This window comes from Scyliorhinus canicula, chromosome 13 (genome assembly GCF_902713615.1).
Source record: "Scyliorhinus canicula chromosome 13, sScyCan1.1, whole genome shotgun sequence".
NCBI classification, from domain to species: Eukaryota; Metazoa; Chordata; class Chondrichthyes; order Carcharhiniformes; family Scyliorhinidae; genus Scyliorhinus; species Scyliorhinus canicula.
The window spans coordinates 21,043,895-21,110,806 of NC_052158.1; the positions used below are offsets into that span (position 1 = coordinate 21,043,895).

At 48.0% G+C, this 66,912-nt stretch overlaps 1 protein-coding gene across 1 annotated transcript; it reads left to right on the forward strand.

Moving 5' to 3' along the window:
* The first annotated feature begins 17,435 nt into the window (after positions 1 to 17,435).
* Positions 17,436 to 60,726, forward strand: LOC119976517. Its single transcript, XM_038817061.1, has 4 exons — positions 17,436 to 18,029; positions 25,181 to 25,456; positions 57,270 to 57,353; positions 60,535 to 60,726. Exons 1-4 carry the CDS (start codon positions 17,463 to 17,465, stop codon positions 60,724 to 60,726), a joined length of 1,119 nt encoding a protein of 372 aa, XP_038672989.1. The 5' UTR covers positions 17,436 to 17,462.
* The last annotated feature ends 6,186 nt before the right edge of the window (positions 60,727 to 66,912 follow it).

Here is a 66,912-nt window from a genome sequence, read left to right on the forward strand (position 1 = left end):
GAGGAACTGCTTGAGGGAAGCAATATCCTTTCTGATGGAACCTGCACGTATGTTTTGTTTGTTTGTTTATATATTAAGGGTTTGATTGGAGATTGGCCACTGTCTTTTCAGCTGAAAAGCTTGTGACCGCCTCACACACACATTAGTTTGTCCGCAGATATCTCTGAGAACTTCTGTTAAATATCCTCTGGTGAACCGACACGGTTCATGACTTGTCCTATGTTTTCAGATGTTGGAGCATCTTGGCTCCTCCCTTGTTTTTCAGGTGCCCCTCTATTCTGGGAATAGAGGCTGCAATTCCACGACAACTACATTCATACCCGTTCATTTCAGGTTGCTCAGGCAGTGGAGAAACGGCATTGAGGACCCGCCCTGTCTGAGAACCCCCTTTTGGTCAGCTAAGCTCGAGTACGGCACAGCACGCCTTACCCGGGGATCCCATCCAAATCTTACCCGTAGCGGCCCATACGCAACTCATTTGACCTTTTAGTTCCAAATTTGGTTTCATTTTCTGTAGGTAGCCCTTCGGCAGCCATCCCACATGCTATTTACATCAGGAATATTCGGATGGTAAATCGCAAAGCCTGCGAGACGGCTCGCAGTGGAAAAGTTCTTAGGTGTATATCTGGTCCTAAATTCGCATTTGAAAAAAATGAGGGGAGTCACAGGGTGTGACTTGGCCATTCATTTAAGGGACAATTGGAATGAGAGGACAGATACACTAGCAGTACAGATATTAAACTGTGTATTGACAGATACTGTGCTTGATCCCATAGCTTTCGAACAGTCGAAGGAGGGTTCACGGCAAGATCAGCCATACAAAGGAAGAGAAGGAAGAGAACAAAGAAGACCACAATGGAAGCCTACCTATTTCTATTTAATGTTGTTGTATTTTTGCACGTAAACGCAAACCATGTTTCCCCCATGACCCCCGCCGTTAATGTTTCACACACCGACTTCTTCATGCTCAGCGATGATCAGCGAGGTTCAGACCTGGTGCACGAAATTCATGACCTGGTACTCGATGTCATACATAATTGAATCACTGTTGGTGATTGCAATTCTCTGCATCATAGTGCAGACCCTCAGGTTGAGGAAATAGAAAAGGAGAGCCTCCCACTCCTGCCCCTCAACCATTTACGGAGTTCAATCCCCTATTTTCGGTTTTCACCAATCCCCCAACCCCTTGATGTGTAAGAAATTTATTTATAACGATCTGTAAATAAAATGAGACGGATGTATTATATGGTTCTGTACTCGACTGCCGAGTCAGAAAGCGACATGTACAAGCGATTGTGGTGAAATGTTTAAAGTAAGACGAGATTGTGATAGGTAGAGGTTCCCGATTATTGGTAATGCATGTCCCCTTTGACATAGCGCCAATTAGAAAAATGTTAGCTAAACTTTTTTTGCCATAGTTGAGGACAGAGTAGACACCCAGGAACTTGCTACGGTCAGGGAACCCCAAAAGGAACCGCAAAAGGAACCCAAAGGAACTCAAAGGAACATAGAGGAACCGTACATAGGTGATCCTTCACAATTTCTCGCGAGGATCACAAGGAGGGAGTGTAGCCATCTAAGATGGACACCAGTGTACACAAAATGGAGGACTGCAAAGAGTGCAGGGAAAAACGGACATAGTAAAGAGCACACAGCTTGCAGAAGCATTCAGCATTGAGACACTTGCAAAAACCGGTTTTCCGACAGCTGCAGAGTTCAGGCAGCACTGGAAATGGGAAAACAGTTTACATACTAATGAGGTGATACTGGGACAGTCTTGAACACAATAGATACACTCAAGTATCAATCGATACTTTCCATAGCGAAGCAGACACGATGGAGCCAGCGAAACCAGGACAATGAGTCCTAAGAACCGCCCCAGCCATCAAGGAATGGCCCTAGGATAGGGGGGTTCAAATCATATCGATTGGGATAAGGCCCAATCGATCCCCAGCAGGCGAGAGAGCCCACCCCAAGGGGCACGGACCTCCTGGGACCTATAAAAGAATGTCCCGCACATGGTTCGGTCTGTTGTATCCTGTCTCCGGCCTCCGACTCCAGCCTCCAGACTCCTGTCTTTTACACCGGCCGTCGAGCAGCAGCCATCAATCAGTAAGTGCCAAAAGACGATCGCTACCTTGACCCAGGCCTCACTTATACCTGTGCGGACCAGTAGTAACACGAAGTTGCAGACCAGAATGGAATGAAGGCCTTGTTCCCTGACCTTGCCTGTTCCTTCTTAGATAAGTATTAGTCGTTTATTGGTAGAAGTAAGTTAGTCTTTTAGCGTGTGCATGAGTATTATTATAATTGTTGTATAATAAACTCTAATTGTTTTGGACTTACTAACCGGTGTATAGATTTATTGCTTTGAACTTGACCTTGATGCTTGTGACGGTGTCTCTTACGGCACCTGGTGACTCCAGAGCATAGAAACGAGAAACAGAGCCAAGCGAGTGTTAAGCACACTTCCTCTGCTGGAGGTGTGTTAAGCACACTTACTCAAAACAAGCAACAAGGTTGAGTTGAATTTATGGAATAAACATTGTTTTGTGTTTAAAAACCCACGGGTCCATAATTGTGATACATACCTGGAGACCAAGCTATGTGCTTCAAAAGCAACAATACATTAAAGGGAGAGGTTGGTTGAACTCCATGATACATTATGAGGTTCTAAAAATGCCGCTCCCATAACAATTGGGGGCTCGAGGGGGATAAAAGTCTATCTATTGGATTGGCTTTTGTGAACTTAAAGACAGTGAAGGATTGTTGCTTTTCCGGTGTGGCATTTTAGTTTAAGTGGGGAGAGTGTTGTGAACAATGGCTCTTTCAGAGACTCAGACGTTTTGGGTGGTGGAGAATGTCAGTCGCAGTACCTTATGGACAGAGGCGAACAGCCGACTGTTAGATTTGGCAAAAACATTGCAGTTAGCATTAGCTGACAAAATGCAAAAAGGTGAGGTAATTATGGCGGTGGTTAAGCATTTAAAGTTGCCTGAGATACAGTCTGACTCATTGGAAATGGCAAAAATTCAGTTGCAAATTAAACAAATGGAACATGAGAAAGAATTAAAGCGGCTTGAATATGAAAGAGAGAGAACAAAAAGAAAAAGAAAGGGAGATACAGATTATGGAAAAAGATAAAGAGAGGGAGTTTGAACTTCAGAAAATGGCCATGAAACATGAAAGTCAATTAGAATTGGCAGGCATAAACAGAAATGTACAGTTGGATTATAGTGATGAAGATCATGAGAAAGAGCGTCATAGTTGAAGACTTGGTGGGAACTATTTAAATATTTCCAAGCATTGCCAAAGTCTGACGAGAAGGAAGTGGAAGCCTTTTTCATTTCATTTGAGAAGGTAGCTAAACAAATGAAATGGCGACAGGACATGTGGGTGTTACTGATTCAAACAAAGCTGGTAGGTAGAGCATTTACAAGGGTCCTAATCGATTGTGTAGGACTGCTTCCTAAAACAAAATGTGGGAATCAATATCTTTTGACTATAATGGATGTGTCTACTAGATTTCCAGAGGCCATTCCAGTACATAATATTACAGCTAAAAGGATTGTGGAGTTACTTAAATTCTTTACCAGATATGGACTACCCACAGAAATTCAATCGGATCAAGGATCAAATTTTACTTCAAAGTTATTCAAAGAAGTTATGGATAGTTTAGGAATAAAACAATTTAAATCAACTGTGTATCATCCAGAATCGCAGGGAGCGTTAGAAAGGTGGCATCAGACATTAAGGACAATGTTAAGGGTGTATTGTCAAGATTATCCAGAAGATTGGGATAAAGGAATTCCATTTGTATTGTTTGTGATTAGGGATGCACCTAATGAGTCAACCAAATTTAGTGCTTTTGAACTAATTTTTGGTCATGAGGTAAGAGGACCATTTAAATTGATTAAGGAAAAATTGATGGGTGAGAAATCGGAAATTACATCATTGGGTTACATGTCAAATTTTGGGGAACGATTAAATAGTGCAGGTGAATTGGCGAGACAACATTTGAAAGTTGCACAAAATGTGATGAAATGGGTAGCGGACAAGAAATCCAAAATTCATAGTTTTGTCAGTGGGGATAAAGTTTTAGTGTTGTTACCAGTGGTAGGTGAGCCTTTAAAAGCTAGGTTTTGTGGACCTTATCAGATTGAAAGGAAATTAAGTGAGGTGAATTATGTGGGAAAACACCAGATAGAAGGAAGACTCACCAAGTGTGTCATTGTGAATATGCATAAAAGGTACTTTGAAAGGGAAGGAGAGACAAAGGAAGTTTTAATAATTCTAACTCAAGGTGGCGAACCAAATCTAGATGACTGTGAATACCTCAAATTAAATTGGAAAATGAGGATGTTCTTACGAATTGGGGTGAATTGTTAAGTTACCTTCCAGAGGAAAAACAAACTGACCTGAAAGAGTTATTGATATCACATGGGCAGGTTTGTAGGGATAAATTGGGAAGTACTAAAATGGCTCTATATGATGTAGATGCGGGAAATGCTGTTCCTATCAAACAACATCCATATAGACTTAATCCTTTAAAATTGGCATAGGTTGACAGAGAGATTGAGAGTATGCTGAAAAATGGCATAATTGAAGTGGGTTGCAGCCAATGGAGCTCACCCAAAGTGATGGTACCTGAACGAGACGGTGCCCAATGGTTGTGTGTGGACTATAGAAAGTCAGTTACAAGAACAGACTCTTACCCTATCCCACGTTTGGAGGATTGCATTGAGAAAGTGGGACAATCCGCTTTTATTTCAAAAATTGGATTTACTGAAAGGTTACTGGCAAGTACCTTTATCTGAAAGGGTGAAGGAGATTTCAGCTTTTGTGGCTCCAGATGGCATATGCCAGTTCAAAGTTATGCCATTTGGCATGAAAAATGCCCCAGCAACATTTCAATAGTTAACTAATACAGTTGTTTCAGGATTACCTAATTGTGCATCAGCCAGACATGGAAAGAACATTTAAAACATCTGAGGGAGTTATTTGATCGACTTCAGGAGGTGGGTTTGGTGATAAACCTAGTCAAAAGTGAATTTGGAAAAGCCCATGTCACTTTCCTTGGCCATACAATCGGACAGGGTCGAATGGTCCCACGGGATGCGAAAACGTAAGTTATTGGGGCGATTCCAATACCCTCGACACGATGGGAAATAACGCGGTTTCTTGGTATGAGTGGATTTTACCGTAAATTTGTACGAAATTATAGCAGTGTGGTCGCTCCACTGATGGACTTGCTCAAGAAGCTCAACAAATTCCAGTGAATAGCGGAGTGTCAACAGGCATTTGACCACCTGAAGGCTGTGTTAACCACTGCTCCTCTGTTAGTCATCCCAAATTATACCAAACCATTCAAAGTGGCTGTTGATGTGAGTGATGTGGGTGTAGGTACGGTGCTTCTACAAGATGATCATGAAGGGCTAGAGCGGCCAGTTGGTTATTTTTCAAAGAAATTGAATTCTCACCATAAAACATATTCGGCAATTGAGAAGGGGACTTTGAGTTTGGTGCTGGCTTTGCAACATTTTAACATTTATGTGACCAGCAATCCATCTGACACCATTATATATACTGATCATAATCCTTTGACGGTTTTGGAGTGATTCAGGAATAATAATGCAAGGCTGTTTCGCTGGAATTTATTGTTACAGCCATTTCATTTAAAAATAGTACATATGGCAGGACGGGAAAATGTGATAGTCGATGCTTTATCATGGATGTGATGAATGGAAGGATTTCTTGGAGGAAGAAGAATGGGAAAGATGGACTTTATTATTATGCCTGTTTGCGTGTGTTATTCTTTTGTGAAATGAAAAAGTATATTTACTGTGTACATTTCTTAGTGGATGGTACAAAAGTGAAAAACGAAACCATCTTGAAGTTGATGGGCTTTTTTTTCTTGGGGGAGGTGTCATGTGAGAGTACCTTTAAGAAATAGGTGTTTAAGCAATGCACCTTTAAGAAATGGAGCAGCTCATATTACTGAAGTGATGTCAGAGGGTGGGGGGGGGGAGCTGCTGAGCTCACTTCTGCTTTTTTGCAGTGTTTAGGTTTCAGTTTGAGAGAGCGGCTGGAAAGTGCCTGGCTGGTTTGCTGTGAGCTATTTGAAAGGAAAAGCCAGTTTTGAGAAAAAGATCTTGGGTGTGTCTGTGCTTTTGCAGTAAGCTGAATCTGCCGTGATCTCTGCCATGAAAGACTATCTCTGAATAATTTGGGTGATTTAAACTCATAATAGTAATGTCTTTAACATGATGTATTTCTGTTTAAAGGTGTTAAGTCTTTTGGAGGTTTGAAGGAACATTTTGAGGGATTATTTAGTGTTATATTATTTTCAAGGTTATCTTTGAAGTAAGGGGTGTTAAGGGATCCAATGTTTATGTAAAGAGGTTAAGTTGAATTTATGGAATAAACATTGTTTTGTGTTTATAAACCTATGTGTCCATAATTGTAATACATACCTGGAGACCAAGCCGTGTGCTTCAAAAGCAACAATACATTAAAAGGAGTTGGTTAAACTCCATGATACATTTTGGGGTTCTGAAAACGCCGCTCCCATAACAGGGTGTACTGTGTTGCGACCCGCACCATTCAGGGCAGAGTACAGTAACGTCAGGCTCTACATCCTCCCCCATCTCTGCCCTGCCCTGTTACTAGGTCTTGATTTTCAATGCCACCTCCCAAGCCAAACTTTGAAATTCGACGGACCCCTGCCCACCCTGACCATTTGAGGCCTCATGACCCTTCAGGTCGATCCACCTTCACATTTTGCAAACCTCACCCCGGACTGCAAGCCCGTCACCACTTGGAGCAGACGCTACAGTGCGCAGGACAGGACCGTTATCAAATCAGAGGTCTTCAACGGCTTCTGCGGGAGGGGATCATTGAGGCCAGCAACAGCCCCTGGAGAGCTCAAGTGGTGGTAGTGAAGACTGGGGAGAAGCACAGGATGGTCATTGACTACAGTCAGACCATCAACCAGTACATGCAGCTCGATGCGTACTCCATCCCATGCATATCTGACATGGTCAATCAGATTGCGCAGTATCGAGTCTTCTTCACAGTAGACTTGAAGTCCGCTCCCCATCCGCCCGGAGGACCACCAATACACTGCGTTCAAAGCAGATGGCCGCCTCTATCATTTCCTTTGAGTTCCCTTCGGCGTCACCAATGGGGTCTCGGTCTTTTAGCGAGAGATGGACCGAATGGTTGACCAGTACGGGCTGTGGGCCACCTTCCCGTACCTAGATAATGTCACCACCTGCGGCCACGATCAGCAGGACCACAACGCAAACCTCCAAAAATTCCTCCATACCGACAAACTCCTTCACCTCACCTACAATAAGGAGAAATGCGTGTTCCGCACCAACCGCTTAGCCATCCTTTGCTATGTAGTGGAAAATGGAGTCCTAGGGCCCAACCCCCACTGCAGGCGGCCCCTCATGGAACTCCCCACCCCCTACTGCCCCTAGGTCCCGAAACGATGCATGGTGTTTTTCTCATATTACGCCCAGTGGGTCCCTAATTATGCGGACAAGGCCCGCCCACTCATCAAGTCCACAGTTTTCCCCTGATGGCTGAGGCCCGGCAAGCTTTCAACGACATCAAGGCGCACATCGCCAAAGCCACGATGCATGCAGTCAACGAGACACTCCCCTTTCAGGTGGAGAGTGATGCATCAGTCGTAGCTTTGGCCGCCACCCTCAACCAGGCGGGTAGACCCGTGGCCTTTTCCCGCACCCTCTATGCCTCCTAAATTCAGTACTCCTCTGTAAAAAAGGAGGCCCAAGCCATTGTAGAAGCTGTGCGACTGCATTACCTGGCCGACAGGAGATTCACCCTCCTCACTGACCAACGGTCGGTTGCCTTCATATTTAGTGTCATGTGAGAGTACCTTTAAGAAATTGATGTTTAAGCATTGTACCTTTAAGAAATGTAGCTGATCATCAGAGGGTGGGGAGAGCTGAGCTCACTTCTGCTTCTTTTGAGTTTAGTTTGAGAAGGTAGCTGGGAGGGTCTGTGTGTTTTGCTTGGAGCTGCAGGAGGAAACACAGAACTGGTCTGTTGATTTCTTCAATCCAAAGACTACAAGTATATTGAATGTAACCTATTGTGCTCTTATTTTTGAAGGTTTGAAGTCTTTTGGATGTTTAAAGGAACAGTTTGAAGGATTATTTAGTCTTTTAGGGGTTATCTTTGAAGTAATGGGTGTTCAGATATTCAATGTTTGTTTTTAAAAGGTTAACATGGGTTCATAGAATAAACATTGATTTGTTTTAAAAACCACTTGTCCATTTTTGCTATATCATACCTGGAGAGTACGCCGTGTGCTTCCCACACCACAATCTATTAAAAGGTGTGGGTCGGTTAAACTCCGTGAAACACTGTAAACCCAGACCCATAACATTAAAGCAACACACAGCGGAGCAAGATCAAAAATGACAAGATCTTGAGGTAGAGGATCGAGCTCCATACCTATAACTGTGAGATCTTATATTGCCCGGGGAAGCTCAACGAACCCCCTGATGCCCTATCCCACGGTACATGTGCCAGCGCACGTGTGGACCGACTCCAGGCTTTCCACAATGACCTCTGACACCAGAGGGTCACCCACTTCTACCATTTTATCAAGGCCCGCAACCTGCCCTACTACATCGAGGAGATCAGGACCATAACCACAGACTGCCAAGTCTGCGCAGAGTAGGGCAGCACGGTGGCACAGTGGGTTAGCCCTGCTGCCTCACTGCGCCAAGGTCCTAGGTTCGATCCCGGCTCTGGGTCACTGTCCGTGTGGAGTTTGCACATTCTCCCCATGTTTGCGTGGGTTTCGCCCCACAACCCAAAGATGTGCAGAGTAGGTGGATTGGCCACGCTAAATTGCCCCGTAATTGGAAAAAAATAATTGGGTACTCTAAATTTATTTATTTTTTTTAAATTAAAAAAAAGTCTGCACAGAGTGCAAGCTGCACTTCTACCGGCCAGATAGAGCGCACCTGGTGAAGGCCTCCCTCCCCTTTGAGCGCCTCAGCATCGACTTCAAAGGGCCCCTCCCTCCACTGGCTGCAACGTGTACTGCCTTCACGTAATTGATGAGTACTCCTGTTTCCCTTTCACCATCCCATGCCCTGACATGACTTCTGCCACAGTCATCAAGGCCCTGCACAGCATCTTCACCCAGGTTGGTTTCCCACCTACATCCATAGAGATAGGGCATCCTCCTTCATGAGTGATGAGCTGCGTCAGTTCCTGCACAGCAAGGGCATTGCCTTGAGCAGGATGACCAGCAACAACCCCTGGGTAAGCAGGCAGGTGGAGAGGGAGAACGGGACGGTCTGGAAGGCCCGGGTATCGGGTGCAGACGTGCACGATGCGCAGCTGGTGATTACACACCAGCTGGATGTTCAGCGAGCAAAACCCCTTTTAATTAGTGTACAGTGGCCTGTTATCCGCCGGTGCCTGTAGGGTGACATGCATCCTGTCTATTGCCCCCTGGACCCGGGGCATCCCAGTGATGGCAGCGAACCCCACTGCCTGGGCATCCTGGTGGGCTCAGACCACATGGAACTGGATGTGCAGATCCACCTGGGCATGTAGGGCATCCATGATGGTGCGGATGCACCTGTGCACCAAGGTCTGTGAAATTCCAGACAGGTACCCACTCCGTGACTGAAAGGACCCCGTCGCATCGAGGTTAATGTCACCTTGGTGGTCACTGGGAGTGGGTGTCCTCCCCCATACCCCTGCGGTGCCAGGTCTGGCAGATGTGTCGCATTATCTCTCTGCTCTCCGCAGTCTCCGACGGCATGTCCTGTCCGGCAGGTCTTCGAGAATGACATGCGCCGCTGGTACACACAGGCCTCATGTGGTGCCTTCATGGCACCTCCTCCTCAGACTGTTGGGCAGCCGGCCCTCCAGCCTGTGCGGCCGCCAGATGCCGCTCTGCAGCTCTTTCCTCTGCTGCGGTTTCCCACTGATCTATGGGTGGTCCTGCTCACGCGGCTGCAGGGCATCTCCCAGGCCTGCGGCCATCACCACAGCAGCCAGCATTGCAGATTGATGTCCAAATGCCATTGTCTGCAGGGGGTGGAAGGCAAACTTTTTAACATGGCGTATACTCCCGTATCCAGCCAGGTCCATGGGCTACACGGTGGCTCTGGTAGGCACTGCAGGCCCCACCCACACATGTCTTCCCACTCCTGCCCCGTCGGTATCTCACCCCGTCGGTCCCCCCAGTCCAGGCGTCCTCCCTGATGCCAGGGGTACCGTTGGCTGGCACTGCCCTCACTAGGGCTGCCTTGTGTGTGGCCCTGGGTGGTTCGCCCCGGTGTGTGACTGCCAGTTGGGCGGGGTATTCGGGGGCGGTGTGCTGTGTTGGGGGGTGGGCGCACCCATATGGCCGATGCCACTGAGTAGAATCAGGGGGTAGTCAGTGGGTGCACAGCAAGATGGCCACCATAATGGCGGTCAGTGCCCAGGCACCACCCCAGTCCTGTGGGGGGATGGGGGCACACGGCTGCCCGGCCTATTTCCCCCCTTTCTCTGCCCTGGTAAGGGGTCCCCCGCCGCAGCCAGCACAGCCGGTGTCCGGGCCGGCAGCCTGCAGTCACGCCACACCATTTCCTTCTTCATTTCTATTGTTCAACAGCCATGACGCCAGGTTCAAGATTTTTAAAATCACAAGTGAACGACACATTTGGGAAATCGGCCCATCGGAGGCGGTGAATCATGGAGGCCCCGGAGCATAGGTTAGATAAACTCAGTCTGTTCTCACTGATACGACGGAGGTTGATAGGCAACCTGATAGAGGTCTACAAGGTAATGAGTGACATGGACAGAGTGGATAATCAGATGCTCTTTCCTTGGGTAGGAGAGTCAAGTGCAGGTTTAAAAGGGAAAAGTTTAGAACAGATATGCAAAGCAAGTATTTTACACAGAGGGTGGTAAATATATGGAACGCGCTGCCTGGGGAGTTGGTGGGAGCAGGTACGACAGCGGCATTTAAGGGGCAGCTAGCCAAAGATATGAATAGGGTGGGAATTTAAGGATACGGACTCTGTAAGTGCAGAGGTTTTAGTTTAGGCAGGTACCATGGTCGGCGCAGGCTTAAGGGGGCCTGTTCCTGTGCTTTATTGTTCTTTGAACTGCTTCATCCAAAGGTTTGTGAGTCTGTGAAAGCAGTTGAGGCTCCCATGTTGAATGTTTTTAAGGCAAAGGTGGAATGATTTTTGAACAGTAAAGGAATTCACCATTATAGTGAGCAGGTGGGGTATATGGAGTTGAGTCCACTAAAAGATCAGTGCACTTATTGAGTGCCGGAGCAGACTCAAGGGGCAAGATGGCCTACTCCAGCTCCCAGTTCTCATGTGCTGAGTGAAATCCTACATAAATTCAGATCTTAGAATCCCAGCAATGCAGAAGGAGGTCATTTGAGTCTACATTCTCCCTCTGAAAGAGCAATCTCTAAACTCACTCCCCAGCCCTATCTTGCAACCCCACCTAACCTGCACATGTTTGGACACCAAGGGCTAACTTTTAGCATGGCCAATCCACCTGGCCTGCACAACTTTGGACTGTGGGAGGAAACCCGAGCACCTGAAGAAAACTCACACAGCCACAGGGAGAAGGTGCAAACTCCACACAGTTAACCAGGTCAGGATTGTTTGCACTGGAGTGCTGAGCTTGTGGCATTTGAGTGCGACAGTGAGAGTTTGGTGACAGAGGGAGTATAAGGGTTCATTTTTATTTAAAGTCTAGTATTTCTTTTATTTAGTTAATTAACTTAAAAGTTGCTGTTTGGCCTATAAGAAGGTGAATTTTGAATCAGCTTTAAACAAGGTTCTACTTGTACTTACTTGCAGCTGGAGCTTGTTAATTAGTTAATTGGATTAGGCCAGTTTTCAGAGGCTAGAGTCACAGTATAAATAGGAGCTAGTTACAGTACAGACTTTGTTTGCATTGGAGTGCTGAGCCTTTGGCATTTGAGTGCTACAGTGAGAGTTTGGTGACTGAGGGAGTGCTGAGCTTGTGGCATTTGAGTGCTACAGTGAGAGTTTGGTGACTGAGGGAGTGCTGAGCTTGTGGCATTTGAGTGCTACAGTGAGAGTTTGGTGACTGAGGGAGTGCTGAACTTGGTGCATTTGAGTGCTGCAGTGAGAGTTTGGTGACTGAGGGAGTTAGGTGAGGAGGGAGTAAAATGCTCCTTACATTTCATTTCCTATATTTATCAAAGAGCGTGAAGGGAGCCAGGAGTTTAGAGTACAGCTGACTGGAAGCAGAGTCGCACTCCCTCAGTCACCAAACTCTCACTGTAGCACTCAAATGCCAAAAGCTCAGCACTCCAGTGCAAACAAAGTCTGTACTGTAACTAGCTCCTATTTATACTGTGACTCTAGCCTCTGAAGAGTCAGAGGGCGGAGGTCCAGTTGGTCCACGGGACAGCTAATTCTGTAAAGTAAGAGGGGTTGGAGGCTAGGGCAGTTGCATGCTCCTCCTGTAGGATATGGGTGGTGAGGGATACCACTGGTGTCCCCGCTGACTATACCTGCGGGAAGTGCACCCAACTCCAGCTCCTCAGAGACCGTGTTAAGGAACTGGAGCTGGAGCTGGATGAACATCGGATCATCCGGGAGGCAGAGAGGGTTATCGAGAAGAGTTACAGGGAGGTAGCCACACCCAAGGTACTGGACAAGAGTAGCTGGGTTACAGTCAGGGGAAAGAAAACTAACAGGCAGACAGTGCAGGGATCCCTCATGGCCGTTCCCCTTCAAAAGTATACCGTTTTGGATGCTGTTGGGGGAGATGACCTACCGGGGGAAGGCCCCAGCAGCCAGGTCTCTGACACTGAGTCTGGCTCTGGGGCTCAGAAGGGGTGGGGAGCATAGAAAAGCAATAGTAATAGGAGATTCAATGGTTAGGGGAATAGATAGGAGATTCTGTGGTCGCGAGCGAGACTCCCGAAAGGTATGTTGCCTCCCGGGTGCCAGGGCCAGGGATGTCTCGGATTGTGCCTTCAGGATCCTGAAGGGGAGGGTGAGCAGTCAGAAGTCATGGTGCACATTGGTACCAATGACGTGGGTAGGAAAAAGGGTGTGGAGGTAATAAACATGTTTAGGGAGTTAGGCTGGAAGATAAAGGCCAGGACAGACAGAGTTGTCATCTCTGGTTTGTTGCCAGTGCCACGTGATAGCGAGGCTAGGAATAGGGAGAGAGTGCAGTTGAACACGTGGCTGCAGGAATGGTGTAGGAGGGAGGGCTTCAGGTATTTGGATAATTGGAGCGCATTCTGGGGAAGGTGGGACCTGTACAAGCAGGACAGGTTGCATCTGAACCAGAGGGGCACCAATATCCTGGGGGGGAGGTTTTCTAGTAGTCTTCGGGAGGGCTTTAAACTAATTTGGCAGGGGAATGGGAACCGGATTTGTAGTCCAGCAACTAAGGAAGCCGATATTCAGGACGCCAAAGCACATAGTGATGCAGTGGGGAAGGTAACACTGACAAAGGAGAGTACTTGCAGGCAAGGAGATGGGTTGAAATGTGTATACTTTAATGCAAGAAGCACCAGGAATAAGATGGGTGAACTTAAGGCATGGATCGGTACTTGGGACTACGATGTGGTGGCCATCACGGAAACTTGAATAGAAGAGGGGCAGAAATGGTTGTTGGAGGTCCCTGGTTATAGATGTTTCAACAAGATTAGGGAGGATGGTAAAAGAGGTGGGGGGGGGGGGGTGACATTGTTAATTAGAGATAGTATAACAGCTGCAGAAAGGCAGTTCGAGGGGGATCTGCCCACTGAGGTAATATGGGTTGAAGTCAGAAATCGGAAAGAAGCAGTCACCTTGTTGGGAGTTTTCTATAGGCCCCCCAATAGCAGCAGAGATGTGGAGGAACAAACTGGGAAACAGATTTTGGAAAGATGCAGAAGTCACAGGGTAGTAGTCATGGGTGACATCAACTTCCCAAATATTGCGTGGAAACTCTTTAGATCAAATAGTTTGGATGGGGTGGTGTTTGTGCAGTGTGTCCAGAAAGCTTTTCTAACACAGTATGTAGATTGTCTGACCAGAGAGGAGGCCATGTTGGATTTTGTACTTGGTAATGAACCAGGGCAGGTGATAGATTTATTAGTGGGGGAGCATTTTGGAGGTAGTGACCACAATTCTGTGACTTTCACTTTAGTTATCGAGAGGGATAGGTGCGTGCAACAGGGCAAGATTTATAATTGGGGGAAGGGTAAATACAATGCTGTCAGACAAGAATTGAAGTGCAGAAATTGGGAACATAGGCTGTCAGGGAAGGACACAAGTGAAATGTGGAACTTGCTCAAGGAACAGGTACTGCATGTCTTTGATATGTATGTCCCTGTCAGGCAGGGAAGAGATGGTCGAGTGAGGGAACCATGGTTGACAAGAGAGGTTGAATGTCTTGTTAAGAGGAAGAAGGAGACTTATGTAAGACTGAAGAAACAAGGTTCAGACAGGGCGCTGGAGGGATACAAGATAGCCAGGAGGGAACTGAAGAAAGGGATTAGGAGAGCTAAGAGAGGGCATGAAAAATCTTTGGCAGGTAGGATCAAGGAAAACCCCAAGGCCTTTTACACACGTGAGAAATATGAGAATGACTAGAGCGAGGGTAGGTCCGATCAAGGACAGTAGCTGGAGATTGTGTATTGAGTCTGAAGAGATAGGAGAGTTCTTGAACAAGTATTTTTCTTCAGTATTTACAAACGAGAGGGACCATATTGTTGGAGAGGACAGCGTGAAACAGACTGATAAGCTTGAGGAGATACTTGTCAGGAAGGAAGATGTGTTGCGCGTTTTGAAAAACTTGAGGATAGACAAGTCCCCCGGGCCTGACGGGATGTATCCAAAGATTCTATGGGAAGCAAGAAATGAAATTGCAGAGCCGTTGGCAATGATCTTTTCGTCCTCGCTGTCAACAGGGGTGGTACCAGAGGATTGGAGAGTGGCGAATGTCGTGCCCCTGTTCAAAAAAGGGAATAGGGATAACCCTGGGAATTACAGGCCAGTTAATCTTACTTCGGTGGTAGGCAAAGTAATGGAAAGGGTACTGAGGGATAGGATTTCTGAGCATCTGGAAAGACACTGCTTGATTAGGGATAGTCAGCAGGGATTTGTGAGGGGTAGATCTTGCCTTACAAGTCTTATCGACTTCTTTGAGGAGATGACCAAGCATGTGGATGAAGGTAAAGCAGTGGATGTTGTGTACATGGATTTTAGTAAGGCATTTGATAAGGTTCCCCATTGTAGGCTTATGCAGAAAGTAAAGAGGCATGGGATAGTGGGAAATTTGGCCAGTTGGATAACAAACTGGCTAACTGATAGAAGACAGAGAGTGGTGGTGGATGGCAAATATTCAGCCTGGAGCCCAGTTATCAGTGGTGTCCCGCAGGGATCAGTTCTGGATCCTCTGCTGTTTGTGATTTTCATTAACGACTTGGATGAGGGAGTTGAAGGGTGGGTCAGTAAATTTGCAGATGATACGAAGATTGGTGGAGTTGTGGATAGTGAGGAGGGCTGTTGTCGGCTTCAAAGAGATATAGATAGGATGCAGAGCTGGGCTGAGAAGTGGCAGATGGAGTTTAACCCTGACAAGTATGAGGTTGTCCATTTTGGAAGGACAAATATGAATGCAGAATACAGGGTTAACGGTAGGGTTCTTGGCAATGTGGAGGAGCAGAGAGATCTTGGGGTCCATGTTCATAGATCTTTGAAAGTTGCCACTCAAGTGGATAGAGCTGTGAAGAAGGCCTATGGTGTGCTAGCGTTTATTAGCAGAGGGATTGAATTTAAGAGCCATGAGGTGATGATGCAGCTGTACAAAACCTTGGTCAGGCCACATTTGGAGTACTGTGTGCAGTTCTGGTCGCCTCATTTTAGGAAGGATGTGGAAGCTTTGGAAAAGGTGCAAAGGAGATTTACCAGGATGTTGCCTGGAATGGAGAGTAGGTCATACGAGGAAAGGTTGAGGGTGCTAGGCCTTTTCTCATTAGAACGGAGAAGGATGAGGGGCGACATGATAGAGGTTTATAAGATGATCAGGGGAATAGATAGAGTAGACAGTCAGAGACTTTTTCCCCGGGTGGAACACACCATTATGAGGGGACATAAATTTAAGATAAATGGTGGAAGATATAGAGGGGATGTCAGAGGTAGGTTCTTTACCCAGAGAGTAGTGGGGGCATGGAATGCACTGCATGTGGAAGTAGTTGAGGCGGAAACGTTAGGGACCTTCAAGTGGCTATTGGATAGGGACATGGATGAGGGTAGAATAATGGAGTGTAGATTAACTTCTTCTTAAGGGCAGCATGGTAGCATTGTGGATAGCACAATTGCTTCACAGCTCCAGGGTCCCAAGTTCGATTTCCACTTGGGTCACTCTCTGTGTGGAGTCTGCACATCCTCCCCGTGTGTGCATGGGTTTCCTCCGGGTACTCCGGTTTCCTCCTACAGTCCAAAGATGTGCAGGTTGGGTGGATTGGCCATGAAAAATTGCCCTTAGTGTCCAAAATTCTATGATTAACCTAGGACAAAAGTTCGGCGCAACATCGTGGGCGACAGGGCCTGTTCTGTGCTGTATTTCTCTATCCTCTATCCTATCCTGGATTGAATCCAGTTCCCTGGCACTGTGAGACAGCAGAGCTAACCACTGTGCCACCATGCCATCCAATGTAGGGGAACATTTGTGAAATCTCTCAGCTGTATCTGCCACTTCATGTGTAATTTGTGTTCATAATCAACCATAAATTGCCTGAGTTCCCAATTCATTTTTTCCAATTGAGGGACAATTTAGCGTGGCCAATCCACCTACCCTGCACATCTTTGGGCTGTGGGGGCGAAATCCACGCAGACACAGGGAGAATGTACAAGCTTCACATGGTCTGTGACCCAGAGCCGGGATCAAACCTGGGACCTCGGTGCCGTGAGGCAGAAGTGCAAACCACTGCGCCACCGTGCTGCCCTCTGCATGGTTAATTTAAGTTGATTTGGAGTTTGATTGTTACAAGTTTTAAAAAGTGGAATCGTGACCATTAGTTTTCTTGTTGGAGTCACTTGATAAATTTGTCCTTTTGGTGTTTTGGCCTCCAGGGTGATTAAACAGGATAAATGATGGAGTCTGAGTGTATTAGATCAGAGACTCTCCCATGGAGTGAAAGTCAATAATATACTTTAACATAAATACCAATATCGGGAGTTGCCGGATGGCAGAAACTGAGCTACTTTCACTTTCTTTCTTGTGTATTTGAGTGTGTTCACTTCCACATTAGAACAGACATCAACCTGCGGCCATCGAGCTGTATATGTTTCAACCGGTTTGACAATCGAAAGAACTCCGAGTGAATCTCAGCAAATCTTCAACTCTGTAGTGATTAGCTGGAAACTTCGTCGTTCTGACTTCTTGAGTTAATTGTGATTCTGATTCCCGAAACAATGCCAGGGGATTTAGAAATATTAAACAACATAAAAAACTTATTGTTCAGCAATGATGCAACCGCAATCAAAGTCGTGGGGAATGTTTTACTATTTCTAATCCTTTATGGATTGGAAGAACTCCTTGAAAAAAATATTCCATGTCCGTGTCAGGAAAGTAATACGACTGCGAATATGGTTAGACATCCGCATGTTGTCTACAGTGTTTTATTCTTTGTTTTCCCTTCAGTCGTGTTACTTTTGATCAGTCTCCTGGTGCAACTTCGTTCACGTGAATGGCATTATTGTTGCAATAACTGCGCTGCGTGTCGGGCCACAAAGTTAAACACCTTGACCCAAGCCGCCGCCTCAGAATATTGCTGGAAGTGTGTTATTCTGCGGATCTTCTTGTTCGGTAAAGTATGGATTCCTTCAGTAATATGGATAGCCGTATTATTTTTGGATGGCGATTACTTCGCTTGTGCGGGGCTGAAAGATCTGAATTATACGAATTGCGCCGCATTCAACTGTAGCACAATTAATATTCATTTTCGCGTAAAGGAACAAGGACTTTGCGAGAAATCGCGGGTGAGTAATGTCTTTAAATATTTATTATAATTGCAAATAAATATATTTCAATAATGCCTTTGACATAGCAAAGCATTTTCTTGAGGCATTTCTCCATTGGTAACTGGACCCAATTGGGGTGGAAGGGTGGACTGGGGAGGCTGCTGAAAATAGTGCACATAATCTAGTCCTAGACAATCCATTCAGGCTGCCACATTCTGTCTCATTGACATATGTCCCCCCACATACCAATACACACATTTTGCCATGCACACAAATATTGTCCAGGCAGCACAGTAGTTAGCACAGTTGCTTCACAACTCAGGGTACCAGGAGTTGTTGCACATTCTTCGGGTGGTCCAGTTTCCTCCCGTAGTCCAAAAATGTACAGGTTAGGTGGATTGGCCATGATAAATTGCCAAAAAGGTTGGGTGAGGTAACTGGGTTAGGGGAATAGGGTGGAGGTGTGGGCTTGGGTAGGATGCTCTTTCCAAGAGCTGGTGCAGACTCGATGGGCTGAATGGCCTCCTTCTGCACTGTAAATTCTGTGATTCATACCTAGATCTCATTATCACATTTGTCCAGACATGGGTGAGCATGACATCAAGGAACACAAGTAAAATTTTAATCAATAGGAATTAGGAGGAACGTTCTCCCTGGTTGAAATCATACTTATTACAAAAGAAGTTGGTTGTGGTTGTCGGAGGCAAATCATCTCTGTTCAGGGGCATCACCGTCAGAGTTCCTCAGGTAGTGTCCCAGGGCGAACCATCTTTAGCTGCTTCATCAATGGCTTTCCTACCATCATAAGGACAGAAGAGGGGATGTCCGTTGATGATTGCATAATTTTCAGTATCACTCACAACTTGCCACATACTGAAGCAGCAGTACTTGTCCATATACAGCAAGACTTGAAAACAGTCAATTTTAGGCTGATAAAGTTGGAAGCATCATTCATGCCATACATGCCCATATTCAACAAGAGAAAATGTTACCATCTGCCTGAAGTTCATTGAATTCCCTCATCAGCCAACATCCTGGGATTACTATTGACTAACAGGGGCAACACAGGGATACCACGGCGAAAGTTAGGGGCTTGATATTCACTCCTGACTCCGCAAAGCTTGTCCATCATCTACAGGCCATGATGTGGAGACGCTGGCGATGGACTGGGGCGAGCATAGTAAGAAGTCTTACAACACAAGGTTGAAGTCCAACAGGTTTGTTTTGAATCACTAGCTTTTGGAGCGCAGCTCCTTCCTCAGATGAATTCACTGTGCCCATCATCTACAAGGTACAAGTTAGGAATGTGATGGAATACCTGGCTGAGTACAACTGGAACACCACTCAAGAAAGTCAAAACAATCAACTGGTTGGCATCCAACACCTTAAACATTCACCTATCACCGTTGCCCGACAGTAATGGGTATCATTTATGAAAGGTAATGCAGTTACTTACCAAGCCTCTTTTGGTAGCATCATCCACACTCTCAGTGTGATTGGGTTGGCGGAGTTGGGTATTGACATGTATGAGGCGGTTGGACATGTCAAAGTACTGGAAAACAACACCGGGCAAAACAACCTGTCACACTGCGGAGGTTTGTAAAGCCGCGAGGGTTTTGTATTTGAAGGAAGACTTGACGTCACACGTTTCTGCGTTATATTTACTCAATGTGCATGACAACTATTGAATATTCATATCCCTTCAGTGGGATTGTGCAGGTAGCATGGGGTTTGGACAAAGAGAGGAGGATGGCACTGTGCGGATGCTCTTGGAGTGGGAGGTATGGATAAACTTGATACTCCTTCTTTTTCTGGCCCCAGAAAGATATTTGCACTTACCATCTTGCCCGCTAAAACAGCTCCAGGAACCGAAGTATAACCACAGTACCCAACAGTCTTCTGCATAGTAAATGAACATAAAAACAATATACTGTGGAAATCTGAAATAATAACAGGAAATGCTGGAAAAACTCAGTAGGTTGATTTGATTTATTATTGTCACATGTATTAGTATACAGTGAAAAGTATTGTTTCTTGCATGCTGTACAGACAATGCATATCGTACATAAGTAAGGAAGGAGAGACTGCAGAATATAATGTTATCGCAAGGTGTAGAGAAAAGATCAACTTAATATGAGGTAGGTCCATTCAAAAGTCTGATGGCAGCAGGGAAGAAGCTGTTCTTGAGTCGGTTGGTACGTGGCCTCAAACATTGGTATCTTTTTACTGACGGATGGAGGTGGAAGAGAGTATGTCCGGGGTGTGTGGGATCCTTAGTTATGCTGGCGGCCTTTCCGAGGCAGCGGGAATTATAGACAGACTCAATGGATGAAGAAGGCTTATGTTAGGATGAGACATGAAGGCTCAGTTAGGGCACTTGAGAGTTACAAGTTAGCCAGGAAGGACCTAAAGGGAGAGTTAAGAAGAGCGAGGAGAGGACACGAAAAGTCATTGGCGGATAGGATCAAGGAAAACCCTAAGGCTTTCTATAGGTATATCAAGAACAAAAGAATGACTAGAGTAAGATTAGGGCCAATCAAGGATAGTAGTGGAAAGTTGTGTGTGGAATCAGAGGAGATAGGGGAAGCGTTAAATGGATATTTTTCGTCAGTGTTTACACTGGAGAAAGACAATGTTGTCGAGGAGAACACTCAGGTTCAGTCGACAGGCTAGATGGAATTGAGGTTCAAAAGGAGGAGGTGTTAGCAATTTTGGAAAATGTCAAATAGATAAGGTCCCCTGGGCCAGATGGATTATCCTAGGATTCTCTGGGAAGCCAGGGAGGAGATTGCAGAGCCTTTGTCCTTGATCTTTATGTCATCTTTGTCGACAGGAATAGTGCCGGAAGACTGGAGGATAGCAAATGTTGTCCCCTTGTTCAAGAAGGGGAGTAGAGACAACTCTGGTAATTATAGACCTGTGAGCCTTACTTCAGTGTGGGTAAAATGTTGGAAAAGGTTATAAGAGATAGGGTTTATAATCATCTTGAAAAGAACAAGTTGATTAGCGTTAGTCAACACGGATTTGTGAAGGGTAGGTCATGCCTCACAAACCTTAGAGTTTTTTTGAGAAGGTGACCCAACAGGTGGATGAGGGTAAAGCTGTTGATGTGGTGTATATGGATTTCAGTAAGGCGTTTGATAAGGTCCCCACGGTAGGCTATTGCAGAAAATAAGGAAGTATGGAATTGAAGGTGATTTAGAGCGTTTGGATCAGTAATTGGCTAGCTGAAAGAAGACAGGGGGTGGTGGTTGATGGCAAATGTTCATCCTGGAGTTCAGTTAATAGTGGTATACCGCAAGGATCTGTTTTGGGGCCACTGCTGTTTGTCATTTTATAAATGACCTGGAAGAGGGTGTAGAAGGATGGGTTAGTAAATTTGCAGATGACACGAAGGTCGGTGGAGTTGTGGATAGTGCTGAAGGATGTTATAGGATACAGAGGGACATAGATAAGCTGCAGAGCTGGGCTGAGAAGTGGCAGATGGAGTTAATAGCGGAAAAGTGTGAGGTGGTCACTTTGGAAGGAGTAACAGGAATGCAGAGTACTGGGCTAATGGCAAGATTCTTGGTAGTGTAGATGAACAGAGAGATCTCGGCATCCAGGTACATAAATCCCTGAAAGTTGCCACCCAGGTTAATAGGGCTGTTAAGAAGGCATAACGTGTGCTAGCCTTTATAAGCAGGGGGATTGAGTTTCGGAACCACAAGGTTATGCTGCAGCTGTACATAACTCTGGTGCGGCCGCACCTGGAGTACTGCGTGCAGTTCTGGTCACCACATTATAGGAAGGATGTGGAAGCTTTGGAAAGGGTTCCGAGGAGATTTACTAGGATGTTGCCTGGTATGGAGGGAAGGTCTTACGAGAAAAGGCTCAGGGAATTGAGGTTGTTTTCGTTAGAGAGGAGAAGGCTGAGAGGTGACTTAATAGAGACCTATAAGATAGTCAGAGGGTTAGATAGGGGGGACAGTGAGAGTCTTTTTCCTCAGATGGTGATGACCAACACGAGGGGACGTAGCTTTAAATTGAGGGGTGATAGATATAGGACAGATATCAGAGGCAGTTTCTTTACTCAGAGAGTAGTCGGGGTGTGGAACGCCCTGCCTGCAACAGTAGTAGACTCGCCAACTTTAAGGGCATTTAAGTGGTCACTGGATAGACATATGGATGAAAATGGAATAGTGTAGGTCAGATAGGCTTCAGATGGTTTCACAGGTCGGCGCAACATCGAGGGCCGAAGGGCCCGTACTGCGCTGTAGTGTTCTATGTTCTATGTTCTATGGGAGGCTGGTTTGTGTGATGGACTGGGCTACATTCCCGACCTTTTGTAGTTTCCTGCGGTCTTGGGTAGAGCAGGCTCCATACCAAGCTGTGATACAACCAGAAATAATGCTTTCTATGGTGTATCTGTAGAGGTTGGTGAGGGTTGTAGCTGACATGCCATATTACCTCAGTCTTCTGAGAAAGTAGAGTCATTGGTGGGCTTTCTGAACTATAGAGTCAGCATGGGGGGGACCGACCAAGACAGGCTGTTGGTGATCGGTACACCTAAAAACCTGAAGCTCTCGACTCTTTCTACTTCATTCCCATTGATGTAGACAGGGGCATGTTCTCCACTGCGCCTCCTGAAGTCGATGATAATCTCCTTTGTTTTGTTGACATTGAGGGAGAGATTATTGTCGTCGCACCAGTTCACCAGATTCTCTATCTCATTCCTATACTCTGTCTCGTCATTGCTTAAAATCTTGTGTCATCAGCAAATTTCAAAATTGAGTCGGAGGGGAATTTGGCCACAGTCATAGGTGTATGAGGAGTATAATAGGGGGCTGAGCACACAGCCTTGTGGGGCACCGGTGTTGAGTATGATCATGGAGGAGGTGTTGTTACCTATCTTTACTGATTGTGGTCTGTGGGTTAGAAAGTTCAGGATCCAGTTGCAGAGGGAAGAGCCGAGGCCAAGGCCATGGAGTTTGGAGATGAGTTTCGTAGTAATGATGGTGTTGAAGGCTGAGCTGTAGTCAATAAATAGGAGTCTGACATAGGTGTCTTTGTTATCTAGGTGTACCAGGGTAGAGTGCAGGGCCATGTTGCAGCGGTAGGCAAACTGTGGTGGATCAAGGCAATCTGGGAGGCTGGAGTTGATTTGTGCCATGACTAACCTTTCGAAGCACTTCATGATGATGGATGTTAGAGCCACTGGACGATAGTCATTAAGGCACACTGCTTGACCTTTTTTTGGTACAGGGATGATGGTCGTCTTCTTGAAGCAGATAGGGACCTCAGATTGTTGTAAAGAGAGGTTGAAGATGTCTCCGATTACCCCCGCCAGCTGATCCACGCAAGACCTGAGTGCTCATCCGGGTCCCCATCCGGGCCAGTGGCTTTCCGTGAGTTGACCTTCGAGAAGGCTGCTCTGACGTCAGCAGTGGTGATCTCAGATACAAGTTCATCCGTGGCTTCTGGGGTGGAGGGCTCGCTCCCGCTGACCTCTTGCTCAAAGCGGGCATAGAATGCATTGAGCTCATCAGGGAGAAGTGCGTTGGAGCCGACGATTTTACATGCCTTCATCTTGTAGCCCATTATATCTTGCAGACCTTGCCATCGACGACGGGAATCCTTGTGGCTAGCCTGGGATTCGAGCTTGGTCCGGTACTGTCTTTTGGCACCTTTGATGGATTTCTTTAGATCATATCTGGCTTTCTTGTAGAGGTCAGGATCGCCTGACTTGAACGCCTCAGGCCTAGACTTGAGCAAGCAGTGGATATCCCTGTTCATCCAGGGTTTCCGGTTGGGAAACACCCGGATTTGGGTGTCTAGGAACATGGAACAAGCAGCATGGGGTCTAGCAGCATGGAACGAGAGAAGCAGTTGTTTTAAACTCCACAGACCATGCCAAACCTGTTGAGTGTTTCTACGGATATGTCAAATGAACATACTTCATTCATAACGCACAAGATGCAATGGTATTTCCACGACGGATTCCCCTTTAGTTGTACTTTGAAGTGGACCAATTGAAAATTAGGAGGATACATTTAGTACAGATGGAGAGGAGCGACAAGGTGTCAATTAGGCCCCAGTGTTAGAAGTGTAGAAGCTTTAATTTTCCACCTCGCTGGGTATGTCAGCTGCTCTCGGCCTCCCTTACACCCTCCCTTCATTCCTATAAATTTGGGGCCAATGTGTATTTTCTTTCCTACACCGCCGACAATGTTATCTCTTCTCTTAAAACCAGTGACTTGTGCCATCAGCAGCATTCAATTAAGGACCTCATCAAAAAGCGAGACGAGATACTGCACACAAGCAATCTATTGGAACCGGTGGTTGAATCCAATTCTATGTTTGCTCCCTTGGGACAGCAACCTTGTGCTTGGGGGCCTGGAAAAAATAATTCATCTATGATCAGATGAGGGGGAAGACATAGCCAGATTTTATTTCGTTTAACTCGGAGATGAGTACTTCCAATGCACTCCTGCCCCCTGCCGACTTTACATCGATGCTTCTTTAAGTGTCCAGTCTATTTGAAAAACAACGCACATTTGCACAGTATCAACAGAGCATATTCAGTTGCAATAATATTGGCATTGTTCATGGTGTGTTAAGAAATTGAAATTGCAGAACAATCAGAATTTAAGTTCTATAACTTAAAACTGCAACATAATGCGATCAAGTGCGCTGTCACATGCATAATCTGTCACCCACAGTCAGGAACATCCAGATACATATTCTAATCATACACTCATATAATCCACACAGTGCACAAGGAGGCCATTCGGACCATTGAGTCTGCACCGACCCTCCGAAAGAGCACTTTAGATAGTCCCGTTCCCCCGCCTTAACCCCGTAACGCCATCTAACCTGTACATCTTTGGACTGTGAGAGGAAGCGGAAACCTGAAGGAAACCCATGCATACACAGGGAGAATGTGCAAACTCCACATAGTCACCCAAAGTCAGAATTGAACCCCGGACCCTGGCGCTGTGAGGCAGCAGTGCTAAATACTGTGCAACATAAATTTACTAAATCAGAATAATCTCTGAAATATGCTCCAGAGAAGAATAGCTTTGTGTGGAAGTTGGTCCTCACAACTGAACACAACATTTCTAAAATGGAGAAGTTGAATTAAAGGGTCGTTGTTTTTTTAAAATATCTTTTCAACTGTGTCTTGTCAGCTCATTGGAGGTATTTTACTGACTTCATTCATAATCGTCATGCTAATTCTCTACGGTCTTCGTCATCGATTTAATTGTGACCGGAGGAAAAATTGCAAAAGTTATGCTTTGGAGGTTGAAAAACAAGATAAAAAACTGATTATGGAAGAATTAGAAAAAAAAGCAACTGACACGGCGAGAACAAAATTTGAAGAAAATGGCAGAAAAAAATGTGAAGAGGTTTTCTTAGCTTTTGAGACTCAACAAAATAATTCTGGAGCTGGAACGCCTGATATGGTAAGTGATATGTAAGGTCAGATCACCATTTAGTGATACAGTCATGACAAACTGTGAATGTGCAATTAAAATCAATTGTAAAATATGTGGAATATTTTGGAATTTTCCAGACAAGCACAAGTGGGATTGTGTGTCCAGAATTTTCCTATTGCTATTCGTTGAATCTTTTCCAAGCATTAAGAATACTGGTCGCAAAATCATTCATTTCACATGTGCTCATGGAATGAGCAAGGAAAGCTAAAGCAGGAAAATTCTGACTGTATGATTGCAGCCCTCTGAATTAGAATCATAGAATCTCTACAGTACAGAAACAGGTCATTTGGCCCATTGAGGCTGCACCAACCCTTTGAAAGTCCACCGTATCTACACCCTATCCCCCACTCTGTAACCTCACACTAAGGCAATTTAGTGTGTCCAATCCACCTAACCTGCACATTTTTGGACTGTGGGAGGAATCCAGAGCACCCGGTGGAAACCCACACAGATACGGGGAGAACGTGCAAACTCCACACCATCACCCAAGGTGGAAAACAAACCCTGGTCCCTGGTGCTGTGAGGCATCAGTGCTAACCACTGTGCCGCCTTGCCGTCCTCTTGGATTGGATAGATCCAGTCAATCACGTCAATGACTGATGCAATTTTACATTCATAAGCAATTAGCTGCTGCTTTCTCAAATCCTGTGGTGCATTTACAGTTAATGGGATCCAGTGCTCAGCTTCTTTGAATGGTTCGAATGAAAGTCTGAAGTAGCAATAGGAATGTACATACCAAGTTTACAGAATGAACAGAATTGTTACTGCTCAGAAGGAGGCCACTGGGCCCATTGTGTTTACATCTCCTCTGCAAATAATCATCATGACTTAGTACCATTCCTGGCCTTTTCTCTGCCCCCTGCACACTCAAATTTCTGTTCGGGTACACTGAGGGAAAATTCGGAATGTCCAAACTACCTAACAGCACGTCTTTAGGGACTTGTGAGAGGAAACCCATGCAGAGACAGGGAGAACGTGCAGACTCCACACAGACAGTGACCCAAGCCGCGAATTGAACCTGGGACCCTGGAGCTATGAAGCAACAGTGTTACCCACTGTGCTACTGTGCCTAAAGGTTAATAGTTACCATTCTATTAGTACCCACTACTGATGGTATCAATAGCTCAAACAATGCTGTCCCAGGATAAATGATCAGATTATTTTGTGGTGGAAAATATAACCGTTGGAAAAATATAACCGGGGATGTTGAAAATGGTCTGACCTCTGTAACAGGAATTTAAATTAGGATCTTGGTGTTTGACAATATAAATGCATCTTGAGCAGAACTATCCTATCAAAATGTCAATTTAACAACAACGTAAACATGGAATATGAATCCGTCCTGAAGTTCCAAATAATAAGTTACATTAACATTCCATTTATTATTCTGAAAAGTAACCAAGATAATTTTAAGTCCTGCAAAAGCATTAATGAGTAATGAAAACCTGAAGTGGACAACTAAAATAATATTTATGGTTCTTGCCATTTTTATTATTGTGCTACAATCCTGGTTGATGTTGTGGACAGGAAGGTCCCAGCATAGAACTCTGGCTTAGAAGACTATAACATTTTACTTATTGTTAAGTAAAACATGGAGAAACAGAGTCACAATTTACTTTAAATAACAAATAAAACACTTGGAGATGCTTTAAAATCTTCTTTCAAGCAATAACCTCCCTCAGTTGTTTTCATCAAAAATCCACCTACAGGTGGACAAACTATCCTTTCAAACAAGCCTTTCACTTCAGTATTTTTCCATCAAATTTGTAACATTTTATACATGAAAAAGAAAACACAGGCCATCCCAAACATAACTAGTTCAAAAAGAAACACCCACTACACCCCCTCACCCCAGCACACCGCCTCCCCCCCCCCCAAACACTACTCCCCCATCCCAAGCAGCTGATTGTGCCCAACTCTTTGAAAGACAGAATTAATGGGTGCCATCTTTTATCGAACCCCTCGATCGCGCCTCTCAAGGTGAACTTAACCTTCTCAACGTGTAGGAATTCCATGAAGTCCCACAGCCATACTGAGGCACAGGGCAGAGAAGCTGACATTCACCTCAACAGGACCCACCTGCGAGCAATTAGCAAGGCAAAGGCGAAACATCCGCCACGGTCTGCAGCTCCGGCAGGTCCGATACCCCAAATCCATAAAATTGGCGACCTGGTGCTGAACAGCGAGCCCCAAAGCCTCCCCTGCTCAGGGCAAGACTAGAATATGTGAACATGGTAGGCCGGGACCCTCCCACACCACTCACTCGTGTCTTGCACTCCCTCAAACAACCGACTCATCATCGACCTCGTTAAATGTGCCCTATGCACCACATTTAATTGAATCAACCATAATCCCGCACACACATGCATAATACTTCACACCACCCCCTCCTCCAATGCCATCCCCAACTCCTCCCACTTAGCCTTAACCCCCTCCAATGGTATCATGCCTTTCTCCAGAATCCACCCGCAAGTCCCCAAGGTAACCCCCCCATACCACCACCCATTTTATGCCTACCACTGTCAGCACTCTAACAGCAAGGAGGACAGCATCACTGGAAACACCAGACAGAAATTCCTTACAAAATCCCGCACCTGCAGATATCAGAAAGTTTTGGTCCATGGGATCCCATACTTCTCTGTCAACTCCTCCAAACTCGTGAGTTGCCCCTCCAGAAACAAATCCCTCATTCCTACAACTCCATTGTCCTCCAAGCCCCGGAACCTATCATCTAATGTAGCCAGTTTGAGCAGGTGATTTGCACATATCAGCGTCACCTTCGACACCGCCCCTAACTGCTGCCGAAATTGCCTCGAAATCCTCAGAATCGCTACTACCACCAAGTTGCCCGAGTACTTCCCAAGGGGAGAACGGGAGTGGCGCCATCACCAGTGCCCACACCAGTGACCCCTTAAATGAACCCACCTCCACCTTAACCCAAATTTCTTCTTGGTCCCCGTACAATCTCACCACCTTCTCAGTGTTCACTTCCCAGTTGCAATCAAATTCGGCAGAGCCAAACCACCCGACTGTTGACTCCCACCCGAAGCACCATTTTCCGAATTATGGCTACCTTGCCTCCCCAAATAAACAGTGTGATCAACCGCTCAATACCATGAAAAAATGCCTTTGGCAAAAACACCGGCAGGCATTAGAATAAAAATAGAAACTGTGATAAAATATTCATCTTTATTGATTGAACCCGGCCGGCCAATAACGGAGGGAGGCAATCCCACCTCTGTGAATCTGTCTTGACCCTACCCACCAGGCTCGTGAAGTTCAATTTACGAAGCCATCTGCTAGCCCAGATACCTAAAATGGGAGGGCGCCACTCGAAACAGCAACTCCCCCAAATCCATACTCTTCACTGGCGGAGGAACCGAAAAGCACTCGCTCTTCTCCAAGTTCAGTTTGTATCCAGAGAAAGCCACTCATCAAGTCAACAAGCCCATTATATTCTGCGGGTTTTCTGTGTTTTGGTGGGGGTTGTTGGTGGGGCTTTTTACTTTTCATTACTTTGAATTGTACTATTGTGGGGGTTTTCTTTGTGTGGTATTCTTTTTTTTTGTTGTCTCTTATTTTAACTGGGTGATTGCTTGGGGTCGGTTTGATGAGGGAAGTGGTTTCGATGGGTGGGGAGGGGAGTGAGGGAACAATAGGTGGGAGACTTCTTGGCGCCGGAGGCGAGGGTCACCAGGCTAGCTGGGTGAGCTAGTCTATGGAAACAAAGTGGGGGGTGAGCATATGATTAGTCTATGGCAGGGGTTAGGTTACAAAGTATTGTTGCTAGGGGAGGAGGGAGGAGTTACTCTGCTGATGAGGGATGGACTGAGGTCTCGGGACAGAGAGATGGGGTGGAGGCTGCCAGGAGGCGGGCTGATGGAGGTGCGGCACATGGGCTGGTGGCGGTCCCAGGAAAGGGGATGGTTGATCGGCGGAGGGGGGGGGGACACAGTGCCCCCCAACTAGGCTGATCACCTGGCATGTTAGAGGGGTGAATGCACCGATCAAGAGGGCACGTGTGTTCACACATCTGAGGGCTCTGAAGGCGGACGTGGTAATGTTGCAGGAGACACACCTGAGAGTGGCAGATCAAGTCAGGCTAACGAAGGGTTGGGTCAGTCAGGTCTTTCATTCGGGGCTGGACACCAAGACTAGAGCGGTTGAGATTTTGATCAACAAGTGGGTGCAATTTGAGGTGGGCAATATAGTTTTGGACGGGGGGGGAACTGAGTGTGGGGGGAGCTGGCATGTCATAGTTAGCGGTAAGCTGGAGGGGAGGAAGGTAGTTATGGTCAATGTGTACGTGCTAAATTGGAATGACGTGGAATTTATAAAGAGGTTGGGTTAGAGGCAGCAGGGTAGCATGGTGGTTAGCATAAATGCTTCACAGCTCCAGGGTCCCAGGTTCGATTCCCGGCTGGGTCACTGTCTGTGTGAAATCTGCACGTCCTCCCCCTGTGTGCGTGGGTTTCCTCCGGGTGCTCCGGTTTCCTCCCACAGTCCAAAGATGTGCGGGTTAGGTGGATTGGCCATGCTAAATTGCCCGTAGTGTCCTAATAAAAGTAAGGTTAAGGGGGGGTTGTTTGGTTACGGGTATAGGGTGGATACGTGGGTTTGAGTAGGGTGATCATGGCTCGGCACAACATTGAGGGCCGAAGGGCCTGTTCTGTGCTGTACTGTTCTATGTTCTATAGGTTGCTGGGGAAGATGCCTGACCTGGACTCGCACAAGTTGGTTATGGGTGGGGATTTTAACTCAGTCATTGATCCCGGCCTGGACCGGTTGTGCTCATGAACGGGTAGCATGCCAGCAATGGCGAAGGAACTGATAGGGTTCATGGAGCAGATGGAGGGGGTCGGCCCATGGAGATTTAGGCAGCCGACGGGGAAGGAGTTTTCTTTTTATTCGCATGTTCGCAAGGTTTATTCCCGGATAGACTTTTTCATTTTGAGCAGGGATTTACAGGCAGGGGTGGTGGACACGGAGCATTCAGCCATCACTATTTTGGATCATGTCCCACATTGAGTTGACCTGCAGGTTAGCAAGGAGAGCTTTCAGCCCCCGCAATGGAGGTTAGAGGTGGGGTTGGTGTCAGATGAGACCGTGTGTGAGAGGCTGAGGAAATGTATGCAGAATTACCGGCAGGTCAATGACACGGGGGAAGTCTCAGCAACGGTGGTCTGGGAAGCACTGAAGGTAGGGGTGAGAGGGGAGATTAGTTTGATCCGGGCTCATAGGAACAGGATGGACAGGCAGAAACGGAGCGACTGGTAAAGGAGATCTTGCAGATAGACAGGAGTTACGTGGTGACCCCGGGGATGGAGCTCTTAAGGGAACGTCAGAGACTGCAGGTGGAGTTTGGGGTGTTGTCCACAGGCAAGGCAGTGAAGCAGCTTAAAAAAGTGAGGGGTGCGTTTTACGAACACGGGGAGAAGGCCAGCAGAATGCTTGCACAGCAGCTTAGGACGAGGGAGGTGGCCAGGGAAATAGGGAAGGTGGTTGATGGGGATGGGAACGTGGGAGGGGAGTCGGCCGGGCTAAACAGGGTGTTAGGCTCTATAGCTCGGAACCCCCCATGGGGTCGGAGGGGAAGAGACGCTTTTTGGACGGACTGACCTTCCCAAGAGTGGGTAGGGAGCTGGTAGATGGGGTAGGGGCACCGATTTGGGCCGAAGACATATTTAATGGCTTGAAGGCAAGGCAGTCGGTTAAAGCCCCGGGGCCGGACGGGTATCCGGTGGAGTTTTATAAAAAGTTCTCGTGGGTATTAGGGCCGATGTTGGTCATAGTTTTCAGTGAGGCAAGGGACAGAGGGGTGCTGCCCCCGACGATGTCACAGGCCACTATTTTGCTGATATTGAAGCGGGACAAGAACCCGGAACTATGGGGGTCATATAGGCCGATCTCACTGCTTAATGTGGATGCCAAGCTGCTGGCCAAACATTTGGCCTCCAGGACTGAAGGTTTTGTCCCAGATGTTATTATGGAGGACCAAACCGACTTCCGGTGGCGGCCATGACCAGTGTTCATGGCAGCTCCCGCCGAGATAGGGATTTCAGGCTGCTAAATGGGGCGGCGGTGGCACTTGGAGGCGGATATCAGTGTGGGAACAGACGCTGGAGAGGTACCCCTCCCCCCCCCCCCCCCCCCCCCCCCCCGGTGCTGTATGGAGGGAACCAGGTCTGGGGCCGTCAGACGTGCAATTGCGGGAAAGAAGGCTGAGAAGATCCGTGAAAACAAAATGGCGGCCGGAGTGGATCGAGAGGTGTGGGCCCAGTGGGCCAGACAGCAGCAGGAATTCTGAGAAACTATTTCACAGAATTAAAAACGGGAGATGCTGGCCCCCATGAAGGCCTCTATGGAGAAGATTGTGGAGGTCCAGAAGGCACAGGAGAAGGCGATCAAGGAGGTGGAGAGGAAGGTGGCGGAGAATGAGTACTAGATCCTGGGTCTTGCGGTGAAGATGGAGGCGCACGAGGCCCTACATAAGAGATGGCAGGAGAGGCTGGACAACCTCGAGTACAGGCCTCGGAGCCATAATCTGCGGATCCTGGGCCTTCCCGAAGGTGCGGAGGGGGCGGATGCGAGCATGTATGTGACCGCAATGTTGGGGACGCTGATGGGCGCGGGGGCCTTTCCGCGGCCCTTGGAACTGGATGGGGCGCATAGGTACCTCGCCAGAAAGCTGAGGGTGAATGAGCCACCGAGGGCGATGGTGATAAGGTTCCACCGTTTTTCAGACTGGGAGCATGTCCTGCGGTGGGCAAAGAAAGAGCGGAGCAGTAAATAGGAGGACTGTGAGATCTGCATTTACCAAGACTTGGGAGCTGAGCTGGTGAGGAGGCATGCGGGTTTCAACCGGGCTAAGGCGGTCCACCACAGCAAAGGGATGAAGTTTGGGTTCCTGCATCCGGCGAGACTCTGGGTAACATAACAGGACAGGCACCATTACTTTGATACGCCGGACGAGGGGTGGACATTCATCAGGCACGAGAAGCTGGACTTGAACTAAGGGGCAGTGGTATGTGGGTGAAACATACTGATGGAAAGGGGTAACTGGGGGTTGACCTGGGGTAAGATGGCGGGTAGAGCATAAGTTTGATTGCCTGTCTGCTCCAGTTTGTTTGCTGCTTTTTTGTTTTTCTTGTGTTTTGCTTCGGGGGCGGGAAACACCCGGGTTTTGTTGTCCAGCGCACGGGAAGGTCCTGGATGGCACTTGCCCCTCTCCCCTGCAGGGGAGGGGAGGGTTGGGTGACCCGAAGGAGGTGACAAGGGGCTGGTTTAGCTCACTGGGCTAAATCGCTGGCTTTTAAAGCAGACCAAGCAGGCCAGCAGCACGGTTCGATTCCCGTACCAGCCTCCCGGAACAGGCGCCGGAATGTGGCGACTAGGGGCTTTTCACAGTAACTTCATTGAAGCCTACTCGTGACAATAAGCGATTTTCATTTCAAGATTAAGGTCGGGGGATAGAGGTGGGAGTGGCTGGGGTCAGCATGGGTGAGCTGACTTACGGAAGCGCAATGGGGGAGAAATCAGAGCTAAGCGTATGCCTGGCAGTGGGGGGGTGGAAGGGGTGCTGTTTTGCTGACTGAAGGGGAGCCAGTTGAGGGGAATGGATGGAGAGTCGGGCTGGGGGGCCGCCGGGGGGAGGGCTGGAGTGAGCAGAAGGCGCGGGCATGTGGCTGGCCAAAAAAGGGAGATGGCTAGTCGGCAGGTGGTGGGAGGGGGCTGGGGGGGGGGGGGGGGTCAACACCCCCCACCCCCCCCCAACGAGGCTGATTACGTGGAACGTGAGGGGCCTGAATGGGCCGGTCAAAACGTCTTCTTGCATCTAAAGGGGTTGAAGGCGGACAAGGCTATGTTGCAGAAGCCGCACTTAAAGCTTGCTGACCAGACGAGGTTGAGGAGCGGATGGGTGGGCCAGGTGCTTCACCCGGGGTTAGACTCAAAGACCAAAGGGGTGCCAATTGTGGTCAGTAAACGAGTGGCGTTTGAGGTGGCGAGCATTGTGGAGGACAAGGGGGGAGGCAGGTACATAATGGTGAGTGAGAAGCTGAAGGGGGCCCTGAGTGGTGTTAGTGAATGTGTATGCCCTGAACTGGAACCATGCGGACTTCATGAGGCGAGTGTTGGGTAGGATCCCGGACTTGGAGTCAAGTAACTTGATTATGGGGGGGGGATTTTAATACTGTTTTGGATTTGGTTTTGGACATTCCAAGTCCAGGTCGGGAATGAGGCTGGTGGCCAGGGCCCTGTGGGAGTGCATGGACCAGATGGTGGGATGTGGACCCGTGGAGCTTTGCGTGGCCAAGGGCGAAGGAGGTCTCCTTTTTCTCCCACGTCCATAAAGTCTATTTGCGGATCGACTGCTTTGTTTTGAGCAGGGCGCTAATCCCGAGGGTGGAGGGGGTCGAATACTCGGCCATTGCGGTCTCGGTCCATGCACCGCACTGGGTGGATCTGTGGCTGGGGTGGAGCGGGGCATCGCCCTCTCTGAAGACTGGATGTGGGGCTGCTGGTTGATTAAGAAGTGTGTGGGCAGATAAGGAGGAGCATCGAGAACTATCTGGGAGAGAATGACACACCTCGCTGCAAACTCCCAAACACACCCTAAACAGTGAGCCCTCCAGCCCCCGCTCTCTGTCCAGGCTGAAAACAATCTTGGATAAAACATTACCGTGCGGGATAATTTAACAAACCGCCGCCACACAAAAGCTCTGAGAGCCCAGAGTCCTTTAGTTCAAGTCCAGCTTCTTCTTTTAATAAAAGTCCACACCTAGTCAGAGCAAATGGGGTTAACAGACCGCCGCCATTGGACAGCACTGAAAGAACTAAGTGCCCGGTAGTTCAAGTCCAGCTTCTTATCTTTAATGAAAGTCCAAACCTGTTCTGGTGTCTCAAAGTAGTAGTGGAGTTCCTCAAACTTTACCAAAGCTTTGCAGGATACAGCATTCCAAACCTCACCTTTTTGTAAAGGGCTGCCTTTATCTTGATGAATCCTGTAAGCCTCTTGGCCAGCTCCGTTCCCAAGTCCTGGTAAATGCGCACCTCGCAGTTCTCCCATCTGCTGCTCCTCTCCACCTTGACCCATCGCAGAACACATTCCCTGTCAGCAAGCCGGTGGAAGCGGACCACCAAGCCCTCGGTCGGTCGCCCATCCTGGGCTTCCTTGCGGGGGCTCTACATGCCCCATCCAACTCCAGGGGTCGAGGGAAGGCCTCCAGTCCCATCAGCGCCTCGAACATACCCGTCACGCATGCACCCACATCCGATCCCTCGCAGCCCTCGAGAAGGCCAACGATCCTCAAATTCTGCCTCCTGGCTCTGTTCCCCAGCTCTTCAAGCTGCTCCTGCATCCTCCTCTGGTGGGCGTTCAGCTTCTCCACCACATGCTTCAGCTCCGCTACTGTGTCCGCCTGGCTGGAGAGCTTCACTTCGATCTCCCTGAGCGCCGTCTCTTCGACCACCTGTGTCTCGACCATTCGGTTCATTACCGCTTTCATCGGGTCCAGCATGTCCTCAATTCGGCGAAGCAATTCCTGAAGAACTTGGCCGCTCCCTGGTCCCTGCCGTCCACCATCCTTCGCTGCCCAGTCTGGGGTCCCTGCTGCTCCCGCTTCGATCCTTGCCGTTCTACTCGATCACTTCTGGTCCAGCTGTCCATAGCCCGGGGTGAAAGCCTCTTCCCTATCGTCTCCTCCCCCGATTCAGGTTGCCAGGTCCCGAAAAAGTCAGTTGAAAAAGGTCTGTTTGGCCATCGCGGACGGGAGCGATCTGACCTGCGACCTGCTTCCTTGAGGGCGCTACTGGGAGTCCCTGTCGAATTTTATAAGAAGTTCTCGAGCTGCTGAGCCCACTCCTGCTAAGAACCTTCAATGAGGCAAAGGAGAGAGGGACCCTCCCCCCGACGATGTCGCAGGCATTGATTTTGCTGATTTTGAGGAATGAGAAGGATCCACTTGAGTGTGGGCCTACAGGCCGATATCGCTCCTGAATGTAGACCCACCAGAATAGAAGACTGTGTCTTGGGAGTGATTGTGGAGGACCAGACGGGTTTCGTCAAGGGCAGGCAGCTGAACATAAATGTGAGGAGGCTCCTGAACATTATCATAATGCCCTCGGGGAGGGGGGGAGGAGGGGGCGAGGGGGTGGGGGGGGGGGGGGGGGCGGGGGATGTAGAAATAGTGGCTGCAATGGATGCGGAGAAGACCTTTGTCAGGGTGGAGTGTGAGTACCTGTGGGAAGCGTTAAGCAGGGTTGAATTTGGTGAGGGAGTTCTAGGGTGGGTCAAGCTGCTGTATCAGGCCCCTGTAGCGAGTCCATGAACCGGCTACGGTCGGAGTTTTTCAGGCTGCACCAGGAGATGAGGCAGGGGTGTCCCCTGTCCTCATTGCTGTTTTCCCTGGCAATTGAGCCGTTGGCCATAGCGCTCAGGACTTCAAGGGACTGGAGGGGTCTGGTGCGCGGGGATGCGGGGGGGCGGCACACCGGGTCTCCCTCTACGCAGATGACCTGTTGTTGTACATTTCGGACCCACTAGAGGGGATGGGGAGGTCATGCGGATCCCAAGAGACTTTGGGAGCTTCTCGGGGTACAAGTGGAACGTGGGGAAGAGTGAGCTGTTCATGGTCTACGCTAGGGGCCAGGAGGAGAGACTGGGGGAGCTCTTGGTCAAGATAGTGGAGGGGAGCTTTCGGTACTTGGGGATACAAGTGGCTAGGAACTGGGATGCCCTGCACAGGCTCAACTTAATCTTGCTTGTGGAGCAGATGGAGGGAGATTTTAAAAAGTGGGAAATGCTCCCGCTTTCCTTGACGGGACGGGTGCAGACTGTGAAGATGACAGTTCTCCCCAGATTCCTCTTTGTTTTTCAGTGCCTTCCCATTTTCAATCCCAAGTCATTTTTTAAGCGGGTGAATAGGATTGTTACGGGATTTGTGTGGGCGAATAAAACCCCGTGAGTTAAAAGGGCATTCTTGGAGCGTAGTCGGGGAAGGGGGGGACTGACTCTGCCAAACTTCTGCAGCTATTATTGGGCGGCCAATGTGGCCAGGATTACGAAGTGGATGATGGAGGAGGAGGCGGCATGGGAGCGGCGTAATGCAGAGGCACCAGCCTAGGGGCAATAGTCAAGCGCCACTGCCATTCTCGCCAGCACAATGCACCACAAATCCGGTGGTGACAGCGGCACTGAGGATTTGGGGGCAGTGGAGGAGGCATAGGCAGGAGGAGGGGGCCTCAGTGTGGACCCCGATACGGAATAACCACAGATTTGTTCCGGGTAATATAGATGGGGGAGTTCCAAGGCTGGCATAGGGCAGGCATTAGGAGAATGGGGGACCTGTTTATAGACGGGACTTTCCCCAGCGTGCAGGCGCTGGAGGAGAAGTTTGGCCAGCCCCCCGGGAATGCGTTCAGGTACCTCCAGGTTCAGGACTTTCTTAAAAAGCAGGTGGGGACATTTCCGCTGCTGCCCCCATGTAGGATACAGGACAGGGTAGCGTTTGGCATCTGGGTAGGAGAGGGGAAGGTGTCTGACATATATCAGGAGCTGCAGGGGGCGGAGGAAGTCTCAGTGGAGGGGTTGAAGGGCAAGTGGGAGGAAGAGCTGGGTGAGAAGCTGGACGAGGGCCTGTGGGCTGATGCCCTGGGCAGGGTAAATTCCTTCCCATCATGTGCCAGGCCCACCTTAATTCAGTTTAAGGTGGTGCATCGGACTCACATGACGACGGCGAGAATGAGTAAGTTCTTTGGTGTGGAGGACAGGTGCGCGAGGTGTGCAGGGAGTCCGGCGAACTATGCCCATATGTTTTGGGCATTGCCGGCGCTGAAAGAATTCTGGCAGGGCTTTGCGAGGGCTATGTCTAGGATTTTGGACACTCGGGTGAAGGCAAGTCCAACAATAGCTATATTTGGGGTGTCAGAGGATCCGGGAGTGCAGGAAGCAAAAGAGGCTGAAGCCCGGAGACAGATCTTGTGAATGTGGAGGGACTTGAAACCCCCGAATTGGAAACCTGGGTTAGCGATATGGCTGGGTTCCTCAGCCTGGAGCGAATAAAGTTTGCCTCGAGAGGGTTCTTGATGGGGTTCTCCCGGTGGTGGCAACCTACATAGAACATAGAACATAGAACATTACAGCGTAGTACAGGCCCTTCGGCCCACGATGTTGCACCGACCTGCGAAATCCGTCTAAAGCCCATCTGCACTATTCCCTTATTGTCCATATGCCTATCCAATGACCATTTGAATGCGTTTATTGTTGGCGAGTCGACTACTGTTGCAGGCAGGGCATTCCCACGCCCTTACTACTCTCTGAGTAAAGAATCTACCTCTGACATCTGTCCTATATCTATCCCCTCAATTTAAAGCTATGTCCCCTCGCGCTGGACATCACCATCCGAGGAAAAAGGCTCTCATTGTCCACTCTATCTAATCCTCTGATCATTTTGTATGCCTCAATTAAGTCACCTCTTAACCTTATTCTCTCTAATGAAAACAGCCTCAAGTCCTTCAGCCTTTCCTCGCAAGATCTTCCCTCCATACCAGGCAACATCCTTCCTATAATGCAGCGACCATAACTGCACGGATTACTCTGCACCAGAGTTTTGTACAGCTGCAACATGACCTCATGCTCCGAAACTCAATTCCTCTACCAATAAAAGCTAACACACCGTACACCTTCCTAACAACCCTCTCAACCTGGGTGGCAACTTTCAGAGATCTATGTACATGGACACCGCAATCTCTCTGCTCATCCACACTACCAAGAATCTTACCATTAGCCCTGTACTCTGTCTTCCTGTTATTCCTTCCAAAATGAATCACCTCACACTTTTCTGCATTAAACTCCATTTGCCACCTCTCAGCCCAGCTCTGCAGCTTATCTATGTCCCTCTGTAACTTGTAACATCCTTTTGCACTGTCCACAATTCCACGAACTTTAGTGTTATCTACAAATTTACTCACCCATCCTTCTATGCCCTCCTCCATGTCATTTACAAATATGATAAACAGCAGCGGACCCAAAACAGATCCTTGTGGTACACCACCAGTAACTGGTCACCAGTCCGAACATTTCCCATCAACCACCACCCTTTAGAACATAGAACATAGAGAAATAGAGCACAGAACAGGCCCTTCAGCCCACATTTGTCCGAGGTTAATCATAGATCACAGAATTTTGCACATTAAGGGCAATTTATCATGGCCAATCCACCCAACCTGCACATCTTTGGACTGTGGGAGGAAACCGGAGAACCCGGAGGAAACCCACGCACACTCGGGGAGGATGTGCAGACTCCACACAGACAGTGACCCAAGCCGAAATGGAACCTGGGACCCTGGAGCTGTGGAGCAATTGTGCTATCCACAATGCTACCGTGCTGCCCTTAAGAACAAATTATTCTACACTCTATTATTCTACCATAATCCATGTACCTATCCAATAGCCGCTTGAAGGTCCCTAACGTTTCCGACTCAACTACTTCCATAGGCAGTGCATTCCATGCCCCCACTACCCTCTGGGTAAAGAACCTACCTCTGACATCCCCCCTATATCTTCCACCATTTATCTTAAATTTATGTCCCCTTGTAATGGTTTGTTCCATCCGGGGACAAAGTCTCTGACTGTCTACTCTATCTATTCCACTGATCATCTTATAAACCTCTATCAAGTCGCCCCTCATCCGACTCTGTTCTAATGAGAAAAGGCCTAGCACCCTCAACCTTTCCTCGTAAGACCGACTCTCCATTCCAGGCAACATCCTGGTAAATCTCCTTTGCACCTTTTCCAAAGCTTCCACATCCTTCCTAAAATAAGGTGACCAGAACTGCACACAGTACTCCAAATGTGGCCTTACCAAGGTTTTGTACAGCTGCATCATCACCTCACGGCTCTTAAATTCAATCCCTCTGCTAATGAATGCTAGCCCACCATAGGCCTTCTTCACAGCTCTATCCACTTGAGTGGCAACTTTCAAAGGTGTATGAACATAGACCCCAAGATCTGGGGCCTCACGGTAGCATGGTGGTTAGCATCAATGCTTCACAGCTCCAGGGTCCCAGGTTCGATTCCCGGCTGGGTCACTGTCTGTGTGGAGTCTGCACGTCCTCCCCGTGTGTGCGTGGGTTTCCTCCGGGTGCTCCGGTTTCCTCCCACAGTCCAAAGATGTGCGGGTTAGGTGGATTGGCCATGCTAAATTGCCTGTAGTGTAAAGGTTAATGGGGGGATTGTTGGGTTAGGGGTATGTGGGTTTAAGTGGGGTGATCATTGCTCGGCACAACATCGAGGGCCGAAGGGTCTGTTCTGTGCTGTACTGTTCTATGTTCTATCTCTCTGCTCCTCTATATTGCCAAGAACCCTACCGTTAACCCTGTATTCCGCATTCATATTTGTCCTTCCAAAATGGACAACCTCACACTTGTCAGGGTTAAACTCCATCTGCCACTTCTCGGCCCAGCTCTGCATCCTATCTATGTCTCTTTGCAGCCAACAACAGCCCTCCTCACTATCCACAACTCCACCAATCTTCGTATCATCTGCAAATTTACTGGCCCACCGTTCAACTCCCTCATCCAAGTCATTAATGGAAATCACAAACAGCAAATGACCCAGAACTGATCCCTGTGGTGCGCCACTGGTAACTTGGCTCCAGGCTGAATATTTGCCATCCACCACCACTCTCTGTCTTCTATCGGTTAGCCAGTTCATTATCCAACCGGCCAAATTTCCCACTATCCCATGCCTCCTTACTTTCTGCATAAGCCTACCATGGGGAACCTTATCAAATGCCTTACTAAAATCCATGTACATTACATCCACTGCTTCACCTTCATCCACATGCTTGGTCACTTCCTCAAAGAAGTCAATAAGACTTGAAAGGCAAACGTACCCCTCACAAATCCATGCTGAGTATCCCTAATCAAGCAGTGTCTTTTCAGATGCTCAGAAATCCTATCCTTCTGTACCATTTCCATTAATTTCCTACCACTGAAGTAAGACTAACTGGCCTGTAATTCCCAGGGTTATCCCTATTCCCTTTTTTGAACAGGGGCACGACATTCGCCACTCTCGAATCCCGTGGTACCACCCCTGTTGACAGTGGGGACAAAAAGATCATTGCCAACGGCTCTGCAATTTCATTTATTGTTTCCCATAAAATCCTTGGATATATCCCGTCAGTCCCGGGAGGCTTGTCGATCCTCAAGTTTTTCAAAACGCTCAACGCATCTTCCTTCCTAACAAGTATCTCCTCGAGCTTACCAGTCTGTTTCACACTGTCCTCTCCAACAATATGGCCCCTCTCGTTTGTAAATACTGAAGAAAAGTACTCGTTCAAGACCTCTCCCATCTTTTCAGACTCAATACACAATCTCCCGCCACTGTCCTTGACCGGACCCACCCTCGCTCTAGTCATTCTCATATTTCTCACATATGTGTAAAAGGCCTTTCGGGTTTTCCTTGATCCTACTCGCCAAAGATTTTTCATGCCCTCTTAGATCTCCTAATCCCTTTCTTCAGTTCCCTCCTGGCTATCTTGTATCCCTCCAGCACCCTGTCTGAACCTTGTTTCCTCAGTCTTCCTCCAGCACCCTGTCTGAACCTTGTTTCCTCAGCCTTACACAAGTCTCCTTCTTCCTCTTAACAAGACATTCAACCTCTCTTGTCAACCATGGTTCTCTCACTCGACCGTCTCTTCCCTGCCTGACAGGGACATGCGTATCACATTTCACTTGTGTCCTTCCCTGACAGCCTATGTTCCCAACTTATTCACTTCAATTATTGTCTGACAGCATTGTATTTACCCTTCCCCCAATTGTAAACCTTGCCCTGTTGCACGCACCTATCCCTCTCCATTACTAAAGTGAAAGTCACAGAATTGTGGTCACTACCTCCAAAATGCTCCCCCACTAATAAATCTATCACCTGCCCTGGTTCATTACCAAGTACAAAATCCAATATGGCCTCCTCTCTGGTCAGACAATCTACATACTGTGTTAGAAAAGCTTCCTGGACACACTGCACAAACACCACCCCATCCAAACTATTTGATCTAAAGTGTTTCCACGCAATATTTGGGAAGTTGAAGTCACCCATGACTACTACCCTGTGACTTTTGCATCTTTCCAAAATCTGTTTCCCAATCTGTTCCTCCACATCTCTGCTGTTGTTGGGGGGCCTATAGAAAACTCCCAACAGGTGACTGCTCCTTTCCTATTTCTGACTTCAACCCATACTACCTCAGTAGGCAGATCCTCCTCGAACTGCCTTTCTGCAGCCGTTATACTATCTCTAATTAACAATGCCACCGCCCCCACCTCTTTTACCATCCCCCCTAATCTTGTTGAAACATCTATAACCAGGGACCTCCAACAACCATTTCTGTCCCTCTTCTATCCAAGTTTCCGTGATGGCCACCACATCGTAGTCCCAAGTACCGATCCATGCCTTAAGTTCACCCACCTTATTCCTGATGCTTCTTGCTTTGAAGTATACACACTTCAATCCATCTCCTTGCCTGCAAGTACTCTCCTTTGTCAGTGTTACCTTCCCCACTGCGTCACTACACGCTTTGGCATCCTGAATATCGGCTTCCTTAGTTGCTGGACTACAAATCCGGTTCCCATTCCCCTGCCAAATTAGTTTAAACCCTCCCGAAGACTACTAGAAAACCTCCCTCCCAGGATATTGGTGCCCCTCTGGTTCAGATGCAACCCGTCCTGCTTGTAAGGTCCCACCTTCCCCAGAATGCGCTCCAATTATCCAAATACCTGAAGCCCTCCCTCCTACACCATTCCTGCAGTCATGTGTTCAACTGCACTCTCTCTCTATTCCTAGCCTCGCTATTATGTGGCACCGGCAACAAACCAGAGATGGCAACTCTGTCTGTCCTGGCCTTTAACTTCCAGCCTAACTCCCTAAACTTGTTTATTACCTCCACACCCCTTTTCCTACCCATGTCGTTGGTACCAATGTGCACCACGACTTCTGGCTGCTCACCCTCCCCCTTCAGGATCCTGAAGACACGATCCAAGACATCCCTGGCCCTGGCACCCGGGAGGCAACATACCTTCCGGGAGTCTCGCTCGTGACCACAGAATCTCCTATCTATTCCCTTAACCATTGAATCTCCTATTACTATTGCTTTTCTATTCCCCCCCCCGTTCCCTTCTGAGCCCCAGAGCCAGACTCAGTGCCAGAGACCTGGCCACTAGGGCCTTCACCCGGTAGGCCTTCCCCCCAACAGCATCCAAAAAGGTATACTTGTTTTGAAGGGGAACGGCCACGAGAGATCCTTGCACTGTCTGCCTGTTAGTTTTCTCTCCCCTGACTGTAACCTAGCTACTCTTGTCCAGTACCTTTGGTGTGACTACCTCCCTGTAACTCTTCTCGATAACTCCCTCTGCCTTCCGTATGATCTGTAGTACATCCAGCTCCAGTTCCCTAACACGATCTCTGAGGAGCTGGAGTTGGGTGCACTTCCTGCAGGTATAGTCACCATCCACATCCTACAGGACGAGCATGCAACTGCCCTAGTCTCCATCCCCTCTTACTTTACAGAATATAGCTGCCCTGTAGACCACCTGGACCTCCGCCCTCCAACTCTGCTTCCAGTCAGCTGCACTCTGTAAACTCCTGGCTCCCTTCTCGCTCTTTGCGGAAATGAAATGAAAGGAGTACCTTGCTCCCTCCTCACCTAATTCCCTCAGTCACCAAACTCTCACTGTAGCACTCAAATGCACCAAGTTCAGCACTCCCTCAGTCACCAAACTCTCACTGTAGCACTCAAATGCACCAAGTTCAGCACTCCCTCAGTCACCAAACTCTCACTGTAGCACTCAAATGCACCAAGTTCAGCACTCCCTCAGTCACCAAACTCTCACTGTAGCACTCAAATGCACCAAGTTCAGCACTCCCTCAGTCACCAAACTCTCACTGTAGCCCTCAAATGCACCAAGTTCAGCACTCCAGTGCAAACAAAGTCTGCACTGTAGCTGGATCCCTTTCATACTGTGAATCTAGCCTCTGAAAACTGGCTAATCCAATTAACTCATTAACAAGCTCCAGCTGCAAGTACCTACAAGTAGAACCTTGTTTAAGGCTGATTCAAAATTCACCTTCTTCTAAACCAAACAGCAACTTTTAAGTTAATTAACAAAATAAAATAAATACTAGACTTTGTCTTCTATCAACTAGCCAATTTCTGATCCAAACTGCTAAATCACCCTGAACTCCATGCCTCTGTATTTTCTGCAATAGCCGACCGTGGGGAACCTTATCAAATGCTTTACTGAAATCCATATACACCACATCAACTGCTGTACCCTCCTCCACCTGTTTGGACACCTTCTCGAAGAACCTTTCCTTGCCTTTCTAGGGGAGCAGTATGTGTCAGCAGCAGCAGCATCCCGGGGTAGGGTGGGGGAGAGGGGGGGGCGGGGGGGGGGGGGGGCGGGGGGGGTGGGTGGGGGGAGGCGGGGGGGGGGGGCCGGGGGGGGGGCAGGGGGGGGCGGGGGGGGGGCGGGGGGGGGCGGGGGGGGGGAGGGGGGCTCAGGTGGAGGGGAATTGCTGATATAATGTGAATTTTGTTTTGTATAAAGACAGCACCCACCTTGTTTTGTTCAATAATTCTCGTTTATTTTTGTTTTGTTATGTAAAAATGTTGGTTGGAAACAGCTTGAACAAAAACATTTATAAAATAAAAATGGAGGACCAAACCGGGTTTGTCAAGGGCAGACAGTTGGTGGCCAATATAAGAAGGCTGCTCAATGTGATCATGATGCCCTGGAGAGCAGGGAGTTGGAGGTAGTTGTGGCAATGGATACGGAAAATGCGTTTGATCGGGTGGAGTGAGACTATCTATTGGAGGTGCTGGAACGATTTGGGTTCGGTAAGGGCTTTATCGCCTGGGTCAGGCTGTTGTACCAGGCCCCGGAGGCTGGTGTGAGGATGAATAGGACGACCTCTGACTATTTTAGACTGTACCGGGGACAAGACAGGGATCCCCCCCCCCTCCCCAATGCTGTCTGTGTTAGCAATTGAGCCACTAGCAATTGCTCTGAGAGCTTCAAGAGGCTGGTACGGGGGGGGGGGGGGGGGGGGGGGGTGGGGGGGGGGGGGGGGGGGTGGGGTGTGTGGAATATAGAGTCTCGCTGTACGTGGCCGACATGCTCTTATACGTTTCGGATCCAGGAGCAGGGGTGGGCATAATCATGGCGTTTTTGGGGAAATTTGGTTGGACCTTTTGGGATACAAATTGAACATGGCAAAGAGTGAGATGTTTGTAGTTCAGGTGAGGGGTCAGGAGGGTCGGTTGAGGGAGCTGCCGTTTAGGTTAGTAGGGGACAGGTTCAGGTATTTAGGGATACAAGTGACGCGCGACTGGGGCCGGTTACACAAGTTGAACTTATCCCAGTTGGTGAACAGATGAGAGGCGAGTTTCGGAGATGGGATGCGCTCCCGCTGTCGCTAGCTGGGAGGGTGCAGATGGTTAAAATGACGGTTCTACCGAGATTTTTGTTCGTATTTCAGTGTCTCCCAATTTTCATTCTGCGGTCCTTTTTTTAGAGGGTCAATAAAATCATCCTGGGCTTTGTCTGGGTGTGTAAGTCCCCGAGCGTGAGGAAGGTGATGCTCGACAGGAAACAAGGGGAAGGGGGGCTGGGGCTGCCGAATTTTAGCAATTATTACTGGGCGGCTAACATAGCCATGATAAGAAAGTGGGTGGGTGGCAGGGTCGGTTTGGGAGCGGATGGAGGCAGCATTGTGTAGGGGCACCAGTCTGGGGGCGTTGGTAACGGCAACTCTGCTGTTCCCGTCGGCGCGTCCAGTCCTGTACTGGTGGCGGCCCTGTGAATCTGGGGTCAGAGGAGGAGGTATGCGGGAGCAGTGGGAGCATCGGTCTGGTCCCCAATATGTGACAATCACTGGTTTTCCCCAGGGAGCTTGGATGGGTGGTTCCGAATATGGCAAAAGGCGGGAATTGAGAGGATGGGGAACTTGTTTTTAGAAGGGAGCTTCCCTAGCTTGAGGGTGCTGGAGGAGAACTTTGGGTTGGCAAGGGGGAACGACTTTAGATATCTACAGGTGCATACTTTCTGCGTAGGCAGGTATCATCCTTCCCACTCCTGCCACTAAGGGGGATCTAGGATAGGGTAGTCCATAGGATAGGTGGGGGAGAGGAGCGTCTCTGACAACTCCAAAGAACTCATGGGGGCGGAGGAGACGCAGACCGAGCAGCTGAAGCGTAAGTGGGAGGAGGAGCTTGGTGGTGAGATAGACGATGGCTTATGGGCGGACACGTTGAGCAGAGTTAAAGCGACCGCAACATGCGCCAAACTCAGCCTGATCCAATTCAAGGTTGTTCACCGGGCCCACATGACAGTGGCTCGGATGAGTAGATTCTTTGGGGTAGAGGACAGGTGCACAAAATGTGTGGGAGGACCAGCAAACCATGTTGACATGTTCTCGGCGTGTCTAAAACTCAGGGGATACTGGCAGGGGTTCGCAGACGTCATGTCCAGAGTATTGAAAACAAGGGTGGCGATGAGTCCAAAGGTGGCGATTTTTAGGGTTTCGGAGGACCCGGGAGTGCAGGAGGAGAAAAAAGCTGAAGTTCTGGCCTTTGCTTCCCTAGTAGCCCGGAGACGGATATTGTTAGCATGGAGGGACTCAAAAGCCCTTGAAGTCGGAGACCTGGTTATCGGACATGGCGAGATTTCTCAGCCTAGAGAAGATTAAGTTCACCTTGATATGGCATCTGTTAGGGTTCGCCCAGAGTTGGCAACCATTCATCGACTTCTTCGTGGAGAACTAATCATCAGCAGTGGGGTGGTTTGGGTAGTGTAGAATAGGGGGTCAATTAGGCGGATCTTGGCGGGATGGGAGTTGGCGATTGCACTATGTTTATTGTTCTTTGTACATTGTTTTATACTGTTGTTGTTTATAATGCCAAAAATACTTCATTAAAATTGTTTCTTAAAAAGCAACCCCCCTTTCCGACGGGGAGAACATCACATTCAACAAACGCTGCACATTCGAGGACAATCACTTGTCTTTACAAATCCTGTCCTCACCAACCACCTGCGGAAGACACTCCTCCAACCTGAGTGCCAACACCACACAAGAATCTTAGTATCCACATTTAGTAGATATTTGAGCCGGTACGACCCGCACTCTACCAGGTCCTTATCATTCTTCAATAGAAATGGAAGCCTCGTCATCTCTGGGAGCTTCCCCTTGCCACCGCATTCTCAAACATCACCAACGTGGTACCAGCCGGTCCGCAAACTTTGTGTAAGCGTTAACCAGGAACTCATCCGGTCGTAGTGCCTTGCTGTCTGCATTTTCTCTATGGCCGTCCGAATCTCTTCAATCCCCAATGGCTCCTGCAACCCCTCCCTCTGCTTCTCCTCCACCATAGGGCACTCCAATCCCTCCAAAAACTCCACCATATCCGACTCATCCCTACGGCGGCTCCGACCTGTACAGCTTTGGTAAAGCTCCTCTCTGGAGCGGCCAATTTCTTACACAAAAACGCTGAATTAATCCCACTCGAATCTATACCTTATTTTTAATATTTAACAATAAAAATATCGATCACTTAAAACTACCTTTCTTTTCCTGACAATTATGTTGATTAAAATCACTCAGCAAATTGACAATTACAGAAGCAAACTAACCACTTCCGAAAGGCAAGAACAGTGAAAGGTTTGAAAGGTCCCCATTGCAGTTCTTTTTCCTGGACCCACCTTGTTGTTAAATGTATTTCTAACTCTGCAATGGCCAAATTTCACTGCTGAGGTTCCCTGCAAGTAAGGATCAGCGGGGTTGGCATGTAAATAAATAGGTGAACGAGCCGGGGATTGGCCGGAATTTCTTTAAACTCAGGGCAGCTAATCATATTTTCCTGCCACCAGCAGACATTACAGGAACTGGGTGGAAGTCCTCTCCTTTCCACGGGGTCTTGCACTTTGAGTTTTAGTTTCTCAGTATGCAAACTCCAGGTTATCCTGGGGTCACTTCTTAAACACATGAGGGGATCGGGCGGACAGTCCCTTTGTACGATAAAATCGTGGTCGCCGCCAGGTTTTGCATACTGTACCCCCTCTGAAACGGGGATGGCCTCAGCACGTCACCTTAAGACCCTCCCCCGATATTCCACCCCGATGGCCAGAGTCCACGACGGCGTATGGTCCCAGCCGTGCGGAAACCCGGCGTGGCGGCTGCGTACATAGTCGAACAAGAGCTGTGCTGCTGGCGGGGGGGGGGGGGGGGGGGGGGGGCTTCTGTGAGGGCTGGGGGGGGGCATTATCTGGCAGGTTGGGTCCATGCACGGCCGGCGTCATGTTGTATGGTGCGACGTTGCAGGTCGTTGCCGTGCCCATGCGCAGCCATGGACCCGGCAATTCTCCAGCTGTTTATTTCATGGAGGCCGGGAGTTTTTGTAAGGCAGCTGCTAGGCCCTCATCTGTCACAGCATCGGTGGGGGGGTGGTGCCGATACTTTCCATGTAAAACGCCACAGATCCTCCGCACTTAGCCTCAGAATTGGAGAAGCTGGCCCAGGGTGTCCAGATGATCTTCGAAGCAATGATTCCACTGAGTGCTTTGGAAGAGTTTATAGGTCTCAGAACTCAGAACCTCATCTGGTTGAACTGGTTTGCTGATATTATTTTCTACCTTTGTGCTACAAGTTAACAGTTTCTATGACATTCAAAGCACAGATTTGCAAAGAAAATAAGAATAGAACTCATTATAAGGGATAGAAATTCATGCATTTTGGGCGCTCCCAGCTGTTTGGGGGTCCTGTGCCATGGTGTGTTTCATTGTAAATCAGTGCCTGCTCAAACCCACTATAGAAGGTCTGAAGAAGAATCATATGGACTTGAAACATGAACTCTGTTTCTCCGTAGATGCTGCCAGACCGGCTGAATATTTCCAACATTTTCTGTTCATATTTCAAATTTCTGTGTCTACAATTGCCTTTTATAAGGAAATATTGTTTCTTTATTTTAAGAGAAAAATTCAGTATCCCATTTGAGAGGTGATACAAGCAGACACTAAATTGATGCTGTGCGTTCAAGACCTGATAATTTAAAGTCACCCAATTTCTGGCCGAAATGACAATAATTTGAGCATGCCTGGGGGTGCTATAAAGAGTCACCTGCGGATTTGGAAGTAGCAGTGTGTAGGAGCAATTTACCTCGAACAGTGTATGTGGATTTACTTACCCATTTCCAGGGAAGGTGTGGCATGTGCTGGCTGACACACAGAGCAGTATGTTTTAGGATAGCGCAGGGAAAGAGTAAGACGGTTACCAGGTGCTTTGAGGTTACCCTGAATGCATTTTTGAAGGATATGTAAATTATACCTACAAGGGAGGTGTCAATCTGACCCTCATGTCCCGCCCCCATTCCTCTCTCTTGCAGCAGTTGCTGATGCTCAGTCTGATCTCATTCCTCTTCCCATTCCCCCGACAGATCCTGGGAGATTTCCAGCAAATTGCCAATTACTGAACACTCCCTTTCTCTAGGTGTCTCCAGTCAAGTGCTCAATAATAGAGAGCAGCACAGAACATACCCTCTGATGATCACAGAGAATTTCTGGAACAAATGTTAGTGAAGCGTTGGTAAACTTTTGACTAACGTGTCACAAACCAACCATTCCTCTGTGAGGCTACGTTGCCTGCGTCTCCATGTCGGATCCAGAATCCTAAACCTCACAAATCTACGTGTCAGGCCCCTCGGGGATGATGTCCCCAGGCCTCCCTGTGTCGGATAGGCGGGGCAGGAAAGCGGTTCCTCTGGTGGGGTTGTTCCTGACACTAGCATCCTGCTCCGGAACTGGTCCAGATGCTTCCTCACTGTCCAATCTTGTGTTTTCGTCATATAAGATACCGGTCCAGTCTGTTTCACCATGGTTCCTGGAATTCACTGGGTACCATCTCCTAAATTTCAGATGTACGCTGTGTCCCATGGTAAGAAACGTCTGTCATGCATCGTCTGCTTCAGGAATGCCTCTGGAGGACTTGGCTCTGTTCCATCGTCCCGCTAATATCGGGGGAAGTTAGGCTAAGTGGGTTCTGAGCCTCCGGTCCATCAGGAGTCACGCCGGTGCCGCTCTGGTCGTAACATGTGGCATCGTACGGTAGCTGAACAAAAAAGTGCTAGCCTCACCTCCACTGATCCCATGACCTGTTTCTTCATGCCCTTCTTGAAATTCTGCACTGCTGGTTCAGCCAGATCATTTGAGGAAGGCTGATATGGGGCTGTTGGAACGGGGTACCATTGTCCGTGACTAGTGCTTCTGGGGCGCTGTGATACTGATTGACAATCGTAGCTTCTCAACGGTAGCCTTTGAGGTGGTGGAAGGCCACTGTGATGGCCTTGAAAAGGTCTGGCAAAGTCTGCATGCAGGCACACCCAAGATCATCCCAACAATTGCCCCGTGGTGGGGTGCGACTGGTGAGAGACTTCGATCTTCCTGGCACAAGGTGCATTGCTAGGCCAGTCGCTCAATGCCACCATCTCGGCCTGGCCACCATAAGTACCCCCTGGCTAGAATTTTCATTTTTGACATACCCGGGTGTCCATTGTGTAAATTTTGAAGTGTGGCCTTTCTGCCCTGACTTGGAATCACAATGTGAGCTCCCCACAGGAGCTCTTGCTGCTTGGTCTCAAAAAGCCACAGCTCCTTACACAGCTCCACTTGCTGACCCCGTGTTAGATGACATGACGTAACTTTTCAATTGCTGGAGAGGATGATATCTATGACTGTCTGGAAAATAGTGCAAGCCGATGACACTCCGAATGGCAACCTTCTATCTTCGTAGAGGCCACTGTGGGTATTAATGTTCACAAATTTTCTGGAGACTGTGTCTAGCTCCAACTGGTGGTGTCATGTCAAGATTAGAAAGAGTTCCCTCCAGGCAGCTTTACTTAGAAGTCCTCTATTCGCTGCATTGGGTATCTGTCTAAACCAGAGACCTGTTCACTGTTAGCTTGTAATCACCACCCAGGTGGATGGTTTATATAGTTTCAGTACTGGGACAACAGAAGCTGCCCAATCTGCAAATTATATCAACTGGGTGATTCATAGGCTTTCCAAGTGATTGAACTCATCCTCTACCCTTGTCAGCAATGTGCAGGGAACTGGACGGGTCCTGAAGTACTTCGGTTGGGCCTCAGGTCTACATGAATCTTGACCACGACACCTTTGATTTTACCCAGGCCCTCCTGGAAAATCTCCAGTGCTTCCCAGGGCTCCCCAGTGTCAATCCTGAAAATCCACTGCCAGTCCAAACAGAGCCTATGAAGCCAATCGTGGCCCTACAGATTCTCCCCAGGGTCCTGTACTACAATCAAGGGGAACCGGATGGATAGCTGTCCATAGGCAACTGGGGTCATTGTTGTATCTGCGGTAGCCAGCAGTTCCCCCGTATACATTGACAACTTTGCCATGCTCTTTTTCAAGTTCAAACGCTGGATTCCCGTTGTGACCTTTTCGAACATCTGCCGTCCTACTATTGAGACCACAGCCCCTGTGTCCAGTTCCATAAGGAGTAGGTGACCATTTACCTGTGCAGTGACTTTCATGGGGACAACCTGGTGCGGTGATACAATTCAACTACATGAACTTGTTTTTGTCAGGCTGCTAGAGTAGGAGCATCGTGGCTCTCGACGGGAGCTTCCCTCAATCAGAGCGACCCACTTGTTGGCTGACCTGGTGTTGCAGCTCCCTGTGTTTTCTCCAGCCACAGGTGCCACACCTCTGTGAATCCTCCTCCAGTGGTTCAGGGGAAATGTGCCGGCTGGCTGCAGTGGCCCTCGGCCAAACGGCATGGTCCTGATGGTGTTCCGGCAATGGCTAGGTCCCAGAGGTTCTGTTCCTCGGGGGCGCCACCCATCTGCAGGGGTGGGGAGGCATCCTCCTCTATTTATCTTCAAGTCTGATGTACCCTGGAGCTCCTGGACTCCCTTCTCCACCGTCTCCCATGAGAGGGAGATCTCGATGGCCCTTTTTAGGTCCAAAGAGGGTTTGGCCAGCAATTTCTGCTGGATCGCCAGATAGTTAACTCTGCGCACAAGGTGGTCACATAGCATCTCCTGTAGGGATTACCCAAAATCGCAATACTCTGCTAGTTTGCTTAAGCATGCCAGAAACTCTGTAAAAGATTCTCCCAGCAGTATTGAATCGGTATCTTTGGATTATGACTGATGGCTTGGGGTCATAGGTGGTTCGTTACGAGTGCCACCAATTCATAAAATGTCTCACAGTCTGGGGCCGCAGGGTAGATTAGGCTCTTTATGATTCTGAAAGTGGGGGCCCCACAGGCGATCAAAGAAATCACCTTCTCGCGGACCTCTCCAGTAATAAATGCCATGGTACCATAGTGGTTAGCACTGTTCTTTCACAGCGCCAGTGTCCCAGGTTCGATTCACGGCTCAGGTTACTGTTTGTGGGGAGTTTGCACATTCTCCCCATGTCTGCTTAGGTTTCCTCCGGGTGCTTCGGTTTCTACCCACAAGTCTCGAAAGACATGCTTGTTATGTGAATTGGACATTCTTAATTCACCCTCAGTGTATCCGAACAGCAGCCGGAGTGTGGCAACTAGGGGATTTTCACAGTAACTTCATTGTAGTGTTAATGCAATAATAATAATATTTTATTGCTAGAAGTAGGCTTACATTAACACTGAAATAAAGTTACTGTGAAAAGCCCTTAGTCGCCACATTACAGTGCCCAATCGGGTCCCCAGGGAGAGAATTCAGAATGTCCGAATTTCCTAACAGCACGTCTTTCAGAACTTGTGGGAGGAAACCCATGAAGACATGGGTAGAACGTGCAGACTTTGCACAGACAGTGACCCAAGCCGGGTATCGAACCTGGGACTCTGACGCTGTGAAGCAACATTGCGAAACATTGTGCTACCGTGCCTGCTTGTGACAAAAAGATTATTATTGTTGACCATCCTGAAAATATAGCGCATATACTTCACGAGCTGAGCCAAGTCTTCCACACTTGTGTCAACTGTGTTGCGTTTATGAAAGAGCAACAGTGCTAATCTTGCTCCTCTGTGTTGAGATGCAGCCATGATCTGAGTTTCCAGCAGTGCCGTCTGGAGTTCCGGCTTATCCTTATTGCCAATATTGTAGTCAGTGAGAAGTCATGAAAAGATAAGCACGGTAGCAAGAGGCAGCACGGTAGCATTGTGGATAGCACAATGGCTTCACAGCTCCAGGGTCCCAGGTTCGATTCCGGCTTGGGTCACTGTCTGCGGAGTCTGCACATCCTCCCCGTGTGTGCGTGGGTTTCCTCCGGGTGCTCCGGTTTCTTCCCACAGTCCAAAGATGTGCAGGTTAGGTGGATTGGCCATGATAAATTGCCCGGAGTGTCCAAAATTGCCCTTAGTGTTGGGTGGGGTTACTGGGTTATTGGGATAGGGGGAGGTGTTGACCTTGGGTAGGGTGCTCTTTCAAAGAGCCGGTGCAGACTCAATGGGTCGAATGGTCTCCTTCTGCACTGTAAATTCTATGATTCTATGATACTCAGAAGTAGTTTACTTCCTCCTCACAGTTAGGATATACAGAAAATAAAAAACACTCCAAGCAGGGACCATTCTGAGAAGCCGGCTTAGTCCTTGGCCGGCCTTTATTTTTGGGAATTAACAAGCCCCTCTGTTGGGCTTCTGTCTCTCAGCTGGGGATCTTGTATTCCACGTACCCCACAGGGAGATTGATCGGGTCATCCACGTGCGTGCTCGGCCAAATCATCTTTAGCTGCTTTATCAGTGAACTTTTTTGGTTTGTTTGCTGATGATTTCACAATGCTCATCAACCATTCGCAACCCCTCAAATACTGAAGCAGTCCGCATGCAACTGCAGCAAAACCTGGGCAGCGTTCAGCTTGGGCTGATAATTGGCAGTAACATTCATGCCACAAAAATACCAGGCAATGCCATTTCCAAGAAGAATGGATCTAACCATCGCCCTATGACATTCAATGATATTACCATTACTGAATCCTCCACTATCAACACTCTGGGGGTAAACATTGACCAGAAACTAAACTGAACTAGCCACAAATACTGTGGCTACAAGAGCAGGTCAGAGGATAGGAATCCCGCAGTGAGTAACTGACCTCCTGACACTCCAAAGTCCACCATCTACAAGGTACAATTTGGGCATGCGATGGAGTATGTGCCAATTAATTGGAGTACATGTCCAATAATACCAGGATATGCAGGATAAAGCAACAGTCTTGATCGGCAGAGGAAACAGCCTGAAGCTGTGATTCAAGTGAGTATCAATAACAGATGGATAATTGATTGAGATTTTAAAGTCAGAGTTTCAGGGGCAGGGAAAGAAGTTAAAAATTAGGACCTCAAATGTAGTATTATTTTTGTTTGTTCACACTGCCAGAATTTAATGAGTGCAGGAAGAGTGGGATAAAAATGTTTAATACTTACTGGATAAATTATATTGTATCTAGAGGCTACCTGGGTACTGTGACCCTCTCTGTGGCACTTTAACATGCATTCTCATGGATGTTTAGTGGGATGTATAGTGGAGGCCAATATGAATGAGATGGTGAGGTAAAGTTTCAAAGCATTGGTTCTTCTCTCTGTTCCTGACATCACATTCAGCGAGCTTTCACATCAGAATGCAAACCAGTGCTAAACGGTACATGGCCGGCGTCCCTGAGGCAAGGCCATTCGCTCCCGTGCCTTGGATAACTGGCATAGACATATTCAAGTGAGATTACCTACTGACTTGAAAATGCAAATCTGGGGACAGGGCACAACAATGTATCTCGTGACCAGTAAACACCTTTGCACCTACATTCCGACCTGCCTCTTTACTTTGTCTGAAGGGTGCTAGGGATGGGCTGGGGTAGGGTGGGGGTTGTGGGAGCTTTGGGAGGTTGGAGAATGGGGTAGGGCAGGGCCATGGCACTTGAATGTCCCAACTTGTGTCACCCTCAGCAAAAGGTGACAGGGTGTTGTTCAAGGGCAACCCCCGAATGAACCGGTGCACATAGGGGGACATGCGTGTCATCGATCACCTCTTGGACCGGAGGCCTGCCAGGGATGGCACCATTCCTGCTGCCCAGGCATCCTGGCATCCCTGGCACAGATTGAAGGTTATATACTCTGCAAAATCCCAAACAGGTCCCCAATCAACCACTGGAAACACCCAGAAGCATAAACATTTAGGGCAACCATCACCTTGATGGCCAGCGGGAGCGGGTATCTTCCAGTTCCCTGCGGTGTCAGGTGCACCACCGCCATCTAAGGTGATGCACCATCTAAGCTAAAGTCTTCAGTGCACTGGCGGTCTGGCAGCTCCTCAAAAGAAAGACACTGACGGATATACGGGCCCTGTTGCAGATCCTCCTTCCGACTCTCCCTCCACCTGTTGGACAGCCGGCACTTGAGCCTCACCAGCTGGCCCCGCTCTTATCGGGCAGGGTCCTCTTGAGCAGGGTCGTCCTGAGCTAGTCCTGCTTCTGCAGCCTCAAAGGCAGCTGCAGCCAGGTAGATAGCGAGCATAGCTGCCTGTACTCCAAAAAATTCATTCTCTGCGGGGAGGGGGGGGGGGGGGGAGGAAGAGAGGATACCATGGGTGGTACGGTGGTTAGCACCACTGCCTCACAGCACCAGGAATTCAGGGTCAATTCCGGCATTGGGTGACTGTGTGGAGTTTCTCTCTGTGTCTGTCTGGGGTTCCTCCAGGTTCACCGGTTTCGTTCCGCAGTATAAATATCTGCAGGTTAGTTGCGTTGGCCATGCTAAATTGCCCCCAAGTGTCCAAAGTTTGGGTGACGTTATGGAGATAATGGTGGCTGGTTAAGGTGGCCACGTAGATAGCAAGCATAGCTAGCTATACTCCGAAATTCACTCTTTGCAGTGGGGGAAACGAGCCGGTAGCACAGTGGTTTGCACTATTGCTTCACAGCTCCAGGGACCCGGTTTCGATTCCTGGCTTTGGTCACTGTCTGTGCAGAGTCTGCATGTTTTCTCTGTATCTGCGTAGGTTTCCTCCGGGTGCTCCGGTTTCCTTTCACAAGTTCCAAAAGACGTGCTTGATAGGCGAGTTGGACATCCTGAATTCTCCCTCTGTGTACCTGTTGTGTGGCGATAAAGGGATTTTCACAGTAACTTCATAACAGTGTTAATGTAAGCCTACTTGTGACAATAATAAAGATTATTATTACCTTATTGTATGGCGGAGAATGTCACAGTGTGCTACCAATCACCTCCATACTTAGAGCGTGGGCAGATTCTACAGATGGGGATGGAGCGAGGGAAGTGTGCGTCTGCTGGGAAGGTAGCGGGCATCGCGGTGCATCCTGAGTTGTGACCACCTGACCAGGAGCAGGATGGATGGGCGTAGTGAGCAGACAGGGCTAGGAGACAGCTGGTGCTCCTGAGGGGTGAGCTAACTGATACTGTAACTGGTGAGGCCTCTGCCCTGAGAGGTGCAGTGTGCCACGGTGAAAGTGTCCTTTGTTTGGGTTGAGCTCTGCTATTCCCCTATTTCCCTGCAGTGGGGCTGTGCTTCTGAGGAGTGCAGAGGAGAGACAGCACCTGGTGCGACACTGATTGAGCTTGGCCACACCCAGCCCATTGATAGGTCAGCTGGGGGCTGAGGTTTCCAGAGTGGGGCCCAGATAGGTTTCCACATGATCAGAGGCTCGCTGAGCGCATACAGGACACACTGAGCAGTCAGCAGAGGAAACAGCCAGGGGCCTGTAAGTAGCATTTAAAATCACAGTGCAGCAATGTGGGTCTGAGCCCGTCCAGCCCAATTTCGAGGGACATCCCCACTCCACAAACTTGGCAAGTCATTCCCGGCTATTGCCCTCAGCCTGAGCATCCACCTCCCTCCCCAGAAAGCCTGGCAATTGGAGTGTTTTTGAAAGTTTTCTTCCCTTCTTGTTTCCCCTGAGCAGCCATGGCGCCCAGGCCCCACTTGTGAATATTTGCAGCAATTCACACCCACGTGACTTCCACCTAAGAGGTGCACAGCATCATGGAAGGGTGCAGCATACCGTATGCAACCCGCTAATGATCTTGAAATCTATGCAAATGACAGTTTTACATGGATCCACTGGAGCGAGGTGCAAACTTGGATTTGAAAGGTCGGAATGGCCTACTCCTGCTCCTATTGTTTATGTTCTTAGCGGTACAGTGGTTCAATCCAGGCCCCGGGTCACTGTCCATGTGGAGTTTGCACATTCTCCCCGTGTCTGTGTGGGTCTCACCCCACAACCCAAAAAGATGTGCGGGGTAGGTGAATTGGTTGTGTTAAATTGCTCCTTGATGCACAATCAATGGACACGAAACGTAGATGAAGTCCTAACGATAGGCTTTAATGCGCAAGAAGTGTCCCCGGCAGCAGACGTACAGAAGAAAGGCCGACTGCCGGGAAGCACGGGTTCTTATATCCTGCCTCGTAGGCGGAGCTACCTGATTGGCTGAGAGGCACATGACTTACCCGGGCCAATGGGCAGCGAGTCCTCTGCACCAATAGCAGCTCACTTCCAGGTACCGTTATACCCCTAGTCATACTACCACACTCCTTAATTGAAAAAAAAAGAATTGGATACTCTAAAATAAAATTTTAAAGTTTATGTTTTTACATTCACATTGCTCTGTCCTACTCCAGAACTTCCTGTACATTCTTTATACGAGAACCAAAAATAGCCAATTCCTAGTTTGCATGGCAAGGATTGTTCAAATGTATGCTTTCATCTGTGACTGTGTTTTCAACAGGCAAACTCTCCTGACACCCCACATCCATCTGACAGCAGCACTCCTCCTGAAAATCAGCGTCAGATTGAGGAGGAAGGACAAAATGTAAATGTATTTTTTATTCTTTCATGGATGTGGTCTTCAATGGGACACACCAGAGTTTTTATTGCTCATCGGTAATAGCCCTCGAGAAGTGGTTACAGACTGTTTGTAGGGGATACTAACCTCATTATAATTTATTGAACTGCAAATGATTATAACTGTTTAGACAATCATTTAATTGATTAAATTGGTGAATTGTATTATAATTAAAATTAAGAAGAAATGTTCTCGTTCCTGCACCTCAAACCCTGGAGGAAACAATTTCACAACAGATATTCAGACATTGGGTTTGATTTAAGGGGATTCTGCACTAACGCCCCCCCCCCCTCCCCCCCCCCCCCCCCCCCCCCCTGCACTCATCTCTCTATCCCCACAACAGATAGTCAGTAAGGAGCCCGCCCAGTAAAACTACAACGGCCAGTATACACTTGATGATTAATGACCAGAGGCGGGAAGATCCATCTTTCAGAAAGAGGGAGTCTTGCCTGAGTGAGCTCCCAGAGGCTTGTCGCTCTTCAGTTCTTTGGGCCTGAAAGAGGCATGTGGCTCTAGATCAGGATTTTAGAACGATGAGTTTGTGCTTCTTGCTGGGGCAAAGCAAGCAGATGCCAGAGTTGGGAAATTTGGTAGAGAGATTGACAGGCGATCAGGGAAGGGGAACCAGCAGCTTGTGAAGGTACCAGTCGATGAATTGAAAGGGCCCCTTAAGGAAGGACACCCACCACTTGCTTGCTGCCAGGAAGGAAGCCTTGGCTGGGCACTTGGCCAGGGTCATGTCTGAAGCTGGCTCAAACACAGCGACGGCATGTTGAAACCCTAAAGTGGACGTTGGCTGAATCTGGAATGCCAAATTCTCGGATCACGCTTGCAGTGAGTTCTACCATGGATGAGATTGGAGAATTCCGCCCATGGGTTGAGGATTTAGGGACTCAATTGGCCACTGGTGTGCTGACTGCCCTTGCTACTCATTCCACTGGTAAAGATTGGTGGGATCAGTGGTACGCCAGTAGGTAGCAGGCAGAATACAAGCTGATTTAATTTGCATGACTCTGCTCTTGAAACTCATCAACATACAAAATAGGAGCTGAAGTAGACAATTCAGCCCCTTGAGCCAGCTCAGCCATTCAACAAGATCATAGTTGATTTGCTTGTATTTGATCTTATACGTTTCAATCAAGTCATCCCTCACTCTTCTGGATACAAGGGTCAGATTCTCCATCCGGTTACAGCAGCGGGATTCTTTGGTAATGTTGGATTTGGATTTTGTTTATTTTCACGTGTACAGAGGTACAGTAAAAAGTATTTTTCTGCAAACAGCTCAGATCATTAGGTACATGAAAAAAAAATGAAATAAGAAAATACATAATAGGGCAACACAAGGTACACAATGTAACTACATAAACACCGGCATCAGAGGAGGCATAAATGTGAGTAGTTATAATGAGGTCAGTCCATAAGAGGGTCGGTTAGGAGTTTTGAGTCTGTTCGTGTGTATTCTCAGACTTCTGTATCTCCTGCTCGATGGAAGAAGTTGGAAGAGTGAGTAAGCTGCATGGGGGGGGATCTTTGATTATGCTGCCTGCTTTCCCCAGGCAGCGGGAGGTGCAGATGGAGTCAATGGATGGGAGGCAGGTTCGTGTGATAGACTGGGCTGTGTTCACGACTGCAGTGTTCACAACTGTGTTGCAGTGAATGGGAGATCTGGCTGAGGGCTAAATTCTCTGACCTCGATAGCAACGGTAGCGGGTCAGACTCACAACAGCCAAGATGTTCAACTTTAAATCCTGAGACGACATGCTCATCCGGGTATCACTCCAGCTGGCCTCGCCTGAACGGCCAACAATGCATTTACATCCTTCCTTAAATAAGGAGTCCAAAATGTCTGAGGTGTGCTCTCAAAGAGCTGTATGACTGAAACATAACTGCTTTAACACATGAGGGTCTTACGAGGGTGGAAACAATAAACTTCCTCGTGAATCTTGCAGAATGAGCTCCCCCGTTAAGGGGAAGGGGACCTCTAAACAATGTATAGTTGTCTGGTGTATAAAGCCAGGCAGTTTGGCATTGGCAAGGCAGACCCATGGATTAACCATGTGATGTATATAATTGCTATTGCAAATAAACAAAGGAGTGAATTCTCTGCCTCCCCAGCCCAGTGTTCCTCAGCGCCGTGCCGGATTCTTCATTCCCCCAGCCGGCCAATAGGATTTCCCACTGGGGCCACCCCACGCCACCTGGAAACCCACGGGTAGGGTAGGCACTGCCAGTGGAAAGGAGAATCCTGCCGGCAGAGAAATTTATTTTAACAACTTGGTGTGGACTCAAGCTTTAGGAGCACTGCACCTTCCTCAGGTGAAAGACGACTTCTTACTGTGCTCACCCCAGTCCAATGCCGGCATCTCCACATCATGGCTACCATTGATCACTGCAAACTGCCGGCTCAAAGTGGAGAGGATCTCCAGGAAGATCGTGCATATAGACACTGACATTAAGTTTCTACAAAGATGCAGGAAAGCAGACAAGATCAAGAAAGGGCTACAGATTACCACCTCGTAATCTGGGGTTACCCCTATCTCTGGATCTGTAAAGACTTAATGACCTGCAAATGCTCGCATTCTAAGCATTGAATTTGTCTATATATAATGTTTCTGGATACCTCTTCATTCACCTGAGGAAGGAGCAGTACTCCGAAAGCTAGGTGTTTGAAGCAAACCTGTTGGACTTTAACCTGGTGTTGTAAGACTTCTTACTGTGCTCACCCCAGTCCAACGTTGGCATCTCAACATCATGGCATTCATTGTCAGAGATTTTATATAAGAACGGGGAGACACAAAGTGGTTGAATAGGTTTTAAAATAGAGGTAGGTAACAAGTAGATGACTTATCCTGAAACTCCACTGGGCTTCATTTCATGTTTATTCACTCAGTGTCACAATATGAGCCGGTCTTAATTCGTGACCCAATATTGCACCATTAGAGTAATCATTGAACACAATCAATATTGGCCAAGGATACATAGTTCTGTATCAGTCTTGCCCCAGCACCAACTGCTTGGAAAGGGATTCTCCGTTGGATGATGCCAAAATCATGAAATGCGATTTGTGTTCAATCAGTAATCCCTCAAGTTTGCATGGTAAGGATTGTAAAGGTGTCTGCTTTCAGCTATGTCTGTGCTTTTTCAACAGACAACCTCTTCTGAAGCTGTTGGTTCACTATTGGGCGATATGGACATCCCACCTCCACCTGACAACAGCGTTCATCCTAAACGTCAACATCCGATTACCGAGGAAGAAGCAGATGTAAATGTTTCAAATATCTTTCACAGGCCTCCATTTTATTGTCCATCTATAATTGCTTTTGAGAAGATGGTGGGGTAAGCGTCCCCCTGAAACCACTTCTGTCCATGAATTTAGATACTCTGACCAAGAGTAAAAATAACCCACACAGGTCTTACGGGGTGGAAATGATTAACTACCCCATGGACATTGGAGCTCGATGAGCTCCATCAAAAAGGAGGCAGGAGACCTCAAACAATGTCTGGCTATGTATAAATAGAGTTAGCCAGTAAGGCACTGACTAGGGAGGAACCAGAAGGGAGTTATTGGAGCTATATATAATAGTTGTAAAATAAAATAAGCTTCTGTTTCAATGAACTCGGTGTGGATTCTTTGTGGCCTTATAAAACTGGCGACAAGGATAAAAATTGGATAGCTATCAAGGTTGCTGAGCCATATCCCAATCTCTCTCAGATGCAGGGAGATATGATTTCATCATGCCTCTTTTCGGAAGTTTGGATGTGTCTGATGCCAGGAGGAGGATTGTAATGTGAATACACACAGTGGATGAGTTCCTTTTTCTGGGCCTACAATATTGCAGAGAACGACCGCCAGGTCGTGATATTGCTCAGTGCCTGTGGCGCGCACGTGTTCCGCCTAACATATGGAGCCTAACATACTCAGCGGCCCCAGACATAAAGACTTTTGATGAGCTTGTATCCTTCGTGAGGCTGCACTTTAATCCTTAGGTCTCCCACTTAATGTGGAAAAAAGCCACAGCCCCAGCCTCTTGGCCTGTAAAGTTCACTGATTGGGCAGCACTGGTGGCACCAGTATTGATGCCAGACAAAATGTTCTATTTATACAATTTGACAGTAAACACGGCTTCATGATTGGACCCTTACCCCCATGCCCCGCAGAGAGGATCTCTACACAAAGCTTGCAGAAGGGCTTTCATTCACGAAGCTCAATATGAGCCACACATATTTCTAGCTCAAGTTAGATCCTGCTTCCCGCAAGTATCCGGCTTACCATCAATAGGCACAGGGACCTATACGATTATATGCAGCTGCCTCCCTTTCGGAGCGTCCACCTCCTATGCAATATTCCTGCGAGGGGTGCTGTGTGGCAGTATATTTAGATGATATGCTGTTAACAGGAGCTTTAGAGCATGAACACTTGGACAACCTGTTGAAAAAGGTTTTCTGAGGCTGGTGTCTGATTACAATGGGCGAAGTCCGTTTCTCATGCGAAGGAGGTGGTAAACCTCGACTTATCAGGTGGACGGTGAAGGTTTGTACCCCTTGGAGAAGGTGTGTGTCATTCAGCAGGCCCCCCACCCCGCTAGACGCCACAGAACTCGCTCTTTCCTTGGACTCATTGACTATTATGCCAAGTTTATCTCGAATCTTGTGACCATATTGGCCCCCTTATACCTCCTTCTGAAGAAAAATCAGTTGTCGGCCTGCGACCATCAGCAGGATGTTGCTTTTTGGCAGGTGAAGCAGTTGTCGTCTCGGATGGCACAGTGGTTAGCACTGCTGCCTCACCGCGCCAAGGAGCCAGGTTTGATCCCGACCCTGGGTCACTGTCCTTGTGAAGTTAGCACATCCTCCCCTTGTCTACGTGAGTCTCACCCTCACAACCCAAAAATGTGCAGGTTAGGTGGATTGATCATGCTAAATTGCCCTTCGTGTCCAACAAAAGTTATGTGGGGTTACAGGGATAGAGTGGAGGCGTGCACAGAAGGGTGCTCTTTCCAAGGAAAAGAGCAGAGTCGATGGGCCAAAAGGCCTCCTTCTGCAATCTAAAAGCTAGGACTATCTATGATTATGAAATGCTGATGGCCGGAGACTTCATAAACCACCTTAGTATGATTTTTCCATATGTGCAAAAGTGCACCACGACCAGGAAGAGCAAGAGCGTTGCCCCTTTAGGCGACGACCATCCAGGCACTTTGTACCAGGTGGTTCAGTATTTGTTCAAAACTTTGCTGTTGGCACCCAGTGAGTCTCCAGAGTTATCATCCACCAGACAGGACCGGTTTCTTACCAGGTGCAAGCCTAATATCGGATCATGCAAAAGAACCTGGAGCACATTCGGTCCAAGCGACCATTTCTTCAGAGAATTCCATGTCCTTCAAAACTTCTTCTCAATCTGCATCTGCTGTCTGAAGAAGCCACAGTGAAGCCCCAAGGGGGTTAGGAGGCCAATATGACTGAGGTAGTTGACTTGGATTCGAAGATGGAAATGCAGGAGGTCTCCGATGGGAAGTATTTGGAACCACAGCTTCAGGCATTGCAGCCACCATGTTTGTGTCAGAAGTGGCAATCATCTTCTAGATACACGTTGCCCGATCCTGCACCTCAGGTGCATGATGTCCAGCCAATCACCAGCGGCTTTCCCAAGGTGAATGTTCCCACTGTGGACACCCCCAGAGAAACAGCAGATTGAGGAGACGAGGAAGTGTGTCGCCCTCTGGCAGGTTCAGAAGAAGCAGGCAGAGCAGAAATCTTCCAGAAATTAACCTCTCAAAACAAGTTTTCAGAACTGAGTAACAGTGAAGGTGATGTGTAAGTGTGTAGACTTGCATTCATTGTCAGAGATGTTTCATATCAGAATGGGGAAGACACAAAACCTCTTCTGTTAGTGTTCTTACTTACACATCTCTTGTGTAATCTTTCTCACTCATTTAAGCTGCAGACTCAGACACAGAAACAGCATTTTGCATTTTCCTGACAATCTTCAAGTGCAGCAAGACACTAGATAGCTCCTTGCAGTGAGAACATAAATGTGTACTGGGCAGGGTAATGTGGAAGTTGGTTGAATAGATTTTAAAATATAGGTAGGCAACAAGAATTTGCTACAGGTGCCAGAATGTGGCGATGAAGGCTTTCACAGTAACTTTATTTGAAGCCTACTTGTGACAATAAGCGATTTTCATTTTTTCCATTCAGAAATAGATGACTTACCCAGAAACTCCACTGGGCTTCATTTCATGTTTGTTCACTGTGTTACAATATGAACCTTAATTCAGGGCCTACTATTGCACCATTAGAGTAATCATTGTGCACAAACAATATTGGCCAAGGATACATAGTTCTGTAGGAGTCTTGCCCCAGCATTAACTGCGAGTGAGGGGTTAATTCCCAAGTTGGCTGATGCCAAAATAGGTGCTGTGGTAAAATAACGGTGGTCGCCGATTTGAGACCAAATTGCAATTCTCTGTCATCTTGATAACGGCGTCAATGTGGTCCAGAAAACATGTACAGTAAACACTATTTACATAGAACATAGAACATAGAACAGTACAGCACAGAACAGGCCCTTCGGCCCTCAATGTTGTGCCGAGCCATGATCACCCTACTCAAACCCACGTATCCACCCTATACCCGTACCCAACAACCCCCTCTTAACCTTACTTTAATTAGGACACTACGGGCAATTTAGCATAGCCAATCCACCTAACCCGCACATCTTTGGACTGTGGGAGGAAACCGGAGCACCCGGAGGAAACCCACGCACACAGGGGGAGGACGTGCAGACTCCACACAGACAGTGACCCAGCCGGGAATCGAACCTGGGACCCTGGAGCTGTGAAGCATTTATGCTAACCACCATGCTACCCTGCTGCCCCATTTACATGTCATTAGCGGGCCTGATTAGATATTCTCCGGCACCTCCGTGATGCTCCACCTCCGATAGGTCGAGTTCCTGACAGCGTGGTTCACTTGTTCTTTAAAAATTGTGAAATCGCTGTGGTGGCTGCTGAGAGAGAGTGGTTCTGGAAAGTGTCTAACATCTCCATAGTTTGCTTCCAGCTGTGCCGTTGGCTGGGGGTCTTCTGGCAGGGCCGGGGTGGGGGGGGGGGGGGGGGGGGGGGGAGGAATAGCGGGGTGTGTTCAGGAAGTAGGCTGTGGGGTCGGGATGGATGGGCATAGGGCCAAGGGTCACAGTTGTCCCGAGGCAACTCCCAGAGGTGCCCGCTGGCCCCAGCCAACGCAGCTGAGCGTGCTCCAGCATAACCGGTGAAATTTTGTTGGGTGGAATGAGTGCATATGGGGATTGTAATGTGTATTTGCGACTGTAGCTTGTCAGCCTCCTGAGTGTCAATCACAGACCGGGCAAATCCTACACCATTTTCTATTGGAATCAATTTGTGTTCAACTGCGCTGATGCTACCTGCGGCACAGCTGCTGAGTCGGTCCAGGTTCAGCGCCAGTTTTACTGTCATGAAAGTCAATGAATTCTGCCCCAGAGTCAACACTTGGTCTTAGGAATGGAGAATCCCACCTTGGATGTTTCATATAACTAGTAAGAAGTCTTACAACACCAGGTTAAAGTCCAGCAGGTTTGTTTCAAACACAAGCTTTCGGAGCACTGCTCCTTCCTCAGGTGAATGGAGAGGTATGTTCCAAAAACATTTATATAGACAAAGTCAGAGATGCTGGACAATGCTTGGAATGCGAGCATTTGCGGGTAATCAAATCATTACAGATCCAGAGATCGGGGATAATCCCAGGTTAAAGAGGTGTGAATTGTCTCAAGCCAGGACAGTTGGTAGGATTTTGCAAGGCCAGGCCAGATGACGGGTGGGTGAATGTAATGCGACATGAATCCAAGATCCCGGTTGCGGCCGCACTCATGCGTGCGGAACTTGGCTATATGTTTTTGCTCGGCAAATCTGCGTTGTCGCATGTCCTGAAGACCGCCTTGGAGAACGCTTACCTGGAGATCAGGGGCTGAATGCCCTTGACTGCTGAAGTGTTCCCTGACTGGAAGGGAACATTCCTGCCTGGTGATTGTCTCACAATGCTCGTTCATTCGTTGTCACAGTGTCTGCATGGTCTCGCCAATGTACCACGCTTCGGGACATCCTTTCCTGCAGCGTATGAGTTAGACTACATTGTTCGAGTCGCACGAGTATGTACCGCGTACCTGGTGGGTGGTGTTTCCACGTGTAATGGTGGTATCCATGTCGATAATCTGGCATGTCTTGCAGAGATTGCCCTGGCAGGGCTGTGTGGTGTCGTGGTCGCTGTTCTGAAGATTGGGTAATTTGCTGCAAACAATGGTTTGTTTGAGGTTGCGCGGTTTTTTGAAGGCAAGCAGTGGGGGTGTGGGGATGACCTTGGCAAGATGTTCATCTTCATTGATGTGTTGAAGGCTGCGAAGATGTCGTAGTTTCTTCTCCCCAGGAAAGTACTGGACGACGAAAGGAAAAAAAATGTCATCGATGTATCTGGTGTATAACGCGGTTGAAGGTCCTGTGCAGTGAGGAAGTATTGTTCAAACTTGTGCATGAAGATGTTGGCATATTGGAGGTGCGAATTTGGTCCCCATGGCTGTTCACACTTGGCACCAAGTACACATTTTCCTGCCTTAGTTGCAATTTGTACATAGATTTGTGCATTTTGGAGTACTGAACAGAAACAACATATTCGCTAAATATAAATGTGACTACAGTTTACCAGGCAGATTCTTTGTGCTGTGTGAGGATAACTTCTATGTAAAATTTTAGAAACACTTTTTTCTTTGCAAAAGATTGATTAGCAACTTGCATGTTTTTAATTTTGGAACTTGTCTGGATGATGAAGAATTTGTTGTTGAAGGTGAAGACGTTGTGATCTAGAATGAAGCAGTGCTCCGAAAGCTCATGTTTGAAACAAACCTGTTGGACTTTAACCTGGTGTTGTAAGACTTCTTACTGTGCTCACCCCAGTCCAACACCAGCATCCCCACATCATATAACTAGAGTTAAGGGGAGTTTCAATTTGCATGATTAAAATGATCAAAGCTTACAATTTTACCTGTGACTGTAACTTCCATAGAAGAGACCCTCCAATGAATCTGGTGATCGTTCAGAGAACACCCCTCAACAGTTGCCCGATGGCGGGATAGCGGCGGTAGGAAGTCAAAATGATCTCAAGGAGGAAAAACCGGATCAAAACTATGACGGAGCGGTAAGTGCACTCAGCACAATTTATTTTACTTTTATTAATTGCATTTGCAATTTTATTATTTAATTCTGCTGCTGAATGACATCATTAGCTACATTCAGAATAAATGTCAATTATCGGCTCCCCGGGGGTAGATATCAGTAATTTCATAATGCGGGCACTCAAACCATGAACGGGTAGAAAGAATCTGTAGGAATTTGATGACAGAGTGGTGATTTAGGGTGTAATTCTCCCAGAAGGGAAGAAAGTCCCATAGAGAGCCTGTTTAGCTGTATTTCTTGACGCTCGCAGCGCCGAGAAACGGATGGCTATTCAGTACTACTCACGT

Coding starts and splice junctions, on each gene's coding strand:
- LOC119976517 (XM_038817061.1), top strand. CDS start 17,463: ATGCCAGGGGATTTAGAAATATTAAACAACATAAAAAACTTATTGTTC. Junction 25,457..57,269: donor GAGCTGGAACGCCTGATATG/GTAAGTGATATG, acceptor TGTTTTCAACAG/GCAAACTCTCCTGACACCCC. Junction 57,354..60,534: donor TTGAGGAGGAAGGACAAAAT/GTAAATGTATTT, acceptor CTTTTTCAACAG/ACAACCTCTTCTGAAGCTGT.